The following is a 72,089-nucleotide window of genomic DNA, read 5'->3' as shown; positions in this document are numbered from 1 at the left end:
ACATATGTAACCCACATGAAGATGTCAACAATAGACATAGAAAAAAGTTGTAAAGGTGTCAAAACAATTTAAACATACTCACATGTTAGACCAATTCACAATGGTTGCTATATCCCCTACAAGGAACTTTGCCATCAAACACCTTTCTCCTTTCTCCTTTGTTGTCTACTCTCTTATCCAAGCACCTCTTTGTGCGCGACTCTCATCCTAAGGCATACAAGGTAGCCGTTCTCCTCTTACTACTAGTGGAATCCAACTTAATCTCCATCGGTATGAGCCTATCTACCATGCTTATGCATCACCCTCTCCCTCTTCTTCATCATCTTCATTATCCTCATTCCCCTCCCTCCCCTATGTTGAGCTGCTTCAAAATCTGCTCCATACATTAACACATGATATTATTTATTTAGGAAAATTAATACACTTGCTTATAATCAAATATCCATTTTCATTTCTTACCTTCCCAAAGGGCTTGCTCCAAGGGATGGATGTGCCCATGTGGATAGTCTGATCACCATGGACACTCCCTATACTCCCAAACACTAATTTCTCATTCCTTCCATGAGTTTAGGTACATTCCCCTTGAACCCTCTATGTTTTCCAAAACTAACATGGGCTCTAGCATATCCAAAACCTCCCTCTCTCTCTAAACTCCTTACCCATCTGCACCATGGAGGTAACTATATTATTTTTTGTGTATACTCTATAAGGAGAAAAAATGCATTGGTCAAACAAAGCAGCTTACTTGTACACCAATCTCCTTGAGGATTCTTCTAGTTGTGGTTGTTTCTCTACTTCCTTACTTATGCTCACATATTTTCATAAGCTATGGAATGCTTCATCTACATGTCTACTTCGAGCATCCCTCAAGTACTTGCAAAATTTTGAAGGTAACTCGTAGCAACTACTTGAAAATCCTCAATAAGACCCTCACATGTTTGCATATATACTCCCAGCTTGAGGTGTGGTATCTCAAGTTTTGCTACTAATTAGCATGTGTAAGATCTTCTTCTTTTTTATGTAGCTAATAGAGAGTTAGGTGTAGTTCCCAAGCACATTGCCATGAAAATATTAATCATGTGCAACCAAATAGTATAGCTTCTAGGACTGAGCTTGGACATTGCGAGAATATAAAAATTTTCCTTCATAATTGGTGCCATACCCTTGTTCCTCCAAGTGTACAATAACAACAATTGGAGGAACCCCTCTCCATTCACTGAGTTTGCAATAATGAGCATCTTGTATGCTCTATCGCTAAATTGTGACTTTGTGCTTTTAATGATCTTATCATACTCGACACAATACTCTACATCACTAAGCTATGTTCTCTCTACAATTGTAATTGCTATCTACATAGCATGCACAAATTAGCCTTGTAGTTTCAAGACATGTTCATATAGTAAGCATAATCATTCCAAGTGCCTCAAAGTAACTTTAACATATTGCTTGCCATCAAAAGATCAATAAGAAAGAATGATGCACCTTCCATACAAGTTGTCCCAATAGCATGGCTAGGGAGCATTGTACCCTAGAGTGCCCATTCGCCTTTCTATAGCCATATCATATTCTGCCCATTTAAACACATCATCACCTAGGTTTCTCATCATTGAATTTTTGTTAGCTAGAACTAACTCCTAAAAATAGAATATCTCTTGTGAGAGTGTCAAGGTAACCTTGATTCACTCTATCGCATAACAATTGACTAAACTATAAAGACATGGTTGCACAAGAGATAAATGAAGAAATTATAAAACCATGGGAAGGAGAGTACTCTAAGAGGGTGGATTCAGTCCTACTCATTTTGGGCCTACAATGCCCTTAATAGCTCACCCCCTCTCTCTTTGGTAACCTCCAAGAATTCACATCACACTCTCACATGATGGGTCACCATATGGGACCACGATGTGAGAAAGCAAGACAATGGTAATGATGCACATTATGTGACTATAGATGTTAGAAAATTCTACTATAAAAATCATACCTTCATGAATGTAGCTGTGTCGTGCCTTAAATTGATGGTCCCTATCCTATATAATGAATGTCTTGTTGGTAAGTTCCTCCTAATCAACTCTAGGAAGCTTGTTTTCAAACTCCTCATTCTTGATTGCCCAAACTGGCCCCCACTCTTGTAATTCAAGATCTTTTACCTCCATGCCAATGTCAAATTTGGTATGTAGATATGAGAGTGGTACCGGTGGTTCTTTAGACATATCTATCAAAGACATCTTTGAACTTCTCAACGTGTGCACCCACAATCCTATCACCTCACTAAGGACCAATATATGTAAAGGAGCCAATGAAAACTCTAATCCCCTCTTGATGATGGTGTTAAATTCATCTTGCAAAATATTAATCTCCAATTATTTGCCAAGTAATCTATCATGACACTATGTATTATCTACAACTCTGTATCGATTGCATGAGATGGGCTTGCAACCTCTTGGCAAGCACCAGTATCAACACTACTCACTGGTAGTGAACTTGGCTATCAATGTATAATATGTGTGCACAATGTGATCCTCCAATACCAAGCAAGACTTAGTTGGAACTAGATTTCGTAGTGTTTTGGAAGTAGCCTACTCAATCACCATGCATCGAATATTTTTGGACTGCAACCCATGATCCCATGGAGGAGGTGTGGTCTTCTTTAGCACACATTTACAAGGACCAATGGCAATGATAAAATTTATACACATTGAATATAACCATGAGAACTCAACACTAGTGTTTTGTACCACATGATAATGAATTAACCTCAAACTCACACTCACACATCCTTTGTTTTTAACCATCTCTCTTTCTCTCTCTCTCTCTCTCTCTCTCTCTATATATATATATATATGCGAGGAAGATATAATGATGAGAGTACATTTTGTGGTGCTTCAAGTGAATATCCTACCGTGAAATCCATGATGGATCACCCACACACATTAATGATTGTGTCACTATGTCATACACATGGAAATATCCCCTTGGCTGAATGCTAGGGCCTCTAAAACAGGCACCTTGCACGGTTAGGGTTGGGGCCTGCCACCTCTATCTTTGCACATAGAATGTCACAAACATACACTCCACTCGTCCTTGCCTCAGTCCCCAATTAAAATCCAACAATAGTAAACTAGAAACCGGGACATTGTCACCCACTTTGTCAATGGAAAATAAGTGATATGTATCATTGCTTCACCTATAAATGCCTAACATATGCACATTGTCGCCCACTTTGTCTTAATCAAAATGGAGAATAAAATTGGAAACAAAGATCAAGAGAAAATCCCATTAGGAGCCAAGCAATTGGGGCCACAGAAAAACCTTACATCTTCATGGAATATTTTGAATAAGTCTGCAATGTAAATAACTTCACAAACGACATTAAGCAAGTGCAAACATTTGGATTGCACCTCGAAGAAAAGGGGCAAACTTGGTTCACCATGCTTGATGTCACTAAGAATTTCTTATTCACTAGGCTTGATGTCATTGAGAAATCCTAATTTATAGTACTCTAGGACCTTTTTATCAAATGCTTCATAGAGGCCAGTTACAGTGAGCACCTCATAGTTTGAATGATGAAGCTTGAGGAGCAAGAGAAAGAGAGCATGCAAAACTATGTCTTGAAATTGAGGAGCATGTTTAGGCATATCCTAGTTGCTTACAAGAACTAAGAAATAATTTGAAATTATCACTATATGGAGGATCATGGGTTGTTGTAATAAATCTAACTACTTCATGAAAGTTTACTCTTCTTGGAAAGAGATTAACCATTCAAACATAATGATCCAAAGGTAGTTTGATTTCATATCCTTTTGTCATAACATAGAAATGCATCTAACCCTCCAAACATTTCACAGCATTGTGTCCCTCATGTTTCCCACCATATGACTTTATTATTATAGACAATGCCACAACATCTTAAACTAGCGATCAAAGATCTCTTGTGGTTCTATGAAAAATCCACAGTGATTATATATGTCCATCCTTTGATCTATCATGCTTCGATGACAAAGCTCGTGACTATACATGCCCACTAATGTGCCACCCACATAAGGCTCCATTACTAGTCTACTTTTTACTATGCCAGTATGGCTATATATCAATTTTGATTACCATGTAATAACATGGTTGCAAGATGCTTATTACCTAACATGCTTTAATATGGTTGTAAAAGATAAAAATTTCATATTTATTGAACTATATGCTAGGCATTTTGACATGAGTTATTGACATGCATAAATTTGGACAATACCTTAATAGCCCACCACCTTCAATTCTAATTGGATGCTCGGATGGTTACTACTATAATCCAATGGCATAATTTTCTTCAAGGCAACATATTTTAGAATTACCAATTTCTATTCCATATGTGGATGATAATTTTGAGCACACTAGGGTTGAAATTCATTAGCCTAAGAGGGTCCCTTGCTAGCTTCTTGACACTCTTTGGGACAAAAAGTAGCCGCTTGTCATGGTTTCTCGCATATGATCATCTACTTGCAACAAAGAACAAGGGAATGTTCTTGCATGTGCATTGGTGGATAGAACATTCAATGAAGAACCCTTATGCTAGAAACATGCTTTTTTTGGATGATCAATGGATGGATGCAATGAAGGTAGAACTTGAGTCTATCCATCAAAATGACACTTAAGAGCTACTTAACTTGCCTCTTAGCAAGCATGCAATAGGTACCAAATAGGCTTTTAAAATTAAAAGAAACTTAGGTGGTTCCATTGATAAGTACATAGCCCTCCTGATTGCCAAGGGTGATGCCCAATAGCAAGGTGTCAATTATGAGGATACCTTTGGCCTATGTCTTGAATCACTACCACTATTAATAGTATTTCCCTTACTTGCCATTGTCATCGAGAGGTACATCAACTGGACATCATGATGGCATTCCTCCATGGGCATTTCAATGAATAGGTTAATGTTGAACAGCCTTGAGGATTTCAGGTTAAAGGCTCTAAACACAACATTTGCAATCTCAACAAGACTTTATATAGTTTAAAGTAAGTTCCATGGGCTTGGTATGCTTTGCATCCATACTCATCTATTGCATATTGGCTTCTAGAATGTAACGAGCGGGATACATAGAAACTAGGGGTTAGACACTTAGTCACACTGACTAAGGTATACAAGGTGTAAGAGTCCCATTTTAGGGCAACCATTGATTATCAAGAACTTACTCTTCACCTTCATCTTCAACTTCCATGGCTTCCTCCTTCTTTCTCCCCTCTTTTTTCTCTTTCTCTCTCCTCTTCTACTCTCTATTTCTCTCTCTTCAGCTCATTCTCCTCTCTCCTCTCAATTCATTCATTACAAGTGGTATCAAAGCATCATGCTTTAGTCATTTTCTTATTTCCTCTTTCTCCCTTTTCAAATCCCAAAACCCTAGTTACTCAGGTTACAGGTGCAAGTACAGCAAGAAGGACCACAAATAGTAGTCTCAACTTTTTGGAGTAAGCAAGATCTATGGCCGGAGACTTTGATCTATCTAGAGGTAAAATGGCTAAACTAGCATTTCGTCACTTCTTTTCATGGGCAAGTTGGAAATTTAGAGTTTAGAGGAGGGAAAAATCACAATTACTTTTTTCTCTAGACTTTTCTCTCTTCCTCAACAAGCTTTTCCCTCAAGCTTCCATTATGGATTGCCCCCAAATCCTTTCCTCTTGTTGCAACCAGTTTTACAGTCGCCTCAACATCCAATTGCTCTAGAAGCTCCTTGGGGTGATTCTCCACCTGGCAACTACCCTAGTGGCCAGGTAACATTCCACATGGACAGCATGCAATAGCTTGCAAAATGTGATACATCTTGCACTGAGCTACTTGCTGCCTATTCCTTAGGCCATGCTCCTTCCCTGCTTGCTCGCCTTGATTTAGGGATCCCTGGGCATGCAAACCCCCCCTTTTTAGGTAAAATTGACCCCCCTCCTATTGACCTACTTCTTGATGAAGCACCCTATTGTACACTGATGGATGTTAAGCCAATTGCAACAAGAGTTGGGATCTTGGACGAACTTCTATTGTTTCAAAAGCTGCAACTTATGTTGGTGAGAATCTCTCACCTTGTCTCTCAACACTCCACTCTAACTAACCAAGCATCCTCCTCTCCATCCCAAGAAAGAAAGAACATAAGACTAGCTGAACTCACCTAACTTACCTTTCAAAGACTTAAAGTTGGTTCCACAACCATGATGAACATGATTCAGTGATATCCCCCCCTTCACATCTACCATCCCTTAGTCCCTCGCTCAACTCACCGCTCACTCTCTCCCTCTTAATCACTCTCAACAAAATGGAAGTAAGATGATAGAATGGAAAGATAGATTAGAAACCTTGAGTAGTCACACTAATGCAGCTTCCATAGCATGGACGTGCCAAAAGGGTGAATACAACTGAGACGTCCCACCCTTATATAAACCAAGAATTAGGGTTAAGGTTAGGGTTTGCGTTTTGCATTTAGGATTTACATCCTCTCTTGGGCGTCCTACCCAATTAGTTGGCTCTAGGAAGTCATTCGTTGAAATGTGCTTCAACCTTAGCCTAAATAGACCAAGCCTATGCTAATCTAATCACAAATCCATGTGCGCAACCCATGCAACACTTGTGGGTGTGACAAATACAAATGTGGGATATAAATAGAATGTGCACGACTCTCAAAACGTAATACAACCATGATAATGTGGTGATGTGCATGAGTATAAAATAATAAACTAAATGTAACGTTCTAAATTTTCTTCGTGTGAACTACCTCTTATAGGAAAGGGGGATAATGATATAGCATTTTTGAGAATTTCCTAAGGATAATGCAATTTTTTTTCCTTATTCCCCTCCCCATCTGACTGTCGTGCTGGAGAGGGAGGGGAATAGAATGCATGGGAAAAGCTCCTCGGTGGAGCTCGCTGGTCATAAACCAGCATCGCGCTCACACGAAGGGGAGGGAGGATCCCCCTCCCCTCCCCTATTTAAACCCCGGGCTGCTGCTGCTTGGAGGGAGAGAAAGGAGTGCTGCCGCCACTCTGAGCAATCAATGTAAGAGAGAGAGAGGGCTTGAGGAGCACTCTGCCAGTCATGAGATGCCGTTGTTCAGCTGCTATCTGCCTGCCTGACCTCTTGGCGCCGCCGCCTGCAGTCGCAAGCCTCGCTGCCCTCGGTGGGGAAATCATTTTTCACCCCCCCCAGATGGATAAGCTTCTGGAAACTCAGAAGCTTCCAAGGAGGGGGCCTTCTTAAGCCCCCTTCCTGTGCCTCTTGAAACCCCCTCCCCCGGGTTTTAAAATCCTCTTAAGCCCCCCTTTCCTTTGGCTTTCACCCCCCTCCCCCGTGTTTAAAGTTTTATATGCCCTTTTTCCCATGGCTGTTTGAACCACCCCCCCCCCCCCCCCCCCCCCCCCATGTCTTAAATTTTTCTTTTAGGCCCTTCCCTTGGGCATCTTGAAACCACCCCGCCCTCCTCGTGTTTAATGTTCATAGGCCCCATTTTCCCCCTTAGCCTTCCCATGCTTCCCGTGGGCTTTGAAACCCCCCCTGTTTTATAGATTTTCTTAAGCCCTTTTCCCTTGGACTTTGGGATTACTCCCGCCCCCCCCCCCCCCCCCCCCCCCCCCCATGTTTAAACCCCTTAGCCCTTTCCTTGCCTTATGCAAAATACCCTTGGGGCTTTGTTTTTTTTCCCCACTCGTAAAAGGTAAGAGAGTGTTGAGGGTCTTTTAACACCTCCCTTTCCCACTCAAAAAAACCCTCGTAAGGGATTCCACACCTTGTTATTCCCCATTCATGCGAGTCATTAGAAAGGCCATTAAGCCTTCCCCATGGCTTAATGGGTCTTAGTCGTGAAAGATTCTGAAACACCCCTTTCAAATTCCAGACTCCAAGGAGGAAGCCTTCTAAAACTGCTTTCGACGGACGGTGCAAGTTATTGCGAAAGAGAGCCACGGTGGAATATCAAAAAGGAGTTGTAAAGCTGTTTCCATGGCGAAAATGCCTCGTAAGAAAGTCCATGGCGTGACCGCGGGAGGGTCATCTCCCAGTATCCACGTGGACATCTCATCCCATTCCCAGGTTTTCCTTCCTAATTTTTATTTGATATTGTTGTAATTCAATCCTGCAAGGTTAATTGTTAGAAATAAGATATATTTTTGTCCTAGATACTCACAACAAAGGAACTTAGTCATTAATACTTTTAATGAAACATGCAAAATAAAGAAAGCATGAATGCATTTCTAGCAAATAACTTTATGCATTGAAATGAATTGTAAACTAGATTATTGTCCATTAAAATAGTATACTTCGTTTAAGCCTAGACGTATAAACTACGTATCACACTATTAACCCATATCCTCCTCGCAATGAATCATCATGGAAAGTGCAAGCATTACATGATTCTTACGATGCATAAACTCTACGAATTGTCGTTTGTCAACTGCATAGATTATCGTAAAAGGTTGCTTGTTTAGCATAAATGTTATTCGCAAGTTATAGGAAGATTAGTTGAAATTAACCTTATCTATGTGTGACCTTAAATAGACAAGTTAGGGTTGAAAGAGCAATTTATGCGTAGACAAAGAGTCATATGTTTATGAAATGATAACGTAGCTATCTTCTAGAGTTCAAAAAATTGGCATAAACCTAAAAACCGCAGAGTACTCATTTAGAATGGGTCAAATTCCAATAAATTCACCAGGAATTAATACGTAACCTAATCGCTACGTATTGCTAAATTTGAAACTCCTATACCTTAAATACTTGGCCACTTTTGCCAAAATGAGGGAATAGTGCAACATATTTGGAAGGTGAACTAGGGTTTGTCCCTAAGATTCTTACAAGAAGGAACTTGGAAACCCAAGGTCTAACGACGTCCGTCTAACATAATCAGGAACAGATTGTTTCATGACTCCGATCAATGAGTAGAATAAGTCTCATAGTTCGATGTGACACTTCCGCGGCAACTGCCGAGTCATATGATGTTGTGATTGGATCACAAGAAAATGGCCAAATTCTCGCAACAAGGATGGTGGGTCCTTACGCAAGTTATCTTGCAAGAGGATGAATAATCATCATAATTTAGTATCCTTCTTGAGTAAGGAAGATTGATTGGAAACTAAAGACTAGCCGATAAACTGAGATAACCAATGAACTTAAGGTTTGACCGAGTCGGGTTAATAGGGTATGCCCTAACCCAGGATATAGAGGATCTTGCCAAGTTGCAAGTCATCCCGGATCGAGTGCTGGACACATTCAAAAGAAAGAATTCATTCCTTAGCAGTTTGCCAACAAAAACGATCAATGGAAATGTTTGTGCTTGCTACAGATTCTAGAGCAGTGTTTGACTTTGTTTGATCAATGAATTGAAAGATAAATGGATATCTATACTTCAGGTTGAAGGCCTGAAGGGAGAGGTAGCTTCAGTTACCCCCGACTGCCTGCCTGACCCTAACCAAGGGGGTTGTTAACCGTGCCGGGCAAGTGGACCGAACCCGCCATGACAAGTCTCTCCATTGGGCGCTACTTGGAGCAAGCTTACGCTTGGGTGCCAAGGGGGGCTCTGGCTGTAAATCCCTCCCCTTTCGGGCCCTACACAAGAGGCTAACATGACTCGGGATTGGATCTCGAGGCCCGCATACTAGTCTACGAGCGGAAACTTGGATTAGTGATCCCTGTGGATTGCTGGATAGCCTTCGGGCGGATTGTGGATAAGCCTACGGGCTGGACTCTTTGTATTTCAAAGATAAATATGATAACCTGTTAATAAGGAACTTGTCTGATATTGTTTTTCTATGTCAAGTGATAAGATTACCTGAAGGAACCAGTGCCTGACGGGTTAATTAAAGAAGCTGGTTGTTACATGCCCAACTAATGTGTTAGGTAATTAAATAACTAAAACAACCCGAGGAAAGTGCGGAGGATGGGCCATAGGTCCGTCCTACGGATGGGTGGTCCCGGTTGGCCGGGAACTTTTCTCAAATCACGATGGACAGCAGGAAGATCGTCAAAGAACACGAACAACAAACGTGTTGGCCTAGAGTTATGACTGAAACCAATTTACGCTGTTTTAGGGAAACGGAATGGGACTATGCCCTCAAGCAGAGAGGTTGAGATTTGCACCCCTCTCATTTCCCATTCTCCTTGAACCAAGTGCAGTGCAAATTCGCTTCGGACCTGGCGTTTCTGCGTAAAGTAGTTTGCCTGGGTCCTACGCTACTTGTCATTAGGAAATGACCAATAAGGAAAACCCTAATTCAGGTCAATCCTAAGTGGGATTGGCCGGAATACATCCGCTACATGGCAGACGTGGAAAGCCCTAGATCACAAACCCCCAAACATCCCATGGGAGTGCTAGGCAGAGCTTTCTAGATATCCTTTCCGATGGACTGCTAAGACGTGTCCTGAAGATATAAGTGGACACGTTACACTTGGTATCAGAGCGAACCAACAACGGAATTCTTTTATGAAATCTTAATAAGAAGAAGTAAAGTAAATGTTGATGTTACAAACATTTCCTTACCTTCAATGATGTCTTGCAAAATTACGAACGTGGAACTAGTTCTTGGTATTTCGAATCATGTTTATGACTGCAATGCATTCTCCACATTACCGACAAAGGGTTGGGATGATGAACATCCTAGAGCAAATCTATAATCCATCACCCTTCTACATGGAACGAAGATGGACGGGTGCTTCAGGAATCTACTATATATCCCCCCACCGGTTTGCTTACCTACAAACCAACCTAAAAAGGATCAAGTGGGTGGAAGACCTGAAAGTCGTGAAGCTGTTCATTTCTGTGGAAGCTCACATAAACTCAACTTTACATATTCGAGTTCGGAGCGTTGAGATGAACTCGTATGTATATGAGGAAGTAACCCGTGTAATCCCCGCTGACAGGATTAAAGTGTTGGGCCTCCATGAGAGGAATGGATTCCAACAGAAAGGATACTCGGAACTTCCAATGACTTACTGATTCCTAAAGATCCATGACCCGAAACCATACTATTATACAATTCCTATAGATAAATGTAATACAACGTTGTTCTCCCCAAACTAAATGTAACAATTGGCTTATCATCGCAAGAAATTTTGTATTCCGAAAGGGCTATGCCCATATAAATATAAATAAGACTTCCTTTTATCAATGTCTGATTGTGCCTGAGAATTGGTAAAAAGTTAAGTAGCTACATTGCTTACATGATAGCAGAATTTAAGATATAATATAAATCAATAACGATTATCGTATAATAACGTTAAGAAACCTTTATCCAGGCACAACCCCAGGTACAGGTTCGTAGTTCGCCTCCTATATCAAGCACTGCTGTAATCCAGAAGAAGAAGTTCCTTCTCAAACAGATTAAGCCGCGCGAGTTTGACGGTAGAGGCAGGTCCATTCAAGCTGATGCTGAAATTTGGATTGAATCCATGGAGGATTACTTCGAAGCAGCCAGTACTGCATCCGCCAATAAGGCTATGCTCGCCAAGCTAAAGCTCACCGGCAAAGCCAGGCTTTGGTGGAAGCAATGGTGCAGGGATCAAGGGATCGCGGAGGGATCCGTTACGTGGGAGAAGTTGAAGAAAGCCATGCAAGGAAGATACTTGCCACCTACATATCGCATGCAGAAAATGAATGAGTTCTACGAGCTAAAATAGCTCGGACTCACTCTTGACACATACTATTCCAAATTTGTCTCACTTCTTAAGTATGCACCGCAGATGGATATGACATAGCAGGTGTCCAAATTTTGTGCGGGCTTAAATCCACCAGTAAATACCCATCTCGAATCTATGCGTTCATCAGATCTTCAGGACACACTCATTCGAGCGACGCCTATAATTTAGGAGGTACAGTCTAGACCAAGGGGTAACAAAGCTTGGTCTTATAATGACCCGAACAGAGGAGTATTTAAACCTCAGATAAAGAGAGTTCAAGGTCATAATCAGGGACAAAGAAAGAAAGAAAGGACTAACAATGTCAACAACTTTGTTTCTACTCAAGGCAATGGTGGAAACCTCCGTTGTTTCCACTGCAACCAGCCCGGTCACTTCAAGAGGCAATGTCCAAATCTTGGTGGAGGACATCGCCCAGCACCTTTCCAAGGAACTGACCATGGTCAAGGAGCCGCTACATGAGGCAAAGGAAGAACCGCCTGCGTTGCCAGTAGGCAAATGTAAGAAGAAGAAGAAGAAGAAGAAGATCCAACCATGGAAGCAGAGTTTGAAAGGGCGACAGTCCATGCTGCTCTACACAAGAAAGGGCCGAATCGCCAGTTCTCGGTGATTCAAACACCGTCGAACTATCAATGTAAAAGTTTCAAGACCTTGATTGATTGTGGCACTATATATTCCTTTATCTCACCAACATGTGCAAAAAGATTAGGTATAGCCACAGTAGAAGCACCTACCTTGCCTGTGGAATTGTCAAATGGTCGTGAGGTTACTTGTACCAGGCAAACTGCTAAGGTGGAATTCTTTTTGGGAAGAAAGAAGACTTTGGTCAAATTCAGAGTCATGAATTTAGGTATCCATGAGTGCCTACTCAGAATGGATTGGCTTAAGCCTGACGGCGCCCACATTCATAGGTGGAAAGGTCAAGTTTCCTTTCGAAACTTTGAAAGGGAATTAGTCAAAAATCAAGGTGAGGATGGAGTGCCAACAATCCAATTGGCCAAAGTATCTCGGATCATAAAAGGAGTCACAAAAGGATTACCTATCTACTTAATTAAGCTCAACAAGTTAGATCAGAAGCAAGAGTCTAATGAAGGACCTTCTTGGCTAAAGGAATACGTGGACGTATTCCCTGAAGAGTCGACAGAAATCCCGCCTCAAAGAGAAGTGGATCATGAGATTAAGTTAGTACCAGGAGCTATGCCAATGTCAAAGAGACCTTATAGAATGTCCATATACGAAGCAATTGAAATGAAAGAACAACTCAAGCAACTGCTAGATCAGGGCTACATCCATCCTAGCACTTCACCATGGGGAGCTCCAGTACTATTCCACAAAAAGAAAGATGGGACACTTCGACTATGTGTTGATTACCAAGGACTAAATCAATCAACGATCAAGAACAAGTACCTTATTCCTAGAATAGATGAGCTTCTGGATCGTCTTCAGGGTGCAAGGATCTTTTAAGATTGATCTCAGGTCAGGTTATTATTAGATAAGGATCAAGGAAGAAGACATCCCCAAGATGGCATTCAATACAAGATATGGGCACTTTGAGTTCCTAATTATGTCATTCCGACTTACGAGTGCACGTGCCACCTTCAACAGGTTAATGCAGGATATCTTTAGGCCATATCTTGATGATGTCGTGCTTGTCTTCTTCAACGACACTTTAGTCTATTGCAAACAGGAAGAAGATCATGAACCCCAACTTCAGATTGTCCTTGAGACAATGAGGTCACATAAGCTGTATGCTAAGATGAAGAAGTGTGAATTCTTCAAATGTCAGATTGCATTTCTGGGATTCATAGTATCAGCATAAGGAATCTCAGTGGACCCAGCCAAGGTCAGAGATATGCTAGAATGGCAAATACCAACATCTGTGAAATAAATACACAACTTTCTGGGATTGACAGGATGGTATAGGGTCTTCATCAGAAACTATGCTTTGATTGCAGCACCTCTAACGGACTTACTGAAGAAGCAAACTTCCATTGCATGGTCAACTCCCTAACAAAATAGCTTCGATAAATTGAAGCAAAGTTTGGTATCAGCACCTATCCTAAAGCTTCCAAACCTCAATAAAGAGTTTGAGGTAGTAACTGATGCTAGCATACTTGCCTTGGGAAGTGTGCTCATGGAGGAACGTCATCTAGTAGCATACTCTTCAAGGAAATTGAAGAGTCATGAAAAGAATTATGCTACACATGATCTGGAATTGCTAGCTGTCATACACGCTCTAAAGCTTTGGAGACACTATCTGTTGGGTAACAAGTTTACACTAATAACTGACCATAAGAGTCTCAAATGGATCTTTACCCAGAACGAGCTCAACATGAGGCAACGTCGGTGGATTAAAGTGTTGGAGGAATATGACTTTGAAATCAAGTACCGACCAGGAAAAGAGAATGTAGTTTCCGATGCACTTAATCACAAGGCGTTCCTTAATTCTCTAATCCTGCAGAATCCATCAACAACTAAATCTCTAGCTGCAAAAATATCTATGCCAAACAACCCTATACTTGAGTATGCTAGAGAGGATGCATGCCATGATCCGGCCTACCAAACAATGCTAAGGGAGATCTCTATCAAAGATCAGAATCAAAAGTTGCAGGCTAAGTATCATGAATTTTCTATCAATAGTGGACTTGTCAACTATAGAACAAGACTGTGTATACCAGCAAGCCAGTCACTTAAGCAGAAGATATTGTGGGAAGCTCATGATTCCCCTTTCACAGGACATCCTGGCTATGCCAAGACTCTTAACGCAGTTAGGAAGAGCTACCATTGGGAGAGGATTAAAGGTGGCATTCTCAAATATGTCACCGAGTGTTTGTCTTGTCAATGTATCAAAGCCGAACATGTCAAGATGCCAGGGAAACTGCAACCGCTTGACATTCCACAAATGAAATGGAAATTCGTCAGTATGGATTTTGTTATAGGCCTAACCCAAGTCCAGGGAGGATACAACTCCATCGTGGTTGTGGTTGACATGCTTACTAAGATTACACACCTTATTCCAGTAAAGACAAACTATAAAGCCTCGGGCATTGCAAGATTGTTTATCAAGGAGATATTCAAGCTACATGGTTTACCCAGGAGAATAATTAGTGATCGTGATTCTCTCTTCACATCACACTTCTGGAGAGCTACCTTTGAAGCTATTGGGACTCAACTCTGTTTTAGCACCACTTACCATCCCCAAACGGATTGCCAAACAGAGCAGGTAAATCAAGTCGTCGAGGATATGCTAAGGGCATACTGCTGTTGAGAGCCGAAGCGTTGGATTCAATACTTGCCTTTGGTTGAATTTGCCTACAATGCTTCTTACCAACAAAGTATCCAGATGATCCCTTTCCAAGCATTGTATGGTCATGACTGTCGAAGTCCCCTAAACTTCTCAGATCCAACCTTAAGGGTTGAAGCTTCAAGGCAGATGTTGGAAGAGATGGATGACCAAATAAAGTCAATAAGATAGGGCATCCAAGCGCCCAAGGATAGACAGAAGGCATACATAGATTTGAAGCGTCAAGATAGAGTCTTCAAAGAAGGAGACATGATCTTCATTCGCGTGCGCCCTAAGAAGAGTTCCCTATCCTTCGGAGATTGCAAGAAGCTAAGTCCAAGGTATTGTGGACCGTACAAGATCCTCAAATGCCTAGGACCTAATGCTTATAAACTGCAACTCCCTGAGAACCTAAAGATTCATAATGTATTCCACATCAGCCTATTGAAAAAGTATATACCTAATCCTAACCATGTACTTGATGACCAACAAGTTATAATGCCTAGTCAAGGAGTTCTTGAACTAAGGACTAATAGGATCTTAGATGTTAGGGAGAGACAATTAAGATCTAGAACCTTGAGAGAATGCCTCATCCAGTGGAAAGATTATCCCGAAGAGGATGCCACTTGGATAGATGAAGGCACTCTCAATCATCAATATCCCCAGTTTATCTCGAGATGAGGACATCTCGATTCCTCTAAGGGGGAGAGAATGTAACGTTCTAAATTTTCTTCGCGTGAACTACCTCTTATAGGAAAGGGGGATAATGATATAGCATTTTTGAGAATTTCCTAAGGATAATGCAAATTTTTTTCCTTATTCCCCTCCCCAGCCGACTGTTGTGCTGGAGAGGGAGGGGAATAGAATTCATGGGAAAACTCCTTGGTGGAGCTCGCTGGTCATAAACCAGCATCGCGCTGACACGAAGGAGAGGGAGGATCCCCCTCCCCTCCCCTATTTAAACCCTGTGGTGCTGCCACTTGGAGGGAGACAAAGGAGTGCTATCTCGCCACTCTGAGCAGTCGACGTAAGAGAGAGAGAGGGCTTGAGGAGCACTCTGCCGGTCGTGAGCTGCCGCATTTCAGCCGCCGCCGTAAGAGAGAGAGGGGGCTTGAGGAGCACTCTGCCAGTTGTGAGCTACCGCTGTTTAGCCGCCTGCCTAACCTTTTGGCGCCGCCAACTGTAGCCGCAAGCCTTGCTGCCGTTGGTGGGGAAATAATTTTTCACCCCCCCCCCCCAATGTGAATAAGCTTCTAGAAGCTCAGAAGCTTCCAAGGGGGGTGGGGGGGAGCCTTCTTAAGCCCCCTTCCTATGCCTCTTGAAACCCGCTCCCCCGGGTTTTAAAATCCTCTTAAGCCCCCCCTTTCCTTTCGCTTTCACCCCCCCCTTGTGTTTAAAGTTTTATATGCCCTTTTTCACATGGCTGTTTGAACCACCCCCCCCCCCCCCCCAATGTCTTAAAAATTTCTTTTACGCCCTTCCCTTGGGCATCTTGAAACCACCCCCCCACCTCGTGTTTAAAGTTCATAGGCCCCATTTTCCCCCTTAGCCTTTCCATGCTTCCCGTGGGCTTTGAAACCCCCCGTGTTTTATAAATTTTCTTAAGCCCTTTTCCCTTAGACTTTAAGATTACTTCCCATCCCCCCCCCCCCCCCCCCCCCCCCCCCCCAGTGTTTAAACCCCTTAGCCCTTTCCTTGCCCTATGCAAAATACCCTTGGGCCTTTTTTTTTTCCCCACTCGTAAAAGCAAAGAGAGTGTTGAGGGTCTTTTAACACCTCCCTTTCCCACTCAAAAAAACCATCGTAAGGGATTCCACACCTTGTTATACCCCATTCGTGCGAGTCCTTACAAAGGCCATTACGCCTTCCCCATGGCTTAATGCGTCTTAGTCATGAAAGATTCTAAAACACCGCTTTCGAATTCCTAAATCCAAGGAGGAAGCCTTCTAACACTGCTTTCGACGGACGGTGCAAGTTATTGCAAAAGAGAGCCACGGTGGAATATCAAAAAGAAGTTGTAAAGCTGCTTCCATGGCGGAAATGCCTCCTAAGAAAGTCCAAGGCGCAGCCGCCGTCGGAGGGTCGTCTCCCAGTATCCACATGGGCATCTCACCCCAAGCCCAGGTTTTCCTTCCTAATTTTTATTTGATATTGTTGTAATTCAATCTTGCAAGGTTAATTGTTAGAAATAGGATATATTTTTGTCCTAGATGTTCACAACGAAGGAACTTAGTCATTGATACTTTTAATGAAACATGCAAAATAAAGAAAGCATAAATGCATTTCTAGCAAATAGCTTTATGCATTGAAATGAATTATAAACTAGATTATTGTCCATTGAAATAGTATACTTCGTTTAAGCCTAGACGTATAAACTATGTATCACAATATTAACCCATATCCTCCTCGCAATGAATCATCATGGAAAGTGCAAGCATTAAATGATTCTTACGATGCATAAACTCTAGGAATTATCATTTGTCAACTGCATAGATTATCAAGTAAAAGGTTGCTTGTTTAGAATAAATGTTATTCGCAAGTTATAGGAAGATTAGTTGAAATTAACCTTATCTATGCCTGACCTTAAATAGACAAGTTAGGGTTGAAAGATAAATTTATGCATAGACAATGAGTCATATGTTTATGAAATGATAACGTAGCTATCTTCTAGAGTTCAAAAAATTGGCATAAACCTAAAAACCGCAGAGTACTCATTTAGAATGGGTCAAATTCCAATAAATTCACCAAGAATTAATACGTAACCTAATCGCTACGTATTGCTAAATTTGAAACTCCTATACCTTAAATACTTCGCCACTTTTGCCAAAATGAGGGAATAGTGCAACATATTTGGAAGGTGAACTAGGGTTTGTCCCTAAGATTCTTACAAGAAGGAACTTGGAAACCCAAGGTCTAAAGACGTCCGTCTAACATAATCAGGAACAGATTGTTTCATGACTCCAATCAATGAGTAGAATAAGTCTCATAGTTCGATGCGACACTTGCGCAGCAAGTGCGGAGTCATATGATCTTGTGATTGGATCACAAGAAAATGGCCAAATTCTCGCAACGAGGATGGCGGGTCCTTACGCAAGTTATCTTGCAAGAGGATGAATAATCATCATAATTTAGTATCCTTCTTGAGTAAGGAAGATTGATTGGAAACTAAAGACTAGCCGATAAACTGAGATAACCAATGAACTTAAGGTTTGACCGAGTCGGGTTAATAGGGTACGCCCTAACCCAGGATATAGGGGATCTTGCAAAGTTGCAAGTCATCCCGGATCGAGTGCTGGACGCATTCGAAAGGAAAAATTCATTCCTTAGCAGTTTGCCAACAAAAACGATCAATGGAAATGTTTGTGCTTGCTACAGATTCTAGAACATTGTTTGAGTTTGTTTGATTAATGAATTAAAAGATAAATGGATATCTATACTTCAGGTTGAAGGCGTGAAGACAGAGGCAGCTTCAGTTACCCCCGACTGCCTGCCTGACCCTAACCAAGGGGGTTGTTAACCGCGCCCGGCAAGTGGACCGAACCTGCCGCGAGAGGTCTCTCCATTGGGCGCTACTTGGAGCAGCAGGACGCTTGGGTGCCAGGGGGCTCTGGCCGTAAATCCCTCCCCTTCTGGGCCCCACACAAGAGGCTTACGTGACTCGGGATTGGATCTCGAGGCTCGCATACGAGTCTACGAGTGGAAACTTGGATTAGTGATCCCTGTGGATTGCTGGATAGCCTTCGGGCAGATTGTGGATAAGCCTATGGGCTGGACTCTTTGTATTTCAAAGATAAATATGATAACATGTTAATAAGGAACTTGTCTGATATTATTTTTCTATGTCAAGTGATAAGATTACGTGAAGGAACTAGTGCCTAACGGGTTAATTCAAGAAGCTGGTTGTTACATGTCCAACTAATGTGTTAGGTAATTAAATGACTAAAACAACCCGAGGAAAGTGCGGAGGATGGCCATAGGTCCGTCCTAGGGATGGGTGGTCCCGGTTGGTCGGGAACTTTTCTCAAATCACGATGGACAGCACGAAGATTGTCAAAGAACACGAACAACAAAAGCATTGACCTAGAGTTATGACTGAAACCAATTTACGATGTTTTAGGGGAACGGAATGGGACTATGCCCTATGGCAGAGAGGTTGAGCTTTGCATCCCTCTCGTTTCCCATTCTCCTGGAACCAAGTGCAACACGAATTCGCTTCGGACCTGGTCTTTCTGCGTAAAGTAGTTCATTTGGGTCCGACGCTACTTGCCGTTAAGAAATGACCAATAAGAAAAACCCTAATTCAGGTCGATCCTAAGTGGGAACGGACAGAATACATCCACTACGTGGCAGATGCGAAAAGCCCTAGATCGCAAACCCCCAAACATTCCATGGGAGTGTTGGGCGGAGCTTGCTAGACATCCTTTCCGATGGACTGCTAAGACCTATCCTGAAGATACAAGTGGACACGTTACAGTTGGTATCAGAGCGAACCAACAACGGAATTGTTTTATGAAATCTTAATAAGAAGAAGTAAAGCAAATGTTAATGTTCCAAACGTTTCCTTACCTTCAATGCTATCTTGCAGAATTAGGAAGCGTGGAACAAGTTCTTAGTATTTTGAATCATGTTTATGACTGCAATGCATTCTCCGCATTACCGACAAAGGGTTGGGATGATGAACATCCTAGAGAAAATCTATAATCCATCACCCTTGTCCATGGAACGAAGATGGATGGGTGCTTCAGGAATCTACTATATAGCCGCCCACCGGTTTGCTTACCTACAAACCAACCTAAAAAGGATCAAGTGGTTGGAAGACCTGAAAGTCGTGAAGCTCTTCATTTTTGTGGAAGCTCACGTAAACTCAACTTTACATATTTGAGGTCGGAGGGTTGAGATGACATATGTATATGAGGAAGTAACCCGTGTAATCCCCGCCAACAGGATTAAAGTGTTGGGCTTCCATGAGAAGAATGGATTCCAACGGAAAGGATACCCTAAACTTCCAGTGACTTACGGATTCCTGAAGATCCATGACCCGAAACCATACTATTGTACAGTTCCTGAAGATAAATGTAATACAACGTTGTTCTTCCCGAACTAAATGTAACAGTTCGCTTATCATCGCAAGAAATGTTGTATTCCAGAAGGGCTATGCCCATATAAATATAAATAGGACTTCCTTTTATCAATGTCTGATTGTGCCTAAGAATTGATAAAAAGTTAAGTAGCTACATTGCTTACGTGATAGTAGAATTTAAGATGTAATATAAATCAATAACGATTATCGTATAACCTTTATCCAGGCACAACGCCAGGTACACGTTCGTAGTTCGCCTCCTACATCAAGTACTGCTGTAATCCAGGAGAAGAAGTTCCTTCTCAAACAGATTAAGCTGCACGAGTTTGACGATAGAGGCACGTCCGTTCAAGCTCATGCTAAAATTTGGATTGAATCCATGGAGGATTACTTCGAAGCAGCCGGTACTGCATCCGCCAATCACGCTATGCTCTCCAAGCTAAAGCTCACCGGCGAAGCCAGGCTTTGGTGGAAGCAATGGTGCAGGGATCAAGGGATCGCAGAGGGATCCTTTACCTGGGAGAATCTGAAGAGAGCCGTGCAAGGAAGATACTTGCCACCTGCATATCGCACGCATAAAATGAATGAGTTCTATGAGCTAAAATAGCTGGGACTCACTCTTGATGCATACTATTCCAAATTCGTCTCACTTCTTAAGTATGCGCCACAGATAGACATGACACAGCAGGTGTCCAAATTTTGTGCGGGTTTAAATTCACGAGTAAATACCCATCTCGAATCTATGCGTCCATCAGATCTTCAGGACGCACTCATTTGAGCGGCGACTATAATTTAGGAGGTATAGTCTAGACCAAGGGATAACAAAGCTTGGTCTTATAATGACCCGAAGAGAGGTGCATTCAGACCTCAGATAAAGAGAGTTCAAGGTCATAATCAGGGACAAAGAAAGAAACAAAGGACTAACAACGTCAACAACTTTGTTCCTACTCAAGGCAATGGCCTAAACCTTCGTTGTTTCCACTGCAACCAGCCCGGTCACTTCAAGAGGCAATGTCCAAATCTTGGTGGAGGACATCACCCAGCACCTTTCCAAGGAACTGACCGTGGTCAAGGAGCCGCTACATGAGGCAGAGGAAGAACCGCCTGCGTTGCCAGTAGGCAAATGTGGGAAGAAGAAGAAGAAGAAGATCCAACCATGGAAGCAGAGTTTGAAAGGGCGACAGTCCATGCCGCTCTACACAAGAAAGGGCCGAATCGCCAGTTCTCGGTGATTCAGACACCGTCGAACTATCAAGGTAAAAGTTTCAAGACCTTGATTGATTGTGGCACTACATATTCCTTTATCTCACCAACATGTGCAAAAAGATTAGGTATAGCCACAGTAGAAGCACCTACCTTGCCTGTGGAATTGTCAAATGGTCGTGAGGTTACTTGTACCAGGCAAATTGCTAAGGTGGAATTCTTTTTGGGAGGAAAGAAGACTTCGGTCAAATTCAGAGTCATGAATTTAGGTATCCATGAGTGCCTACTCGGAATGGATTGGCTTAAGCCTTACGGCGCCAACATTCATTGTGGAAAAGGTCAAGTTTCCTTTCGAAACTTTGAAAGGGAATTAGTCAAAAATCAAGGTGAGGATGGAGTGCCAACAATCCAATTGGCCAAAGTATCTCGGATCATAAAAGGAGTCACAAAAGGATTACCTATCTACTTAATTAAGCTCAACAAGTTAGATCAGAAGCAAGAGTGTAATGAAGGACCTTCTTGGCTAAAGGAATACGTGGACGTATTCCCTGAAGAGTCGACAAAACTCCCGCCTCAAAGAGAAGTGGATCATGAGATTAAGTTAGTACGAGGAGCTGCACGAATTGCAAAGAGACCTTATAGAATGTCCATCCCATAAGAAATTGAACTGAAAGAACAACTCAAGCAACTGCTAGATCAGGGCTACATCCGTCCTAGCACTTCACCATGGGGAGCTCTAGTACTATTCCAAAAAAAGAAAGATGGGACACTTCAACTATGTATTGATTACTGAGGATTGAATCAATCAACGGTCAAGAACAAGTACCCTATTCCTAGAATAGATGAGCTTCTGGATCGTCTTCAGGATGCAAGGATCTTTTAAGATTGATCTCAGGTCAGGTTATTATTAGATAAGGATCAAGGAAGAAGATATCCCCAAGATGGCATTCAATACAAGATATGGGCACTTTGAGTTCCTAATTATGTCATTTCGACTTACGAATGCACCTGCCACCTTCAACAGGTTAATGCAGGATATCTTTAGGCCATATCTTGATGATTTCGTGCTTGTCTTCTTCGACGAAACTTTAGTCTATTGCAAACAGGAAGAAGATCATGAACCCCAACTTCGGATTGTCCTTGAGACAATGAGGTCACATAAGCTGTATGCTAAGATGAAGAAGTGTGCATTCTTCAAATGTTAGATTGCATTTCTGGGATTCATAGTATCAGCGTAAGGAATCTCAGTGGACCCAGCCAAGGTCAGAGATGTGCTAGAATGGCCAATACCAACATCTGTGAAATAAATACACAACTTTCTAGGATTGACAGGATGGTATAGGGTCTTCATCAAAAACTATGCTTTGATTGCAGCACCTCTAACGGACTTATTGAAGAAGCAAACTTCCATTGCATGGTCAACTCCCGAACAAAATAGCTTCGACAGATTGAAGCAAAGTTTGGTATCAGCACCTATCCTAAAGCTTCCAAACCTCAATAAAGAGTTCGAGGTAGTAACTGATGCTAGCATACTTGCCTTGGGAAGTGTGCTCATGGAGGAACGTCATCTAGTAGCATACTCTTCAAGGAAATTGAAGAGTCATGAAAAGAATTATGCTACACATGATCTGGAATTGCTAGCTGTCATCCACGCTCTAAAGCTTTGGAGACACTATCTGTTGGGTAACAAGTTTACACTAGTAACTGACCATAAGAGTCTCAAATGGATCTTTACCCAGAACGAGCTCAACATGAGGCAACGTCGGTGGATTAAAGTGTTGGAGGAATATGACTTTGAAATCAAGTACCGACCAGGAAAAGAGAATGTAGTTTCCGATGCACTTAGTCACAAGGCGTTCCTTAATTCTCTAATCCTGCAGAATCCATCAACAGCTAGATCTCTAGCTGCAAAAATATCTATGCCAAACAACCCTATACTTGAGCTAGCTAGAGAGGATGCATGCCATGATCCGGCCTACCAAACAATTCTAAGGGAGATCTCTATCAAAGATCAGAATCAAAAGTTGCAGGCTAAGTATCATGAATTTTCTATCAATAGTGGACTTGTCAACTATAGAACAAGACTGTGTATACCAGCAAGCCAGTCACTTAAGCAGAAGATATTGTGGGAAGCTCATGATTCCCCTTTCACAGGACATCCTGGCTATGCCAAGACTCTTAATGCAGTTAGGAAGAGCTACCATTGGGAGAGGCTTAAAGGTGACATTCTCAAATATGTCACCGAGTGTTTGTCTTGTCAATGTATCAAAGCCGAACATGTCAAGATGCCAGGGAAACTACAACCGCTTGACATTCCACAAATGAAATGGAAATTCGTCAGTATGGATTTTGTTATAGGCCTAACCCAAGTCCAGGGAGGATACAACTCCATCGTGGTTGTGGTTGACATGCTTACTAAGATTGCACACCTTATTCCAGTAAAGACAAACTATAAAGCCTCGGACATTGCAAGATTGTTTATCAAGGAGATATTCAAGCTACATGGTTTACCCAGGAGAATCATTAGTGATCGTGATTCTCTCTTCACGTGACACTTCTGGAGAGCTATCTTTGAAGCTATTGAGACCCAACTCTTTTTTAGCACCGCTTACCATCCCCAAACGGATGTCCAAACAGAGCAGGTAAATCAAGTCGTCGAGGATATAGTAAGGGCATACTGCTGTCGAGAGCCGAAGAGGTGGATTCAATACTTGCCTTTGGTTGAATTCGCCTAGAATGCTTCTTACCAACAAAGGATCTAGATGACCCTTTTCCAGGCATTGTATGGTCATGACTGTCAAAGTCCCCTTAACTTCTCAGATCCAACCTTAAGGGTTGAAGCTTCAAGGCAGATGTTGGAAGAGATGGATGACCAAATAAAGTCAATAAGACAGGACATCCAAGCGGCCAAGTATAGACAGAAGGCATACGTGGATTTGAAGCGTTAAGATAGAGTCTTCGAAGAAGGAGAAATGATCTTCATTTGCGTGCGCCCTAAGAAGAGTTCCCTATCCTTAAGAGATTGCAAGAAGCTAAGTTCAAGGTATTGTGGACCGTACAAGATCCTCAAATGCCTAGGACCTAATGCTTATAAACTGCAACTCCCTGAGAACCTAAAGCTTCATAATGTATTCCACATCAGCCTATTGAAAAAGTATATACCTAATCCTAACCATGTACTTGATGACCAACAAGTTGTAATGCCTAGTCAAGGAGTCCTTGAACTAAGGCGTGATAGGATCTTAGATGTTAGGGAGAGACAATTAAGATCCAGAACCTTGAGAGAATGCCTCCTCCAGTGGAAAGATTATCCTGAAGAGGATGCCACTTGGATAGATGAAGGCACTCTCAATCATCAATATCCCCAGTTCATCTTGAGATGAGGACATCTCGATTCCTCTAAGGGGGAGAGAATGTAACGTTCTAAATTTTCTTCGTGTGAACTACCTCTTATAGGAAAGGGGGATAATGATATAGCATTTTTGAGAATTTCCTAAGGATAATGCAAAATTGTTTCCTTATTCCCCTCCCCAGTCGACTATCGTGCTGGAGAGGGAGGAGAATAGAATGCATGGGAAAAGCTCCTCGGTGGAGCTCGCTGCTCATAAACCTCCATGGTGCTGACATGAAGGAGAGGGAGGATCCTCCTCCCCTCCCCTATTTAAACCCTGTGCTGCTGCCGCTTGGAGGGAGAGAAAGGAGTGCTGCCGCCACTCTAAGCACTCGACCTAAGAGAGAGAGAGGGCTTGAGGAGCACTCTGCCAGTCGTGAGCTGCAACGGTTCACCACCTGCTTGACCTCTTGGCGCTGCCACTTGCAGCTGAAGCCTCGGTGTCGTCGGTGGGGAAATCATTTTTCACCCCCCCATGTGGATAAGCTTCTGGAAGCTCAGAAGCTTCCAAGGGGGGGGGGACTTCTTAAGCCCCCTTCCTGTGCCTCTTGAAACCCCCTCCCCTTGGTTTTAAAATCCTCTTAAGCCCCCCTTTCCTTTCGCTTTCACCCCCCCACCCCTTGTGTTTAAAGTTTTATATGCCCTTTTTCACATGGTTGTTTGAACCAAAACCCCCCCCCCCCCCCCCCCATGTCTTAAAATTTTCTTTTAGGCCCTTCCCTTGGGCATCTTGAAACCATCCCTTCCTCATGTTTAAAGTTCATAGGCCCCATTGTCCCCCTTAGCCTTCCCATGCTTCCCGTGGGCTTTGAAACCCCCCGTGTTTTATAAATTTTCTTAAGTCCTTTTCCCTTGGACTTTGAGATTACTTTCCACCCCCCCCCAACCCTGTGTTTAAACCCCTTAGCCCTTTCCTTGCCCTATGCAAAATACCCTTGGGGCTTTTTTTTTTCCCCACTCGTAAAAGGAAAGAGAGTGTTGACGGTCTTTTAACACCTCCCTTTCCCACTCAAAAAAACCCTTGTAAGGGATTCCTCCTTGTTATTCCTCGTTCATGCGAGTCCTTACAAAGGCCATTAAGACTTCCCCATGGCTTAATGGGTCTTAGTCATGAAAGATTCTGAAACACCCCTTTTGAATTCCCGACTCCAAGGAGGAATCCTTCTAAAACTGCTTTCGACACGGACGGTGCAAGTTATTGTGAAAGAGAGCCACGATGGAATATCAAAAAGGAGTTGTAAAGCTGCTTCCATGGCGGAAATGCCTCCTAAGAAAGTCCAAGGTGCAGCCGCAGGAGGGTCGTCTCCCAGTATCCACGTGGACATCTCACCCCAAGCCCAAGTTTTCCTTCCTAATTTTTATTTGATATTGTTGTAATTCAATCCTGCAAGGTTAATTATTAGAAATAGGATATATTTTTGTCCTAGATGCTCACAACGAAGGAACTTAGTCATTAATACTTTTAATGAAACATGCAAAATAAAGAAAGCATAAATGCATTTCTAGCAAATAGCTTTATGCATTGAAATGAATTATAAACTAGATTATTGTCCATTAAAATAGTATACTTCGTCTAAGCCTAGACGTATAAACTACATATCGCACTATTAACCCATATCCTCCTCACAATGAATCATCATGGAAATTGCAAGCATGAAATGATTCTTACGATGCATAAACCTTTAGGAATTATCGTTTTTCAACTGCATAGATTATCAGGTAAAAGGTTGCTTGTTTAGCATAAATTTTATTCGCAAGTTATAGGAAGATTAGTTTAAATTAACCTTATCTATGCCTAACCTTAAATAGACAAGTTAGGGTTGAAAGGGCAATTTATGCATAGACAACGAGTCATATGTTTATGAAATGATAACGTAGCTATCTTCTAGAGTTAAACAAATTAGCATAAACCTAAAAACCGCGGAGTACTCATTTAGAATGGGTCAAATTCCAATAAATTCACCAGGAATTAATACGTAACCTAATCGCTACGTATTGCTAAATTTGAAACTCCTATACCTTAAATACTTGGCCACTTTCACCAAAATGAGGCAATAGTGCAACATATTTGGAAGGTGAACTAGGGTTTGTCCCTAAGATTCTTACAAGAAGGAACTTGGAAACCCAAGGTCTAACGACGTCCGTCTAACATAATCAGCAACAGATTGTTTCATGACTCCGATCAATGAGTAGAATAAGTCTCATAGTTCGATGCGACACTTGCGCGGCAAGTGCGGAGTCATATGATCTTGTGATTGGATCACAAGAAAATGGCCAAATTCTCGCAACGAGGATGGCGGGTCCTTACGCAAGTTATCTTGCAAGAGGATGAATAATCATGATAATTTAGTATCCTTCTTCAGTAAGGAAGATTGATTGGAAACTAAAGACCAGCCAATAAACCGAGATAACCAATGAACTTAAGGTTTGACCAAGTCGGGTTAATAGGGTACGCCCTAACCTAGGATGTAGGGGATCTTGCAAAGTTGAAAGTCATCCCGGATCGAGTGTTGGACGCATTCGAAAGGAAGAATTTATTCCTTAGCAGTTTCCCAACAAAAACGATCAATGGAAATGTTTGTGCTTGCTACAGATTCTAGAGCACTGTTTGACTTTGTTTGATCAATGAATTAAAAGATAAATGGATATCTATACTTCAGGTTGAAGGCCGGAAGGGAGAGGCAGCTTCAGTTACCCCCGACTGCCTGCCTGACCCTAACCAAGGGGGTTGTTAACCGCACCGCGCAAGTAGGCTGAACCCGCCGTGAGAGGTCCCTCTGTTGAGCGCTTCTTGGATCAGGAGGACGCTTGGGTGTCAAGGGGGGCTCTAGCCGTAAATCCCTCGCCTTCCGGGCCCTGCACAAGAGGCTAACATGACTCCGGATTGGATCTCGAGGCCCGCATACTAGTCTACGAGTAGAAACTTGGATTAGTGATCCCTGTGGATTGCTGGATAGCCTTCCGGCGGATTGTGGAAAAGCCTACGGGCCGGACTCTTTGTATTTCAAAGATAAATATGATAACTTGTTAATAAGGAACGTGTCTGATATTGTTTTTCTATGTCAAGTGATAAGATTAAGTGAAGGAACCACTGCCTAATAGGTTAATTAAAGAAGCTGGTTGTTACATGTCCAACTAATGTGTTAGGTAATTAAATAACTAAAACAACCCGAGGAAAGTGCGGAGGATGGGCCATAGGTCCGTCCTACGGATGGGTGGTCTCGGTTGGCCAAGAACTTTTCTCAAATCACGATGGATAGCAGGAAGATCGTCAAAGAACACGAACAATAAAAGCGTTGACCTAGATTTATGAATGAAACCAATTTACATTGTTTTAGGGGAACGGAATGGGACTATGCCCTATGGCAGAGAGATTGAGCTTTGCATCCCTCTCGTTTCCCATTCTCCTTGAACCAAGTGCAGCGTGAATTCGCTTCGGACCTAGCATTTCTGCGTAAAGTAGTTCACTTGGGTCTGATGCTACTTGCCGTTAGGAAATGACAAATAAGGAAAACCCTAATTCAAGTCGATCCTAAGTGGGAACGGTGGAAATACATCCGTTACGTGGCAGACGCAGAAAGCCCTAGATCGCAAACCTCGAAACATTCCATGGAGTGCCGGACGGAGCTTTCTAGACATCCTTTCTGATGGACTGCTAAGACGTTGTCGAAGGGTTTCGAAATCAAAGTCGCAACTTCAGAAGTCCTTGTTAAATTTCAGGATAGAAGATCAATCAACATCAACAGCTTCAGTTTCACAAAGGAATCAATTCAGATTTAAATACCAACTAGTTATTCAAAAACTGCAGTTCTTCACGTCCCTTCTTGCTATTTCAAAAAGAAATTCGCTGGTTGGTACTGTATAAGAAACACCAAGATAATTTGTATGCAAAAGACAGGACTCTTGATATTCTAGAGAGAAATAACAATCTTATTCAGATAGGATAGCATTCCAATTCTGTAAACAAACTGTCTTCAAGTTTTCTATATGAGCTGCAAAATTTTACAAAAAGATTCATGGTACATATTTCAGCATCAATCCAGATAGACATTGGGTTATTGATCTTTAGTCGATGGTGAAGTTTACAAAGAAGAGCTCAATGGATTTCTAAAAGCTCATCTTTCCCCTGTCTAATAAACATTTGAAAGCTCATATTTTGAATTCTGCACATCTGAATTCTGTACACCAGGGTCTCTGTTCAATCCTTTGTCATCATCAGCAAATGCACATCCGATTCAAAACTTCGAATTCAGCAGGATACACATTTTCGTGGATAAAGCCCGGGTTTCTATTCAATATATTGTACGGCTTTTCATGAGTATCATTGTGAATGATATTAAGGTTCTTGTGCATACCGTCCAGGTTAGCAAAAGTAGACTGTCCTGGGTCTTTAATTCAAAGTGGCTGATCATGCCACACTATAACGTTGCATTCATTACTTCTGAGTAGTAAAAGTCCTTGGAATTCATCACTTCTGACCAGTAAAAGCCTTTGGAATTCATCACTTCTGAGAAGTGAGGACGGAGCGGGGAAGGAATCCTGTTGTATGGCCAAGCCTGGGGAGCGGTCAGTAACTCAGAAATTGGAAGCATAACGTGCTATTAGCTGGCAACATGGGATCCTTTGCAGGCAAAGCTCTGTGGTAGCTGCAGATCTTACCCCTAGAGCTTACAAGGCGGTAATTCCGTCACATGCTAGCCATGCCTGCAGATCTGTGAATTGAGCGACAAGATTCTTTGTCCTCACGTGACCAAGCCGGTGAGAGCAACATCGGGACATTAGCAGCAACACAGGCAAGAACCCCCAATTCTCTCTGGATTACGTATGTTCGGCGAGTTTGCAATCTAAAGAGTCTAGTCCGTGATACACATTGACCCATTCAGAGACCCAATTCAGAGTCCTCAATACCCATTGTCGAGAAGTCTGCAGAAAGGAAGGGGATGGAAAATAGGGTAGCTTCCAGGAGGCTTCATGGTTGAGCAGGATTTTGACAACGTTTATCTGACCTGCTACCACTGCATCATTTGGCATCTGATGCAATGGCTCTCTTTTTTATCTGCCTCAGTCATAAAAAATCATGGAATTGTCCTTCGCTGAAGACCCCGTTATCTTTCACCGTCCTCTCCTCCTTGTGCTTACTCGGAATACATCGCCTTCTTCTCATTATGCTCACTCAAACGCAGAATAATTCATGATTCTGCATCGCTTCTGGTGCCCATTTTCATCTCTGTTGCATTAGCAGTCGGACTCCTTTGCTGCGTTTTCCCCCAGTCCGTCGTCTTGATCTTCTCTGTGACATTAGCCTCCTCCTCTCCCTTCCATCTTCGTTGTCCCATAGTCCCCCCCAGAAAACCAGTGGCCTCCTAAATTCGCCTTCCGCTTAATCAAGCAGCCCCCAAGTTGCTTTCTTTTCCAATCGCTTCCCCCCCTTCCACAATATCTTCCTCTTTTCCCCAAAACAGGATTCGCCTCATCTCTGAACGGAACGGCCCTGCCTACTTGCTTTTCCCCCATTTTAATAGCATACCACGCAACTTTTGCATATCAAAAAGCGGCCTTCTCCTAATTGACCGACTTCAGCAGAATTGTAGAAAGCTGCAACTGGTGCTGCTTGTGCATCTTCCCTAGGCATGCTCAACAAATCCACCAATCGTTTGTAAATCTGCGGTATAAATGAAACAAGAGAAGGTTCATTGTCTGGGTTGACTACAAGTCTCCCCAGTAACTCTGCAGCAGAGCAATGCCACGCTTTTACAGGGGACTCTAGCATCTGTAGCATTGCTTCAACTGCTCTTTTCTCCATGGTTCTATCTTGTGGGTCTGAAACTCGTTCAGAAAACATCCGCAGATTGAGGTATGGTGCTAAGTTGACAATTGTCTCAACTGCATTGGTGACTAATTCTTCATCTTCTGTATGGTGATCTTCCATACATTGGATTAAGGTTTCTAAACAATGGCGATGCTGAGCCATGAAAATCTCATTTTCAGGCATGAATGAAAAATTCCGGAGAACATTCGAAGCAGCAACAGCACATAGCTGCCTCTCAGCACGACCCTCTTCATCCAAGTTAAAAGACCCTTCTTCATCAAGTCAAACTTCAAATCCTTTTCTTGGAATTTCCTTATCTACAGTCTCATCATCTGCACCAAGGCTCTCATGCAGAGACCATCGTTCATTAGCGAGTCCCAGACGACAATCCATATTGACTTCCAGCATTGATCCGACGCCTGCGGTAGCCATTGTTTCTACTCCTCTCAGGCAAGGCAACGGCAAGTTTGGATTCCATCCAAAGGCTTTGAACTTTCACAACATACAAGAGAAAAAGTAAAGCTGTTACACAGGCTTCTGCTTATGCACCTTCCAGATCTTTTGTGCCCATACTACTGCCATTTCACACATAGAACATCCAGTTGTAGATGTTAGAAACATCCTCACGAAGCCTATAATCGACATATCTTGAAATAAGTGTAGCCCATGAGATTACATCTAGAGTTACCAGTCTACCAAAACTCCTTGTTCTTCTTTGTCTTCAGCATAGAATAAAAGAGCAAACATAACAACTAGATATGTACAAAGTATCAAATCACACACATGACTTTTGGGTGGTTTACACACCTCGAATGCGCAGCAATATGACATCCACCCCCTCTAATCCTGCGCATCCTCCGGATGGGCCAACTACCCATGATCGTTGTCATCAAGATCCACAAACAGATCAATCTCTTCGTTATGCATTTCCGGTAGATCAACAAGATTATCTGTCATATCATCTGTTTCTTCCATTGGAGTTTCTTCTTGTTGCTATTCTCTTGAAAAATTTTCCAATGCATATTCCTCATCATCTCTTTTCTTGAAAATCTTGATTCTTTTTCCAGCAATAGGCACTCTAAGCACTGTCCCATCCAATTCTATCAGCTCATATGTTGCATTATCAAAGACATGTCTGACTATGTATGGCCCAAACCATCTTTTCACCATCTTCCGAAGCGCAGTATGCTGATTTTCAAGGCTGCTATCAAAGACCAATACCCAATCTCAATCTTCTATTGCTCTTGGATGCAAGCGATGCCTACTGTCAAACCTGTCCTTATTTCTTAGTCTAGCAACCTTCAACCTGTCAATAGCTAGCTGAATATCCTTAGGTCTCCTCTCCAATTGTCGAATCCGAAGAGCTAAGAGCTCCTCTCTCATCAAATTCTCCTGCCAAGGTAAAACTGACCAAGTCAAAGCACAAGTCTCAATCGGCATAATAGGTTTCTGACCATACATCAACTCTGCAGGCATATATCCTGTGGTAACACTATGAGTTGTACGATCAGCCCACAAAGCAAATGGTAGAAGTCTCGGCCATTCTCCAATTCGTCCTCTACATGCTTTGGCTAATGCTTTCACTATCGGCGGATGCCCTCTTTCACTCTTTCCATTTCCCTCTGGATTATATGCTATGGTTAGAGCCAACTTGATTCCTAGCTGAGAGAAAAACTCCCTAGCTTCATCTGCATCCAATTCACCACGATCCGCAGTGATCTTACCCACACAACCATACCTGCAGAAAATTTCCTCCAATAAGAACTTACACACTGCACTAGTGGTCTTCGTTCTCAAAGATCTGCCCTCAACATGATTGGTAAGATCCTCTCTAGCCAAAACAATGTACCTCATCTGCCATAGACCCATAGGCATGGTAACCAAATCAACTACCCACTTATAATGAATGCATAGCGGATAGGTCGGATGAAGCTCATCTCGATGACGCAGTACTGAATACATCTGGCAGTCTCTGCAAGTCTCAACAAAGTGAGAAACATCTCTATACATGCCTTTCCACCAATATTTCTCCTTGATTTTCTCATAAGTAGCCCATACTCCTCTATGACCAGCCCAAGGACTCTCATGAAACTCCCTCATCACCTATAACTGTGTCTCTCTATCGCAGACAACCCGCAAAGGTAATCGGCCTCTTTTCTTCGGATGCTTCCAAAGAAATCTGTCCTTGAGAAAATAACCATAGGCTTTCCTTCTGATCTTCTTGAACTCTTCATCTGTCCATTCATCTCTTTTGCTTAGTGTACTAAGGTACCTGCCAATCTGCAACCAATCTCCAACATAGAGTGACCTATACCAACATTCCTGATAGTAACTCTGTTCACTGGCTGCATGTCATGAATAAATCGAAGAGTGCCATTCTTCTTTGGAACTGTAAACCACCTGTTTGAGTATGGTGCAGATGAAGGCTCAAGGATTCCCAACCTGATTTTCTCATTCAATAAATCAATCAGCTTTGGCAAGTGTGCTTTAGGCACTGGAATAGGTCGGAGATTCCATGGAATATGAGGAATAGTAAAAATGACCATAGGAGCAACAATATCAAGATTCACACATCCAATCTCATGTGGGAAAAAAGTAAATCCCCTTCCATGACGCTCAAGCATCTCCTGAAAGCATTGCTTCTCTATGGGTAACAAGAAATCACCATTTCCAATTTTCAATTCAGTAAGAGTCTCTGCAGAAAATTTATGACCAATATGCTCCGGATTCCTCAAAATTTGCTGTTTAGCAGCCCTCTCTATTTGCTGATCACTGTCAGGTGGAAGCGGTACAGCAACCGGCTTCACCTTCTTATCCACAGTTTTGTATTTCGTGTTAACCCTGGCTTCATTATGCTCTTCTGCATTACATAAACCTTGCTGTAAATCAGCAATTCTGCACTCCAATGGCTGAATATTCTCAGCCCTATGCTCTATGGGCTGCATAGAAACAGTCCCAAACTCTGAATGCTGAAATATTTCAGCAGTAAACTCTGTTGGCTGAAAATTTTCAGCCCTCTGTCTCTCTGAAAGCTGATCATAACCAGCTGGAAACTCTGTTTGCTGAATTTCTTCAGCACTCAACACTCTTTGCTGAGTTACCTCAGCCTCTGACTCAATCTATGACATAAAATCTGCAATTTCGTGAAACATGTCCAGGGACTGCACTAATACATTACCGTGACAATTCAGCATATCAGTTTTCAGCATATCTCCCATCTCTGTCATCGTATCTACACAAATCACACTGTCATACATCCCATCTATGTGCTCATCATCCTCCAAAATTCCTGCATTTTTCAAATTTTTCTCCTTCCTGCATATATACTGCTTTGCAGCTCTAGGAAACCTAGAAGTCTTTTGATAACTCATCGAACTGTTTGCTGAAATCCCAACAAAACCGGAGGAGAAAACACTGTTGCCAGGAGGCGAGAACTCCAATCTCCACTCCTCTGTACCACCGTCGTCTCGCGAAACGGCGGTACCTAATGAAAACCCGAATCCCTCACAGTGGGCAAAGGTGCATCTCTGAGGGTATCTCTGTTTCTAACATGGTTCACACATACAGTCATAAACTAAACTGCTCTCATACCATCTTTACTGCGAATCCATGCATAAGCAGATCCATCATCCATGACCTTTGTTTCCATACGCATCTCTGTAATGAATGGATGACCAAGAATTATGGGATAAGAGCATGAATCCTACACAAAGAAATAAAAATCCTCCTCTACATCACCAATAGAAACCTTGACACTAGGACAGGCAGCATACAAATCACCTGCAGTGTTATTGGCGGCTCTCATACGCCACCCATGCTCTACATCCATAGGCAATCTGTTACTCTCATAAACTCCACGAACTATGAGATTAATCTCTGAACCATGATCAACCAATGCAATATAAGGCACCTGTTTCTCTCCAATCTTTACCATCATCTCTGTAGTTGCCCTAGCCCAATGGCTCCACAAAAAGTGACTACGCGGTATCATGACAGGCTCATCAATTTCAGCATAATGCATAGGCTGAACCCTCTTCTCTACCTGCGGAAAAACAGAAGCATTATCAACCATAACCTCATCCTCATCCTCATCCAACTCCCCAATCAAAACTCCCTGTGTATCAGTGGTAGACAATGAATGCATTTTCCTCTTCAGGACCTCCTGAAACTGATCCTGAAACTCTCTTTTCGAGATGCCCAAAATTTCAGAAATAGTGAAAGTCACCTCACTGCCAAGTATCTTATCATTAAAGATTTTCTTCATGTCTGTAGATGACTCAATATCGGACATCAATCTGAATCCTGGCTGCTTTCTCTCTCTAGGCTCTTGCCTCTTTTCTCTCTTTTGAGCATCCTCCATCTGTCGATCTGGCCCTGATCATGAAGACGGTCCTGCAATAGGTGGAGTAACAAACTCACCCCCTCTAGTCTTCTTAGCTGCACTTGGATTTTCTTCATCCCTCTTACGCTTCTCCTCAACAAGTACATCAGCACCATGAGACTTAGCCAAATAAGCATAAATAGAGTACCTGTCAATAGGCGAGTCCCAACCTGTCTCTGATCTGATGCTAGAGCCTGCACTAGTCAAAACAGTTTGCTGAATTTTCCCCTTGTTTGCAGTCTCCATAGCATAAGTCCATAGCGCTAACTGAGTCTCTGATCCCTTCTCAATCTGGACTCCATATGCAGAAGCATCACCTCTTGCTATCACATAAGAAGTACGCGCAACCATGTCATCCACTAACTTCTTCATTCCACCTTTACCAAAGTTGGTAGCAAGTGGAGCTCCTGTCTCAGTCAACCAAATCTTACCATCTTGCCCCCAATATACCAAATTCTTCCTCCTTGCATCCTGAAAAGATTCACAATCCCTACAATGCTGATGGTCCGTACTATCACACCAAATACATCTCTGATCTCTCCTAGGTGCACTAAGAGCACTAGAAGAAGTAGTAGGCGCAGTCGAAGCAAACTGCTCCTTCAACTTTCCCACCAACTCCGCTTTGACTGACTCCAGTGTCAAATCTATTATGCCTTTGATTATGTCATCAAGAGAGGTAGGCACCGATGGAGCAGAAGGTGTAGGCATCGGTCGTGGAACAGGAGGAATAGATGGAGTGGAAACAGTAGGCACTGCATAGGCCAAGAAACTGGCTGAGGAGGAGAAGAAATAATAGGGATAGAAGCAGGTATAGGAGCTGATGATGGTGTAGGTGTCATGGAACCATTGTGTAGGCGAGTCTTCCATATCCTCCTCTTGGTCAAAGTCGAGACTGCATCCTGAGCATCCTGCCAATCCGTTTTAAGACCCATAGGCTTCATGCGATCTTCAAGAAGCTCACCCAATTCTTCCTGAAGAGTAGGATCTGCAGCTTGCAAGAAAAGCTCAACTTTTTCAACATCCAATGCTCTTTGTTCAATGGCATCAAGCTGACTATACCTCTCTTCGAATTCTCGAATCAACTCCGAAGCAGCTAGACCTTTGTTTGGCATGTAGACCCACTCTCAGAATGACCGCCGAGTAGCCATACCAAAGTCCTCAAGGAAGTATTCTTCTTTCAGGGCCTTCTTAAAATCTTGCCAATGTGTATTTTGAATAAAAAGATCAGTCACTTTTGTCCTCAAAGCAGGTGTGACAAGACGAAGGAAGTACTTACTCATAAGTCCAGCTGGAACTCCAAAAAACCCCATCTTGATCTCATATGTCTTCAAATATGCTGAAACATTACACCCGTCAAATAGCTTCTTCTCATTTTCAACTGCTTCAATAGCCTTAGTCGCGCTGTTTGCATTCTCCTGCTCCGAATAGAGTTGCCTTTGCTGAGACAACTGTTGTTGATGCAATTGTTGTTGCTGCTGCATATACAATTGTGTTTGCTGATTTTGGAGCTGTATATACATGGACATATTCTGCAAAATCTGCTTTAGATCCTCTGTTGAAGTACTTAACGCAGCAGTCATTGATGGAACTGAAGTAGAGGCAGCTGGAATTGTAGAAGAAGCTGAAATAGAGGCTGAAGTATCTCCCATCCTGAAATTTTCTGCGACGCTTTCACGTCGGGTTCACCAAAGATGTCGAAGGGTTTCGAAATCAAAGTCGCAACTTCAGAAGTCCTTGTTAAATTTCAGGATAGAAGATCAATCAACATCAACAGCTTTAGTTTCACAAAGGAATCAATTCTGATTTAATAACCAACTGGTTATTCAAAAACTGCAGTTCTTTACGTCCCTTCTTGCTATTTCAAAAAGAAATTCGCTGGTTGGTACTGTATAAGAACAACCAAGATAATTTGTATGCAGAAGACTGGACTCTTGATATTTTAGAGAGAAATAACAATCTTATTCAAATAGGATAGCATTCCAATTCTGTAAACAAACTGTCTTCAAGTTTTCTATATGAGCTGCAAAATTTTACAAAAAGATTCATGGTACATATTTCAGCATCAATCCAGATAGACATTGGGTTATTGATCTTTAGTCGATGGTGAAGTTTACAAAGAAGAGCTCAATGGATTTCTAAAAGCTCATCTTTCCCCTGTCTAATAAACATTTGAAAGCTCATATTTTGAATTCTGCACATCTGAATTCTGTACACCAGGGTCTCTGTTCAATCCTTTGTCATCATCAGCAAATGCACATCCGATTCAAAACTTCGAATTCAGCAGGATACACATTTTCGTGGATAAAGCCCGGGTTTCTATTCAATATATTGTACGGCTTTTCATGAGTATCATTGTGAATGATATTAAGGTTCTTGTGCATACCGTCCAGGTTAGCAAAAGTAGACTGTCCTGGGTCTTTAATTCAAAGTGGCTGATCATGCCACACTATAACGTTGCATTCATTACTTCTGAGTAGTAAAAGTCCTTGGAATTCATCACTTCTGACCAGTAAAAGCCTTTGGAATTCATCACTTCTGAGAAGTGAGGACGGAGCGGGGAAGGAATCCTGTTGTATGGCCAAGCCTGGGGAGCGGTCAGTAACTCAGAAATTGGAAGCATAACGTGCTATTAGCTGGCAACATGGGATCCTTTGCAGGCAAAGCTCTGTGGTAGCTGCAGATCTTACCCCTAGAGCTTACAAGGCGGTAATTCCGTCACATGCTAGCCATGCCTGCAGATCTGTGAATTGAGCGACAAGATTCTTTGTCCTCACGTGACCAAGCCGGTGAGAGCAACATCGGGACATTAGCAGCAACACAGGCAAGAACCCCCAATTCTCTCTGGATTACGTATGTTAGGCGAGTTTGCAATCTAAAGAGTTTAGTCCGTGATACACATTGACCCATTCAGAGACCCAATTCAGAGTCCTCAATACCCATTGTCGAGAAGTCTGCAGAAAGGAAGGGGATGGAAAATAGGGTAGCTTCCAGGAGGCTTCATGGTTGAGCAGGATTTTGACAACGTTTATCTGACCTGCTACCACTGCATCATTTGGCATCTGATGCAATGGCTCTCTTTTTTATCTGCCTCAGTCATAAAAAATCATGGAATTGTCCTTCGCTGAAGACCCCGTTATCTTTCACCGTCCTCTCCTCCTTGTGCTTACTCGGAATACATCACCTTCTTCTCATTATGCTCACTCAAACGCAGAATAATTCATGATTCTGCATCGCTTCTGGTGCCCATTTTCATCTCTGTTGCATTAGCAGTCGGACTCCTTTGCTGCGTTTTCCCCCAGTCCGTCATCTTGATCTTCTTTGTCACATTAGCCTCCTCTTCTCCCTTCCATCTTCATTGTCCCATAGTCCCCCCCAGAAAACCAGTGGCCTCCTAAATTCGCCTTCCGCTTAATCAAGCAGCCCCCAAGTTGCTTTCTTTTCCAATCGCTTCCCCCCCTTCCACAATAGCTTCCTCTTTTCCCCAAAACAGGATTCGCCTCATCTCTGAACGGAACGGCCCTGCCTACTTGCTTTTTCCCCATTTTAATAGCATACCACGCAACTTTTGCATATCAAAAAGCGGCCTTCTCCTAATTGACCGACTTCAGCAGAATTGTAGAAAGCTGCAACTGTTGTTGCTTGTGCATCTTCCCCAGGCATGCTCAACAAATCCACCAATCGTTTGTAAATCTGCGGTATAAATGAAACAAGAGAAGGTTCATTGTCTGGGTTGACTACAAGTCTCCCCAGTAACTCTGCAGCAGAGCAATGCCACGCTTTTATAGGGGACTCCAGCATCTGTAGCATTGCTTCAACTGCTCTTTTCTCCATGGTTGTACCTTGTGGGTCTGAAACTCGTTCAGAAAACATCCGCAGATTGAGGTATGGTGCTAAGTTGACAATTGTCTCAACTGCATTGGTGACTAATTCTTCATCTTCTGTATTGTGATCTTCCATACATTGGATTAAGGTTTCTAAACAATGGCGATGCTGAGCCATGAAAATCTCATTTTCAGGCATGAATGAAAAATTCCGGAGAACATTCGAAGCAGCAACAACACATAGCTGCCTCTCAGCACGGCCCTCTTCATCCAAGTTAAAAAACCCTTCTTCATCAAGTCAAACTTCAAATCCTTTTCTTGGAATTTCCTTATCTACAGTCTCATCATCTGCACCAAGGCTCTCATGCAGAGACCATCGTTCATTAGCGAGTCGCAGACGACAATCCATATTGACTTCCAGCATTGATCCGATGCCTGCGGCAGCCATTGTTTCTACTCCTCTCAGGCAAGGCAACGGCAAGTTTGGATTCCATCCAAAGGCTTTGAACTTTCACAACATACAAGAGAAAAAGTAAAGCTGTTACACAGGCTTCTGCTTATGCACCTTCCAGATCTTTTGTGCCCATACTACTGCCATTTCACACATAGAACATCCAGTTGTAGATGTTAGAAACATCCTCACGAAGCCTATAATCGACATATCTTGAAATAAGTGTAGCCCATGAGATTACATCTAGAGTTACCAGTCTACCAAAACTCCTTGTTCTTCTTTGTCTTCAGCATAGAATAAAAGAGCAAACATAACAACTAGATATGTACAAAGTATCAAATCACACACACGACTTTTGGGTGGTTTACACACCTCGAATGCACAGCAATACGACAACGTGTCCTGAAGATACAAGTAGACACGTTGCACTTATGCTTTTGTTGCCATCTCAAAATATTGTTAACATTATTTCCCCCCTAGACAAGTGCGAGTCCATGGCACTCACATCATAGGTAGCATGCTCTAGCTTGCAGCGAAGGATGAAAAATGTTGGGAACAATCGATGAAGGAGTAGTGGTCCTGATGGTGGAGAAATGAATGCTGACGATGAAGATTATATTCTTTCTACTGTGGTTGGTAGTGATGACATTGTTGGTACTGGGGTAGATAGTGAACTGAGGTTGTTATTGGTGACAATCTTGTAGAAGTTGGTGATTCTAAAGTTACACTTGAGGGTTGATCCTAGTGATATCCACAACTAGAATGGTCATTGGAAATGACTGGGATATTGCAAAAGATGGGAGATTTGATGTTGAGTTAGAAGTGATGGCTCATAATTCTCCATGAACTTTTGTACCTACAAAGTAAAATCTCACGTGTAATCACTTCCTAGGGAAAGTGCTAGTCTTCTATTCATGCACATTACATATGAAGATGTTGGTTTGGGAGATGGGTCGAGCCTAAGTGTTGTCCCACACTTGAGGACCCAAAATTGTGAATAGGTTATGGTGCAAATATACTATGAGTGTACGTGCATACATAGTCTAATACAAAGTTAAAAGACTACTTCAGGCTACTTTTGATTATGTTGGCATATGAAGTAAGGAACCTTGAAGTTGATGAGGATGGGAGAACTATCATTGCTAAGGGAAAAGGGATTGTTAATGAAGAGTATGGAAAAACACGGGTGAGAGAGGGATAAGAGCTAGAGAGTCCAATCCAATATGCTCTTGAAGCGCATGGTTCTCCATTGGACCAACCACTCACAATAGCTGATGCAAGTGAGATCTCTAGACTAAATAACCTTTTCCACCATGCATTGGAGTTCAGTGGTGGGTACTATGATGAAATGGAGTGGAAAGGAAAAAACTGCAAGTGACTCAGGGAGACAAGTCTAACCAAGGTGAGCTGAGACTCCCTAAGTAAGTATTGACCTTGATGTTCCCAAATTAAGAGTGCATAAAAATGGAAAAAGGGCTAGGGGGCTAGAGACAGAGCCAGTCGACTAGGGTCACTGGACACATCCATTTTGAGGACCCCTAGGTGCGGTGTAGTGCATGTGAGGGCTTTTTTTTTCCTTTTTAGTTTTTTTTCTTTTTTATTTTTTTCTCTCTTTTTTTCCTTTTTTTTTGCTTTGGCAAGTCAACTAACAACAATGATATACAATAAGGCATGCTACCTTACAAGGAGAAATGGAATTATGAGAGCGGAAGGCTGACTGCAAATAATAAAACTTAGCGCACAAGATGACTGGTGCACTGAGGTGTGCACAATGAAGATTTGAACATTGAGCCTAGACATGCAAGCACATATCCGCATTTTTTATGAAGCGGTTGTTGAAGAAGATCTTGAACTTGTCGATGAAGACTGGTATGCTCATTGATGAAGCAATTTGCAACTACTCCTAAGGAAGTAGAAATGACCATTAGATGTTGTAGTCAAGGTATGGTATCATTGAAGAAGTGGAACCTCATTGTTGATGGTTCTTTAAGTTTTGTGTTTCTTCATAGAGGCTCCAAGATAAACTTGTTGTCCTGATTGGCCTTTGATATCTTGATGTGATGCCTCTTGAGCTTAAGAACTTCAGGAAGGTTCTGATATGCTAGTGTTAGCTTCAAGTCTTGAATGTTGTTGCAATGTAGGATATTCATGGAAATCTTCTATTGCTGATGATATTGTCTTCAAGCCTTCAGGTTTATTGCATTGCTTTGTCACCTATTGTTTTCATGCATTCACTTGGTGAAACATCAAGAGTACCATGTAGTGGATTCAAGGAAAAAAGATAGAAAGAATTACGAATAACTTTTTTTTTTCTTTGAATTTCACCACCACACAAGGAGTGAAAGGGTTTGAGCTTGTACCTCTTCTTTTTTTTTCCCTCGCATAAGATGTAGTGTTGTTTCTAAAGTCGGAGGGACTTTTGCTCTTCTCAATGTAACAAATTGAGCTAAAGAAAAATATATACAAAGAAACTAAGATTAAAAGGGAAAAAGAGTTAGTATTTTGCAATTTTTGGGATCCACCTGTCATAGAAATTTGGATTGTACTCCAATTTGGCAAAAGCATCCAAGTTAGATGGTTTGGTAACTATTGCACAAATGTAAGTAATCATATCGCCAAGCAAAGAGGGTCCTACAAAGCGACTGGCAATGTGGAGTTCCTCTTCAATCAGAATCTTATCAAGAAATGGATGATATATCAACTTTCATGGCAAGGTGATATTCTGAGCTAGGATGATAGAGCATAATGAAGTGGTCTCACAATAAGTTGAGTCTGCCTAAAGTAGTGTAATAACTAACAACATTTCTCAACTGTGGTCATAAGATGATTGCCATCACAAGTAATCTCAAGTTGATGAGAAAACCACTTCTGCAAGAACAGGAATGACAATTCTGCTCAAGCTCATCAAGTATTGATTGGCCTTGGATTTTGGTCATAGAAGCATAAGAAGGGATAACTTAGCATGATAGTAGGTGCTCCTGAGGCAGAGTCCTAACATATGCCTCCTAAATCATGAGTGTTTTATCAAAAAGATGTTCATTGTCCTCCCAAGTGGAATGCAATTGAGAACCAACTTGAACTGCCTCATCATCGTCAATGCCTAGATCAATCATTGCAAACAACTTGGCATAAGTAGTGTATATGACCTTAAATTGGAGTATGCATTCTATTTGAGAGGAATTGAATTTATTTGCCAAATTAGCAGCCATGGTAGTCAATGGAGGACATAACAGCAAAGGATTGATGCCAAAAAGGAGTGTCAGGTTTAGTAGGGCTGATCTGGAGATGTGTCTTAGCAACCTCCTCTAGAGCATCTTGGCGTTCAACCAACTCAATTGGGAGTAACTAGTGGGGTGAGTTAGTAGGGACATAAGTGGCATTGGACCTAGGATCTTGAGTCACAAGCATCTTTCTTCCAGCCACTATGTCTAGGTTAGTAGAAGGTTTATATACATCACTCTATATCACATCATTTGATGAAGATTCAGTCATTGTAGTACTAGAAGCAAAGGTAAGATTTGGTGTTGTGTCATGTAACCTTAGAATAAACCATTCATAGAAATTAGGATTGTATTCTAATGAAGCATGCTCATCAAGAATTTGTGGGTCATGGGTGAGACAAAAGATATATCTAGTGACATCAATCATCATGTATCATTATCCTCAGAAAGAAGTTTGTCACACAAGGGATCAATTTTAGCCAATTTAGAAATGTTGACACCACGAACAAGTACAAGCACTCAAAGAGATGTAGGAGCCACATATGTAGGATCATGCATTGGAGTGCAAAGTTCCTTTCTTTGCTTAGCAATAGTCATTAGGTGGCTACCATATCGTACAGGTAACCCTCCACTAGAATACCATTTTCATTCAAACTCACTTTGTCCTTATGATTTCTTGGCCAATGCTGCAACATCTTCCCAACTTATTGTGTGCTTCCCAGTGTAGAACACACGAATAAAGCGATGCTTATCCTGCTCTACCTTGGTCATTTTCTTTATAACATCTCCCATGATGGCTGGGTAAATCCAACAAATTTGTGATTTCTCTGACCATGTCAAAGGCTTTTCTAAGAGTTTTTTATGCTCAGCGGTATGAATTCCAAGGTCGGCATGAATATATGAACGAATGAAGGCAAGAGTGTTTCATCTAGTTCTTGAGAACTCGTAGCTTCTAATTGATCTCTGTATTTCCCCCTCTTTTCTAACATCTCCATAATCAATCATTTAGCTGGTTTCAAGTGTATTGGAGCTTTTCGTCGAGAAGAACATGACTTGTGAATCAATGTTTTTCATTTCTGCTCCTCCATTTTTCTATGGAGTGTAACTACAAGTAAGATGCATGTTAAGCCATTCTTTGTCAAGAATTTATCAAACTCATTGGAGACATACTCACCTCCACTATCAAATCTCAAACAAGAGATAGAACAGTCAAATTCCTTCTCAACCTACTACTTGAACTCTTTAAAAACAACAAGGACTGCATCCTTCGGCTTCAAGTTATACACCCATGTCTACCTATTGAAATCATCAATAAATGTGACATAATACCTGGATCCACCAAGAGAAGCATTATGGGGGGGATGATCCCCAAACATCTCAATGAACAAATTACAGTGCTCTAGAGCTGTTCTGAGCATGCTTCATGAACAAAATTTGAGACTGCTTTCCAAACTAACATGCATCACAAATATGACCTAAATCCAAGTAGGCAAACTATAACTAGATATTTTTTGTGCATATAGTATGCAATGTTTAGACATCGACATGTCCAATGTACTTATGCCAGATCTCAAGATCTCTAACTATGCTGTGTCTATGTGCAAACATAACTTATTTCAGCTATGGAATATTAGCATCTAGGGGGGAATAAATGACTATGTCTTCAACAACTAGTTATCAGCTTATAGCCATTTCCAAACTCCTTCAGCTCCAACAGCAGCTAATTGATCACCAATGGTCTTGATCTCTATGACATAGTCATGTATTGACCATCCTTTTCTATCCATAGTGTTAAACTTTTTTTTTAGCTAATTTTTTTGTACACTAGTGGTAGTGCCATAGTAATGCATCAAGATGTCTCATGCATCCTTTGGTGACTTGCAATTCATGATATGCATGACCATTGCATTTGAAATACACAGTGAGAGCCAATGCAAGACTCTGCGTGTTTGAGCCAAGCACAACGTGCTTTCTATTATTTAGTAGTGGGATTTCTTTATGGAAGCTTTGGTTTGGCCTCATCACCTATGATAAGATCCTAGTAGCCTTTCCCAATCAAGAAGTTATTCATGTGACATTTCTATATTTCATAGTTATTATTATCCAACTTATCACCGACCATCTGAGTGATGTTGTTTGACCCCCTTGCATTTGCAATATCTATAAACAATAGTATTCACTATGATATCCAAGTTGATTGTGCTATCAATACCTAACTCCCTACACACCACTATTTATTTTCACTAATGAAATGCTTGCATAGCATTCAAAGAATACATGTGCATTTATTTACTCTACATCTAGGTCATTTCAACTCAATTTAGTCATGCAACATACATCAATAGCTTAGTTAAAGTCATAAAAATCCCAACTAATTTACATAGGCATACATTTGCCAAACAAGAGAGTTTTAGTCCTAGAGTAAACTGCAATAATGTCTCTGCAACAACAAGGTATTTTAGCTCAGTGGCATGTCAAAACATGTGATAACCTTGCCCGTAACATTTGGTAGCAATAACATATTCATATAAGCATCACTGACTACATATACTTTAGGCAAACATGAAAACAAACCTTCCAAACATAATATTAGTGAGTTTGGGAATCTCCCAATTCCCATTTTTTTAATACTAAAAAGGTGGCACTCGAATAACATGCCCATAAGTTTCTCAAATCCATATGATATGGCCTATCATAGGAAAGCACTTGAAAAATGGAATCTTGTAACGTGTCCACTTGTTATCTTCAGGACACTTCTTAGCAGTCCATCAGAAAGGATGTCTAGGAAGCTTTGCCCGGCACTCCCATGGAATGTTACGAGGTTTGCGATCTAGGACTTTTCGTGTCTGCCACGTAGTAGAAGTATTCCAGCCGTTCCCACTTAGGACCGACCTGAATTAGGGTTTTCCCTATTGGTCATTTCCTAATGGCAACTACCGTCGAACCCAAGTGAGCTACTTTACCTAGAAACGCCAGGTCCGAAGCAAATTCACACTACACTTGGTTCAAGGAGAATGGGAAACGAGAGGGATGCAAAGATCAACCTCTCTGCCGTAAGGCATAGTCCCATTCCGTTCCCCTAAAACAGGGTAAATCGGGATCAATTATAACTCTAGGTCAACGCTTTTGTTGTTCGTGTTCTTTGACGATCTTCTCGCTATCCATCGTGATTTGAGAAAAGTTCTCGGCCAACCGGGACCACCCATCCGTAGGACGGACCTATGGCCACATCCACCGCACTTTCCTCAGGTTGTTTTAGTTATTTAATTACCTAGCACTTTTAGTTGGACATGTATCAATCAACTTCCTCAATTAGCTCATTAGGCACTAGTTCCTTCACATAATCATAGCACTTCACATAGAAAAGCAATGTCAAATAAGTTCCTTTTTAACAAGTTAACATATTTATCTTTGAAATACATAAAGTCTAGCCCGTAAGCTTATCCACAATCCACCCAAAGGCTGGCTATCCAGCAATCCACAGGGATCACTAATCCAAGATTCCACCCATAGACTAGTATGCAGGCCTCGAGCTCCAATCCTGAGTCACGTTAGCCTCTTCGAAAGATGAGGGATTTACTGCCAGAGCCCCCCCTGGCACCCAAGTATCCTCCCACTCCAAGTAGCGCTTAACGGAGAGACCTCTCGCGGTGGGTTCGGTCCACCTTCCCAGTGCGGTTAACAACCCCCTTGGTTAGGGGCAGGCAGGCAGTCGGGGGTAACTGAAGTTGCCTCTCCCTTCAGGCCTTCAACCTAAAGCATTAGATATCCATTTATCCTTTAATTCTTTGATCAAACAAAGCAAAACAGTGCTCTTAAATATGTAACAAGCACAATCATTTCCATTGGTCGTTATTGTTGGCCAACTGCTAAGGAGTGAATCCTTCTTTCCAAATGCGTCCAGCAATCGATCCGGGATCAATTGCGGTTTGGCAAGATCCCCCTAACTTGGGTTAGGGCCATACCCTATTAACCCTATTCGATCAATACCTTAAGTTCAAATGTTATTTCAATTTATCGGTTGGTCTTTTTCTTCCAAACAATTATCTTTTACCCAAGGAAAATACTATATTAGGACGATTATTCATCCTCTTGCAAGATAACTTGCATAAGAATCTGCCAACCTCATTCCAAGGAATTGGCCATTTCCTTGTGCTCCGATCACAAGATCATGTGACTCTGTAACTTGTTGCACAAGTGTCGCATCAAACTGTGGGACCATTCTAATCATGGTGAAATGATTAGATATAATTATCAGTTCCTGATTGCATTAGGCTGACATTGTCGATCCTAGGGTTCCAAGTTCCATCTTTTTAGCGAGAGATTCTTAGGGAAAAACCCTAGACCTTTTCTCGTAAGTATGTCCTGATGTTCCTACATTCCGTGAAGGTGGGCAAGTATTTAGGGTATAGGAGTTTCAGTTTTAGTGATACGTGTGACTAGGTAAATGCCTTTACCATGCTAACCCCAGTCAGTTCCTTGGGATATGTTGCATTGAATTAACCCTCTTCTAATGAGTACTCCACGGTTTTTAGGTGTTTAGGTTTATGCCAATTTAACTTGTTTATTCTTGAAGATAATTACACTATCATTTCCATAACCACATGACTCATTGTCTATGCGTAAGTTGATTTTCAAACCCTAATTTTTCGGTTCAAGATCAAGCATAGGTTAGGTTATAGCCTAATTCTAATTAATCATCCTATAACTTGCGAACAAGATTCATGCTAAACAAGAAGCCTTTTACTAATAATTATGCAGTTGAAAAATGATAATTGACTAGAGTTATGCAACTTAAGAATCATTTCATGCCTTGCTATTTCCTATGGATTATTAGCACTTTCCTTAATGACTCATTGCAAAGAAGATATGTCCTAATAATGCGACACGCAATTTATACTCCCATGCGTAAATGGAGTGCCCTATCTTAATTCTGTTTTGTAAATATGGATCTTAATCTAAGTTCAATTCATTAAAATGCACAAAAACTACTTGCTAGAAATGCATATCAATCTTCTGCTCACTTTATTTTGTTCGTCTTTTTAAAAATACTAATGGCCGAACTCTTCTGTCTCGTGAGCTAATTCTTTCAAAATTAATCAAAGTTTTTAAGACGAAAAATGCATCCTATCTCCAAAAATTATCCATGCACGATTGAATTATAACAACATAAAATTTAGGAAGGAAAACCTGGACTTGTGGTGAGATGTCCACGTGGATGCTAGGAGACGATCGTCCTGCGGTTGCACCTTGGGCTGTCTTAGGAGCCATCGCGAATGTGGCCCTTCCGTCTTGGATGCGGCTTTGCAAAACTCCTTTTGTAATTCACCCGTCCCTTATGAATGATTTTTTTTTTCCTTCCTTTTGTAGAAGCTCCGGTGCAAATTGAATACACGAAAAGAGGTTTAGCACTCAGGCTAATTGGGAGATTGAAGGAAATCCAAGGGGACAAGCTTAATGATACTTTTTAAAGGCCTCAAATAGGATCCACAAGAAAGGGTTATTAACTGGACTTTTAACGGATTGGGAAAAGGGGGCAAAGGGTATAAAAAGACCTTTGAAGGGATATTTCTATGGAGGAGGGGAGAAAACCCATGGGAAGGGTTTAAATCCCAGGAAGGGGGTGTTTTTAAAATCCTCGACAAGTAAGGCCCATTAAAGCCAGGGAAAAAGGCTTAATGGCCTTTTAAAGGACCCACAAGAAAGGGAAAAAGGTGTAAAAGACCCTTATGAGGGGCTTTTGTATGGAGGAAAAAGGTGTCAAATACCCTTAACAGTGGATTTTTTGTGGGGTTTTTTCTTTTTGTGTGGGGGGGGAAAACAAAGGTATAAAAGGGGCTAAGAAGGAATTTTTCATGGGGGGGAAAAGGGGCCTAAGGACCACATGAAGGCCCTTCAATGGCAAATCGGGGGGGGGGGAAGGGGGCTTATAGAACCCTTAGGAGGGAATTTGTGGGGTATTCTTAAGAGCCACAAGAAGGGGGGCTTAGGAGGCCCAACCTTGGAAGCTTCCAAGGCTTCTGGATAGTTGTAGAGCCCACATGGAAGGAGGCCAAGACTGGCGGCAACTTGGGATCTAGGCGGCAGTTGGCTCTCATGGCAGCGGCGTCCTCTTCATGCTCTCACGGCAGCACATTCTCCCCCTGGCTATGGCCCATACTCCTTATATAGGTGAGGGGAGGGGGATCCTCCCTCCCCCACGCGTCAATGAGCATGAGCCTCCCCCCTTTAAGCTCCAACAAGGAGCTTAGTGGCCTTGATAAAGCCTTCTCCTCCAGCATGACAGTCGGCTAGAGGAGAGAGGGTTTTTTTTTTTTTTGGCTATTATCCTAACCTAAGAGGGCATTCATATGCAAAATGCATAGTTAGATTGGGAAATATTACAAATCTATTGAGCTATGGAGTGCTTGATTTGGAGTTATGGTGTTCAAGTTATGACAAATCCAAAGATTTGACCACGTGTCCCAAACTTATGGAAAATTCCCATATTCCGCAATATGGTGTTTCCAACAAACACTAACTATTCAAGGCCATTTTATACTAGTAGTAGATTACTTCAAAACTAAGAAAGCAATACTCATGTCATCCCAAAGACTATCTCAAACTAATGTAGCATCATTAGAGCATCAATAAGCATCATTAAATGGTTTAGTAAGCTCTAGACATGGGAGTACAAGCTATTTCAAATTGATTACATTATACAATTTGTTGTTCTTAGTTCTTTGTGGACTTCCAAGCTTAACCTAGAGTGAATATATTGCCAAAGTCAATGCAAAAAAACTCTTCAATATCATAGTGAGCTACTCATTTCAAGTGGGCTATTGTACTTGTCTTTGTTGCCCAAGAAAATAGGTGCATTTTTCGTGCAGTCATGCAAACCTTGATGCAAGTTTATTGCTATTAACTACTAATACACTACTAATTATTATTGCTATATTCAACACTTAATAATGCTAGAGATACTCTAGAAGATTAGCAATATAATTTCCACTCAATAGCCGACAATGAAGGTATCAATCATTGCTATGTTGCTATCCACACAAGAAATTTGGAACCAGGTGTAACCTTGTAGGTTCACGTTATTGGAGGGATGTTAGTCAAAAGGGTGTATCCACCACTGAGGATTAGAGAGAGAAGGAAGTAGAGAATAAGATATAGAAGAGAAGAAAAAGAATGGATACGGGATTCAAATCTACCAAAGCCTTTACACAACATAAAGACAAAGCTCAATGATTCAAAGCACTATATATTGATAGAACCTAAGAAGATAAACAAAATCCTTATTTGGGACTACTTGGAAGTAATCTCCAAGCATTAGATTTCCTAGAGCTCCCTGGTAGAATAAAAATGTGCACCAAAAACTAGCTTCTTCCCTACTACTCAAAACAACAAATCTGATGGTTCTGTTGGCTCAAAAAGGGGGGGTAAAATTGCATGACACCTGATCAAAATTCTCCTAGATTGCTCTTTCTTCTTCTTCCTATGAGAGTGCGGTTTGCTGCCTAAAAATTATGATCATAAACCACCACGCAAATTTGGAAGCTCCTCTTTTTTTATAGGATTTTCCAAACTATTTGAAAATCAACATGCTTTTTGTACGTCACCCTATTCTAGAAGTTTTCTATACCTTTTTAGGATATTTACAATAAAAAATATCCAAAATATCAAAAATAGGGTAAAATTATCCAGAAATCCCATATTTTTGAACCATCCATACTATGGACACTGACACTAATGACTAATATGGTATTGACTCTCTAGATCAATAAGAAACCTAGATGATGATGCACTCTAGGGTTTTTCACACTATGTTCGTGTAGTAGTGGCATGGCATCCACCCCTTTTGAACCTACACGTCCTCTAGTATGTGACACCAATGCACCACCTAGATCAAAGACCCATAGCGCCAACTTGTCACTCATCATGCACATAAGAAGGCATCCCTCTGGATCATTGATCAAAATATTGAGCATCTGTACAAATTTTGAGCCACACCTAGTATCCCCTCTAGGGTCATAAGGCCTTGGGTGCACATCATATACTAGAGGTTGTGTAATCTCCATATTCATGCTCAAAATACACCCATCAACAAATACATCGCAACATGCCTACTCTTTCAAAGTCCAATGCATGGAAATATGCTTATATTGACAATTGTGTACCACATCAAATATAAAATGAGCCTCACTTGCATCCAACACATGCTGACCATAACTAAAAATAGTGAAGTAGTACATAACTTGAAGCATATTTAAATTTCCTATCAAGGCCTCTAACAAAGTATTTGAAACATTTTCCAGCCTATGGAGCATCAAATATAAGATCCTCTATCTACATAGCCTCTAACTCATGAACTATCTGAAAGATTATAACTATATCCTATAAATCATGCACATCTAGCAGGTTATCAATCTCCATTTGAGTCCTTGCATCAAGTAAAACATGAGATTCATAAACCTCTTCAAATGCATTAAGAAAATCTACATATGCAATGGCTGACTCTTCCTCTACTTAATCTTCCAAGGCATCTGTGGTTGTCTCAATATCAAACTATAGATTTTATCCTAGCTGTTTTCCCTTCTTCTTTCCCTCTTGCTTTCTATCTTGTCTCTGCTCCTATCCAATCACTTCCATAACTTGCTTGGGAGGTGGCTAATTTACAGTTGTAGGTTGAGCCACACTTCTTCTTGTCACTCTCTTAGATATCCCTGCATTATCTTCATCTCTCTTCTGTTTCTCTTCGACAAGTACATCCGTGTTTTTCACTTTTGCTAAATATGGATACACTGAATATGCATCTATTGGTGATTCCCAACCAATTATGTCACAAATGTCTGCCTTGCATGAGACATTTCACTATCAATAACTTTCCTCTTTTTAGCTGCATAAAGAGCATGTGCCCATATTGCAGCCTTTGGACCATCACCTGGCTAGGCATTCTATCCAATTGTAGAACAAAAGTAGAAGCATATACATCCACATAAGCATTTTGAACAACCAAGCATTCTATCCAATTGTAGACCAAAAGTAGAAGCATATACATCCACATAAGCATTTTGAACAACCAAGTCTTCCCACAACTTTCATACCTCTCTTTCCAAAATTAAAAGCAAGAAGCAATCTTGTTTCTTGTGCATGGATCTTGCCATCTTTCCAAAAGATGAGTTCTCATACCAATGTCTCTTGATAAGTAGCACAAACCTTCCTTTCATGTTGCAAACTATCATACCACATACATCTTTTCCCTGGTTTAAGGGAGGCTACTACCCATCCCCTTTTCTCTTTTCCTTTCTCATCCAATTTTTTGACCTTCAACTGAAGATCCCGCATGCCTTTAACCAATTCATCTAATACATCTTTTCTAACAGTGAGGACAATACAAGTGTAGCCATAGGTTTAGCCACAGAAGTATTATGGCTAACTAGATACATCAACTATTTTGTTGGTAACATTGGGAAAGCTAGATACATGCAATCTTTCTCTTCTTTTATGCTTTTTCACCAGTGCAGTAACAACAACCTTAACATGCCTCCACTTTGTTTTAAGCCCTATCTCTGTAGTTTCATCCTCTAATAAATCATCAAGTTTCTCTTGAAGCTTAGGATTTTCCACTAGTAGAAACAATTCAATTTTGATACTTTCAAGGGCCTATTGTTCAACAAGATCTAACTGCTCAAACCAACTTTCAAATTCTCTTAATAACTCTGTAGAGCCACAAGACCCTTATTGGGTTTTAAAACCCACTCCTGGAAAGTCTTGTGGGTAATGAAACTGGTGCCTTCAATGTAAAATTCTTCCCAGAGTGTCTTCTTGAAAGCTACCCAGTGAGCATCCTGCATGTACAATTTAGTAACTCAAACTTTCAATTCATGTATAGTGACCCGTACAAAATACTAGCTCCAAATAAGTTGAGCCACCCCAAAGAACTCCATCTTTTGATCCTAGGTTTATAAATATGAAAATACATTTCTACCATTAAACAACTTCATCTCACACTCTACTTCCTGTAGAGCATTGATCACAATAGTTTCTGTTTGAGTAGAAGCATGTATCACCTGTTGTTGTTGTTGTTGTACCTACATAAGCATGTTCATATTCTACACTAAGTGTTGCAAAACATCGCTAGAAATTGTTCTTGAAGCTTCTCCCATCCTATATTTCCTTTCGATGACCTTTCACATTAGGTTCAATAATGTTGGAGGGGTTTTAGTCGAAAAGTAGTATCCACTAGGGATCATAGAGACAAGGAAGTAGAGAATAGGAGATAGAAAAGAAAAAGAATAGGCAAGGGATTCAAATCTACCAAAGCCTTTACAAAATATAAAGACAAAGCTCAATGATTGAAAGAATTATGTATTGATAGAACCTGAGAAGATAAACAAAATCCTTGTTTGGGACTACTCGGAAGCAATCTCCAAGCATTAGATCTCTTAGAGCTCCCTAGTAGACCACAAATGCGAACCAAACACTAGTTTCTTCTCTACTTCTAAGATAGCAAATCTAATGGTTCTGTTGGCTCCAAAAGGGGGGTAAAACCCTAAGACACTTGATTTGAATTCTCCCAGATCTCTCTTTCTTCTTCTTTCCATTTGAAGTGCTTTTTACTACCTAAAAATTGCAATCGTGCACTGGGCAAATTCGAAAGCCCCTCTTTTCAAACTGCCTGAAAAGCAATGTGTTTTTTGTATGTCACCCTATTTTACAAGTTTTGAACACATTTTTAGGATATTTACAAGAAATAATATCTAAAATATAAAGAATAGGCTAAAATTATAAAAAATCCAGTATTTTTGAACCTTCCATACTATCGACATTAACACTAATGTGACTAATATGGCATTGACTCTCTAGATCAACCAGAAACCCGGATGATGATGCACTCTAGGGTTTTTCACATTATGTCTCTAGCGTAGCAGCACAAGAATGTTGAGTAGCAAACTTGATTGTTGGTCACAAAACCCACCTCCAAAAGCTTCACTACAAGCCAATGAATCCCCTTGAATGCCTCAATAGGCCATGAGTAGCAACAACATCAAGTTCATAGTGTCTATTCTTCTATAGGGATCTTTCTCACAATTTTTCAGATAAAAAACTAGACTTTACACTTAAGCTCCTCTAGACAATTGCTCAAATACTATGTTAAGAGTTAGGGGAGACAAAGAGGCAAATGGATGGAGAAAGAGATGAGAGCAATGTGCTCTCTATTTCCCTTCATTCTCCCATTATTGTTCATCTACAACCACTCACACACAAGTCTACAATACTCAAAGAGGAGATAGGCCTAACTAACCATCCTAGCTAACGATGGTTGAGTATTTGACTCACCTTATAGCTAGACTACAATTGTAGTGAGGAGTCGATGAAGCTTGATTCTTAATAAAGTTAGTTTTAGGGAAACTGGGACATAATTAATCTATTTCTTTGTTCTTTATCTAGAAAGAGTATGAGTGTAAGGTTCTTTGTTCTCTTCATTGTTTTCTAAGAAGTCTTAAATCATATAACTGGCATATGTATTCATCGTCTCAACCTTGGAAACACATGCATACTTTGTGTGTTGAAGCTCACAAGGTAGGGTATCTCTCTCTGTCATTTCTTCCTAGCAATTATTTCTCTCCCTCTTTCTCTATCTCTAAATATAATGTATTAATCTTTCTCTCTCTATCTCCTTGTTTCTCTCCTCCTTCCACATACATATTTCCTCTCTATCTTCCAATCACTCCCTTTCTTATCTCTACATGCAATATGGGGACCTTTGTCGTTATTTTGCTCACCTCTCTTATATCCCATGGTGACACACCCAGTATCTCTCATATCAATAATAGTTAATATTTATTAACACTAATTGTCTATTTATGTGATTTTACACAGGTTTACAAGAAACCAAATAATAAAGCCTTCAAAGTTGAAGCACAACTATACTACTATTTTTTAAAGATACATAAATCAAATCAATAGGCTTCCTTTTTATGTATAGTGGAAACATTGATGATAAAGTTTAGAATATTCAATGTATAGCATGCACGTAGTTTAGTTTGCATGATTTCTTAGTCTTTGGGTTAAAATTCCAACCATAGCAGGAACTTGTGGACAAGGGAATATCAAAAATCTAGAAACTTGAACCTTTGTGAGAACTTGTGGAAGAGGAAAAACCAAAAGGCTAATGTTAGTAAAATGATAAAATGATATCCTAGAGTTATACATCATGCTAAGGAGGGAAATTTGAATTTCAAAATCTCAAAAATTTAGGATAATAAAATTTCTAGGCTTGGAAATGAAAATATTAAAATTTTAATGGTCAGATATTAGGGTTATGTAGCCAACTTGATCCTAATATTTCTTTGTATGTGTGGTCAAGATCAATCCAAAGAAAAACTTGGAATTATCTCACTCAAAGACAAAGTTGGGACTATCTTGCTCTCAATGCCATGCTTGAGTGTATGGCCAAGTTGTGTTGTGATGAGAGAGTAGAATTATATTAGTATTCTCCAAGTGATCATTCACCTTGTTGGTAGGCTTGAGTGCAAGGCTAAGCTCTCTCTCCAACATAGTGCTTACTAACACCTTGCAATAGAGTGTGAACTATCTCAAAGCTAGTGCTAGGCTTGAGCACAAGGCCAACATCTAGGCCAGCTCTAGGCCACAAAGGTCTCCAAGATAAATGAGGAACTATCTTTCCCTTAGGGCCTTAATGGGAGAGTGAAACTATTTTCATATTCTCAGTGCCAAGCTTAGTCTCAAGGCTCTAACAAGAGAGTAATAAAACTATATTGGTATTCTCTAAACTATCTTGCCCTCTCACTGCAAGGCTTGAACGCAAGGTCAAGTTGTGCACTCAAAGAGGTCTCCAAGATAGAGTAGGAACCTCCCAAGGAGATAACATTTAGAGTTGGAACTATCTTCCCCTTAGGCCTTAACGAGAGAGTAGAACTATATTGGTATTCTATAAACTATCTTGCCCTTAGTGCAATGCTTGAGCATAGGGCCAAGCTGTCCATCCAACCAAGTTTACATGCATCTAGTTTAGTTTTCATGATTTCTCAATCAATGTGTTAAAAATTTGAACCATAACACGAACTTGTGGAAGAGGGAAAACAAAAAATATTGAAATTCAAACCATGGTGAGAACCTATGGAAAAGGAAAACCAAAAGGCTAATCTTAGCAAAAAATAAAATGCAATCCTAGAATTATACCTCATGCTAAGGAGCAAATTTTGAATTTTAAAATCTCAAATTTTAAGGATAATATAATTTCTAAGCTAGGAAATCAAAATCTTAAAATTTAATGGTCAAAGATCAAGGTCATATAGCCCAACTTGATCCCAAACTTTCTTTGAGTCTCAGCTTGGCCATGTGGTCAAGATCACTCCAAAGACAAACTTGATCCCAAACTTTCTGTGAGTCTCAAGATAGAGTTGGAACAACTTTCTTGCACTTAGGGCCAAGCGTGAATGCATGGTCAAGTTCTACAACCAAAGATATCTCCAAGAAAGTGTTTTGGATATCCCTTTGATTGTAGATCTTTTCCTCTAAGCCTTGATGAGCTAGAGTATAACTATGAGAGAGTAGAAATATATTGGTATTCTCTAAGAAATAATTGACCTTGGTGGTAGGCTTGAGAGCAGGGCCAAGCTCTCTCTCCAACATAGTGCATACTAGCACCTTGAGATGGTTGTGAACTATCTTGCACCTAGTGCTAGGCTTGAGTGTAGACTATAGAGGTCTCCAAGATAAACTAGGAACTATGTTTCCCTTTCCCTAATGAGAGAGTGAACTAGTTTGGTGTTCTCACTACCAAGTTTGTTGTCAAGGCCTTAACGAGAGAGCAAAACTATGTTGGTATTCTCTAAACTATCTTTCCCTCTGTTGTTGCAAGGCTTGAACACAAGGCCATGTTGTGCATTCAACAAACTCTTCGTGATAGAGTTGGAAGTATCTTTCTCTAGAGGAGATATCCATTACAGAGTATGTTTAGATTTGGAACTATCTTGCCCTTAGGCCCTGACAAGAGAGTAGAATTGTATTGGTATTCACTAAACTATGATTGCCTCAGTTCAAGGCTTAAGTCCGGGCCAAGCTATGCATCCAACCATGTTTTTATGCACCTATCTTAGTTTGCATGTTTTTCTCCAAAATTATTGCATCCAAAATTTTGCACGATTTTAAATTTTTAGGGCTAAGCTATGCATCCAACAAGGTTTGCATGCACCTACTATATTGGTATTCTCTAAAATGTCTTGCCTTTAATGCCAACCTTGCACTCAAGGCCCTGATGAGAGAGTTTATATTATCTAAACTATCTTACCCTTGGTGCAAGCCTTGAGTGTAAGGTCAAACTCTGCATTCAAAGAGATCTCCCAAATAGAGTTGGAGATCCCAATATTTCCTTGAGTCTTGGCTTGATCATGCGGTCAATCTCACTCCAAAGATAGACTTGAAACTATCTTGCTCAAAGACAAACTTGGAACTATCTTTCTCTCAAAGACAAAGTTTTAACTATCTTTCTCAAAGACAAAGCTATGCCACCCTAACGAGAGAGTAGAACTATATTGGTATTCTCTAAACTATCTTTCCTTCAATGCAAGGCTATGCATCCAAAAGAGGTCTCAAGGCTAGGCTATGCATGCAAAAGAGGTCTGAAGAGAGAGTTGGAACAATTATCTTACACTTAGGGCTAGGCTTGAATGCATAGGAAAGATCTACAACCAAAGAGATATCCAAGAAAGTGTTTTGGTTGGAGATCTATTTGCTTGTAGAATCTTGCCCTCTGGGCCTTGATGAGAGAGTACAATTATGAGAGAGTAGAACTATATTAATTTTCTCTAAGAAATCATTGACCTTGGTAGTAGGTTTGAGCACAGGGCCAAGCTCTCTCTCCAACATAGTGCATACTAACAACTTGAGATGGGTGTGAACTATCTTGCACCTAGTGCTAGGCTTGAGCATAGGGCCAAGCTCTAGGCCATAAAGGTCTCACATTGTTAGGATAACTAAATTTCTAAGCTATCAAAATATTAAAGTTTGATGGTTAGATATTAGGGTCATGTAGCCAAACTTGATCCCTATATTTCTTGAAATCTGGGGTCGGCCACATGGTCAAGCTCACTCAAAAGACAAATTTGGAACTATCTTGCTAAAAGAAAAAGTTGAAAGTATCTTTTTGTTAGGACCATAGAGGTCTCCAAGATAAACTAAGAACTATCAATCTAGTGGGGCCTTAATGAGACAATGAACTATTTTGGTATTCTCAGTGTGAAGCTTGCTCCTTGGGCCTTGAAGAGAGAGTAGAACTATATTGGTATTCCCTAAACTATTTTTCCCTTGGTGCAAGGCTTGAGTGCAAGGCCAAGCTCTGCATTCAAAGAGCTCTTCTAGATAGACTTGGAAGTATCTTACTCCCAAGGATATATCCAACACAGAGAACATTTAGAGTTGAAACTATCTTTCCCTTAGGCCTTGATGAGAGAGTAGAATTTTATTGGTATTCTCTAAACTATCTTGCTCTCAATGTAAGGCTTGAGCATAGGGCCAATCTATGCATCCAACCAAGTCTGCATGCACATGGCTTCGTTTGCATGATTTTCTCCAAAATTATTGCCTCCAAAATTTTGCATGATTTTAAATTTTTAGGGCTAAGCTATGAATCCAACTAGGTTTGCATGCACCTACTATATTGGTATTCCCTAAACTATCTTGCCTTCAATGCTAGGCATGCACTCAAGGCCCTGAGATGAGAGATTTGGTATTTTAACACAAAGCCAAACTATGCATTTGAAGAGATCTCCAAGATAGAGTTGGAACTATCTTGCTCCTAAGGAGATATCCAATTCTCTAAACTATCTTGCCCTTAGTGCAAGGCTTGACTACAGAGCCAAGCTATACATCCAACCAAGTTTTCATGCACTTAGCTTAGTTTGTATGATTTTCCCCAAAATTATTGCCTCCAAAATTTTGCATCATTTCAAAATTTTAGGGTAATTAAATTTTTATGCTAAAAATAAAAATCTTAAAATTTAATGATCAAAGTATTGGAAAACAGGGAGAGATAGAGAGTGGAGTAGAACCATGAGCCTCCAACTCATATTCATTATCTTCTCATTATTCATTCACTTAGTCACACACTGAAAGAGAGAGTTAGACTAGGTTTGACTAACCATCATCTAACTATGGTTAGGTCAAGTCTACCAACTTATTCAATGACACCTACGTGTACGGCTCTATCCAATTAATGTTGGTAAGTCACACAAACATAAAGAGAGATGGGGTGGAACTTGATTTCCAGCTTGATTTCCAACATTCCCCCTCAAGCTCAAGCCATCTACAATTATCCAAGTAGCTGCCTAAAATAGATTAACTTTTCTTTACCAACTGATTTGATGAAGATATCTGCTACGTGGTCTTCAATCTTCACATTCATCAAAGTCAATCTGCTCTGCTAGTACCATTTCTCTGATGAAATGGTAATGAACTTCAATGTGTTTAGATCTTGCATGGTAGACGGGATTGATTGCAAGCATCACACTACTAAGATTATCACAATGCAGCTTCACTTTGATGTCCAATTTTATCCCCAAGTCATTCAGTAACTTCATCAACCAAATAGCTTCATAGGCCGCTAAGTCTGCACCTCGGTACTCAATTTCTATACTAGATAATGCAATGATAGGATTTCTTTTACTTTGCCAGTTGATCATGTTGCTACCCAATCCAAATGCATAGCCAGTGGTTGACCTCCTGTCTCATAGGCACAACCAGCCCAATCAGCGTTAGTATACCCTGTCAAGTTAATGGGTTTTCCATATGCATAAAACAGCCCATAAGTTGTAGCACCCTTTACATATCTCATGATCCTCTTGATTGCATCCAAATTAGGCTTGCGAGGCTTCTCCATGAATTGACTAATTAGCCCCACAGAATAACTCAAGTCAGGTCGAATAATAGTCAAGTAGATCAAGCTACCCACCATGTGTCTATACATGGTTACATCCTCAATTTCTGTCCCAACATCAATCTGCAGCTTGACATTTTGGTCTAGGGTGTATCCATAGCCTTACATTCAACCATACCATATTTCTGTAACATGTCATAAGCATACTGCTTCTGTAACAGCCATATGCCTTGAGGCATAGACACTACCTCAATTCTTAGAAAATATTTCAGCTCATCAAGATCTTTGGCTTTGAATTTAGTCTACAACAATAATTTAGTTTTAGCAATCTGGTTCTCATCATCTCCTGTAATGATTAAATCATCTACATAAACAACCAGAAATACATAGCCATGATCTGTCTTCTTGACAAATAAACTGCAATCTGCATCACCCAACTTAAATCCATGTTGTTGTAAATTGTTTCTAATTGAGCATTCCATGCTCTAGGTCCCTGTTTCAGCCCATATAATGCCTTTTTCAGTTTACATACAAATGTAGGACAGTTTGGATGCACATAGCCTTTAGGCTACTCCATATAAACTTCTTCCTACAAATCACCATTCAGAAAGACATTTTTCACATCCATTTGCCATAACTTCCTAACTTTAGATGCTGCCAATGCAATGATTGTTCTAACAGTTTCCATTTTAGCCATAGGGCTAAGAATCTCCGCATACTCAAGGCCATACTGCTATGCACATCTCTTTGCAACTAGCCTAGCCTTGCAGCACTCCAATGACCTATCTGAGTTGCATTTAACCTTGTACACCCATTTCTAGCCAATGGGGACTTTGCCTTCAGGTAAGTGAACCAATTGCCATGTTCCATTTTCAACCACAACTATCTTTGTCCATAGCAGCACACCAGTTCTCATCTACTACTGCCTCATCAAACTTAGTGGGTTCTTTGAAACCTATCACGTTAGTCATATAGGTATAATGGCAGGTTGAATATCCAGTGTATGTGTACCTATCAACTGGTCTTTTGACCCTCTAAGATCTCCTCAACTGTAGCTCACTCTAAGCTTGCCTCTGATGAGGTGATCTCGGGTAAGTTACTGAGAGCTAGATTTTAGGACTCGATTTGGACTCGTTCTTGGAGCGTTGGATTCTGTTTTGGGGCCGGAAAGTGCTCGAGAGGCGTTAAAGAGTCAATTTTCATGAAAAATCAAATGGCGATGGATGGCCAAGCTAGAGTTTTCCTAAATGCATTTCGACATTAGGTATCCAACACAAGTCTTGGTTCGTCAATCGAAGGTCGTTTGACCCCCCATTTAGTCCCCACAAGGTTTGGCGTTATAAAGCAGCTACCGGATTGGGAAGCTGTAAAGTGCGTGGGAGAGGCCAAGTTGATGGAGTTTGACGCCACGAAGCCTTCTGTCCACTCAGATTGCGAATCGGAGTTCATTTGGGCCTTCGAAATTCAAAAATCCACTGAAGGACAGTGTGAACACAAAAAGATGAACCAATTATTTTAATGTTTTTAACCTTAGGCTTAATAAAAGCCTTGAAACTAATGCAAAAACTATCAAACACAGGGAAGCGTCATTGAATGCCTCTCCGATTCAAACCTGTTTGGAGAGAGAGAGGCAGATTCTCGATTAAGGTAGAGAGAGCAATAAGATTGCTGCAAGCTTTCCCGTTTTAATGGAGGATTTAAAAACCTCATTTTTTAGTATTTCTCTCTCCTCCCTCTCTCTCCTGCAAGGCGCAGTTCCTGCGCATGAAGAATAATGAAGACTGCTTGATGAATGCTTGTCCGGCATAGTACTGGATTGCTTCCAAATCGTCTTGGTACTAGAGATGGATGATTGGAGATGGTTGAAGCATTAATGGTGGACTGCTCTACTGTCCCAAATCTCATTTTTGAAACCTACAACCATAAAAAATTGGGTAATTCTATTTTATTAAGAAAAAATGCTTCTTTTTTGGGTTTGGTTGGCCAAATGATGTTCATATTGGATGAAAAATAGTATGAATGTTTTGTGTTGTATGTTTGATGATTCTATGTTAGAAAAATCAGAATACATAATACCATAATACTAAAAATAAATTTCTAAAACTCAAAAACCGCACTTTACCAAGGAAAAGTTTGATTTTGCATGTTTCGAGTGGGAAAAAGTGTGCACATGGGCTTGAAATTTGTTTGAGCCTTGATCGCATCATGTTTGAGGGATGCACATGGAAAAATGCAGAACCCATAATAATTTATGGTTATAAATAGTTACTTAAAACCCAAAAAACACGCATTTTACAAAGAAAATGGGGTTTTTTGTCATTTTGGGTCTGATAAAAATGATGCATGAGGGATGAAATGTGGGAAATGGGTAATTCTTAGTTGTCATAATGAGAAAAACTAGTAAATGCTCTATTTTCTTGGTGTGCAGATCGGATGCTAGATGTGTACGTAGCGAGCATCGGAAGGTCCCCAAGAACAAAGAACTCTACTTTAAGCTCAAAAATCAAGAGAATAGACTTGCACGACATGAAGAAAAGAGATCAATTGGCTACAATCTCCCCCCATGCCTTGTGTGAGCGCTCCACAAGGCATGTATTTATAAATTTATTCATCTCAAAGCTTAAAAAAAGCCCAATTTTACAATTAGCATGCTTTTGGCTTTTGTGTTTGCTTTTGTCTAAATAAAGAATAAAGCAGTTGGGCACCCCAAGAGTCCGGGTTGTGCCCAAATACAATGTCCAATAATGAAATATTTAAATCGTATGCCCATGCGCATACAAAATAATAAAATTTTGTCAAGCACTTTAATAAATAAGCACGCCTAAATAAATATTAGCGTCACATCTTTAATGATAAGGCATATGCCCATCAAAAATGATACTTTCTTCTAGGTAATCTGGATACACGCTATTGCCCAATGCTTTCCAACGCCACCACTGTCTCCTCTACACATCAACTGAAGCATTCACAATTGTTAGAAAATAATAAAATTAAACCGAAAAAAGTGTAGTCTTCAGCTACAAAATAAATAAATAGGTTGAAACTCTGTCCTAACCTTAATTTAATAAGAGTGCGCACTATAAACTCATAAACATCCATTATTTTAAATATATATTTTGCAGAATCACTCGCTATGGAATCCTCATCAACTTCTCGCCCGAAAAGGACAGGCATCCTCATCAACTTCTCGCACAAGGAATCCACCTCGTGCACAAGCCCTGGTAAATAAATATAGTTTTACAGAATCCACACAAAACCTCACGGAATCCACCATGGAATAAAAACTCATGGAATCCACCATGGTCTCACGAAATCTACTATGGAATATGCCTCCTGGTATCATAACCCAATACGTAGTCAAACATAATCATCAACTTTGAAACTCATAGCTTTTCTTTTCTTGTTAGCCTGTTTTATGTATGATTTGCTGGGCTTTCGCAATCATGTCTTTGACTTCAGCAAAAATAGTAGTATGCATATTGGCAATATCATCAGTAGCTTTAACTTTGTTTCACAATGATGCAACAGGTGTAAGCAATCTATGTCCATAAATGATTTCAAAATGTACTTTCTCTGTAGCTGTATGTGGTGTATTATTGTATGTAAACTGAAGTAAATGCAAGTGTCTATCCCATGTTTGTGGTTTTGAAATTGTGTATGCATGCAAAAGATCCGAATTTGTATTGTTTGTAGCTTCTATTTGCCCATTTGTTTCTGGATGAAATGTAGATGAAACATCAAACTTTGTACCTAAATTATCAAACAAAGTAGTCCAAAAATTATTGCAAAATCTAGAATCACGATTAGAAATAATAACTTTTAGCAAATCATGGTTAGTAAAAACAGTTTTCAAAAACAATTGTGCAGCTTGAGATGTAGTTAATGCTTTCTTGCATAGAATGAAATATGCTTGTTTGCTAGATCAATCTGCAATAGTCCAAATCATATCATGATTAGCTTGGGTATTAGGCAAACCAGTTATAAAATCCATTGAAATATATTTCCATGGTCATTCAGGAATTGGTAAAGGCATTAACAAACCATATTGCTTACCATGGTGTCGCTTAACTCTTTGACAAATTAAACATTCAGATACAAAGCTAGAGATATCACATTCCATATGTGGCCAATAAAAATCTTCAACCAATGCATGCAAAGTAGAAATAATACCTCTATGGCCTTGGTATGGGGGACAATGAATTTCGTGCAACACAAATGATCTAAATGGAATAGTTACACATAACCTTTTCTCATAAAACATAAATCCATCAATATAAGACAATGAATCTATTGGAATCCAGTTATTTGCAACTAATTTATGCCAATCAACTTGTAAAGTGGGGTCTTGATCATAAGTATCTTTCATAGGGTTAAGGGAATCAAAAGATATCACAGAGATATTATGGATACTTGGTCTTCTACGCAAGGCATCGGCAACGTTCTCTTTTCCAGGTTGATATTGGATAAGTGTATGAAAACTTTGAATAAAAGTAGCCCATTTAATATGATGATCAAAAATTTGTGGCTGACTAAGGAGATGTTTTATACTTTGTTAGTCAGTTTTAATCTTGAATTCAGATCCCATTAAATAGTGTTTCCATTGAAATAAATCTTGTACTACTGCTAGCAATTCCTTATCATAGGTAGAATACTTGAGGTCAGATGGTTTATGTTTGCAGCTAGAGTAGGCTATGGGATATGAATCTTGCATAAGGATAGCTCCTATTCAAGATCCACTAGTGTCAGTGACTACTAGGAAGAATGGTCTATTAAAGTTAGATAATTGCAATATATGAGCATGTGTTAAAGAATGTTTCAGTAAATCAAAAGACTTTTGCTGATTTTCAAACCAATGATACACAATACCTTTCTTTAATAATTTTTTCAAAGGTGATGCAAGCAATGAAAAATTTCTCACAAATTTTCTATAAAAGCTAGCAAGACCTAATAAAGAACGTAATTCATGCACATTTTTAGGTATCGGCCAATTCAAAAATTACTTCTATCTTTTTAGGATCAACTTTAATACCTTCAAATGAAACAATATGTCCTAAGTATTCAATCTGGGTTTGGAAAAATTCACTCTTTTCAGGATTAGCATATAATTGATTCTCTTTCAATAATTTGAAAACCAAGGATAAATGTTCATAATGCTCGTTTTCATTTTTACTGAAAACCAATATGTCATCAAAGAAAACAATGACACAATGCTGATGCTTTAAAAATATGTGATTCATCATACAACTGAATGTGGCTGGTGCATTAGCTAAACTAAAAGGCATAACAAGGAATTCGTAATGTCCAAATTGAGTCGTAAATGCAGTTTTGAAAATATCATATGTGTCCAGTCGTACTTGATGGTATCCAGATTTAAGATCTGTCTTTCTAAATATTGTAGCCCCTTGTAGTTTATCCATGAGGTCGTTTATCCTAGGGATCAGATATCTATTTTTGACAGTGATCTTATTTAGGACATGATAATCAATGCACATCCGATAGGTGTTATTTGTCTTATTGACTAATAAGACAAGTGCACCAAAAGGAGAACTACTAGACCTAATGAGTGCTCGGGTTAACAATTCTTCAACTTGGGTTTGAATTTCTTTCTGTTCAATTTTATTATGTTGATAAGGTGCTTTACATGGTGGTTGAGATCCAGGAATTAAGTCTATTTTATGATCTTCATGATGTGTGGGTGGTAATCCAAGGGTAAGTCAGCAGCAACACATTCTTTAAATTGTGAAAGAAATTATACGTACCTAGGATGCATTTGATTTTCCTTAACTTCAACTTCATTCACCCATATTAAGTATGATTTTTTACATTTTCTTAATGCGCGTTTAGCCTGTGTATGACTAAGCAATGGAAAATTATCAAGGGTGTGGATACTATACAATGGGATTTGTTTTCCATTAGAATGAATCTTCAATGAATGCGTGGAACAATCTATATTGGGATTATATTGATAATGCCAAGGCATTCCTAAGATAATGTCAATAGATTGCAAAGGCACAACTAAGAAATTTTTGCGTTCAGTATAATCACCAATTTTAATTTCTAGGTCATACACTTCTTGCGTTCCATTGTATCTAGTGCCTAAGAATGCAGCCTTGATGTGATAACGAGTCAAAATAGTGTGGAAATTCAATTCTTTGACCAATTTTGTAGAAATAAAATCATGTGTGCTCCCGACATCATGTAAAACAATATTTTCTCTACCATGCACAAGACATTTTATCGTTAATAAAGAATGAGGATTTGGCATACCTAGTAAAGTATCTGAAGTAGTACCAATATGGTCACCATCTTCCATGAAATTTGGCATTTGTTCATGGTCTTCATCTTCAATCGCTCCCAAATAGTTGATGTGAACAATTGGCTTTTTCAATTGACAATTAACCGCTAGATGTCTAGATTGATGGCACTTATAGCAGACTATGGATTTGGCTTTGGAAACATTATTGGTAATAGCGGGGAGTTTAGGAATGTTGGGATTTGGCTGGAAAGATGACTTAGGATTCGGATTTGTTTTTTATGGTAAATCAATGGGTCATTTCCAAGATTTACGGAAAGAAGATGGAACAAGGCGGTTTTGATTGAATCTTCGAAAGTTAGAATTAAATTTCTTTGTTCCGAAGTTACCATTAGTTGGGAATTATTGTGGTTGCTTCTCTCGTCCTCGAATTTTGTCTTCAACATCATGGGCCAAGGAAATCACATCCTTGAGAGTCGTTGCCTTGAACATGTTCACTTCCGCATAGAAGTGACCAAGCAAACTAGACATAAACTTGCGCTTATGGGTCGCCTCAAGCATCCGAAGTTGCAATAAGGCATCCTAAAAACACTCGGTATATTGTGAAATAGGCTCACGATCTCTTTGTTGCAGAAGATCCCACTGTTTGATTGCTTTTTCATGGAATTGAAGTGGAAGAAAATTCAGTAAAATTTTATTTTGAAAAGTTGCCCAAGTAGTAGGACAGTCAATACTTTTGCGGACAACAGTCCACCATAGTGATGCTCTATCCACTAAATGATTTGTGACACACTTGAGTTTGTCTTTCTCGACATACTATTCTTCATGGAAATAATCATTAAACTGACTGATAAAAGCGAGAATAGTCTTTTTATCGTATAATCCATTAAAAGTACAGAATTTTAAATTTCTTTTACTTATCTTGGCTTCCTTCCGGATAGATTGTGCTTCGAGTGTCGCATTGACCGTGTGTCATATAACATCTTCGGGTTGCGGTCCATCTTGTTTGGTAGTAGATTGTTGAAGAGTGGCCAGTTGAGCTTGCAAACTTTGACGTGCTCTTCGTTCCTCTTGAAGCTGTATCATAATTGGTCCAATTTTTTCTCCATCGTTGGCTCTAGTAAATCACTTTTGGCCATAAAATCTTCCATATTTTGATCCGTCATCTTGCAAAATTTCAAACAACCTTACATACTCAAAATTTTGTTAGCGGGATGAGCGTAGCTCAAAGTCGAGTTTACAAGGCTTGCTTGTTTTTTTTAAATGGCTTTTTTTTGCAATCTTTCTTCTTTGTGGATGCGGAAGTTCATGAAGTCCTTCTTTGATGAATGCTTTTCCCGTGTAGACTGCGTATAGCAATCTGCTTGTTGGAAATTATCTCTGTCACAATACGAGTGTGAACAGAGGCTTGCAGGGAGGTTGGAAACGAGTTTGAGATTGATCTAGTGCGAATGCCGGCTATGGAAAAGATTTAAGCTTGGATTCTTAAAACTTTAGTAATAGCTTAAAACCTTAAGCTTTAGATTTTAGAAAAGAAAGCTTTAACTAATGATTTGAACTGCACCAGGATGAAAGTCTACTAACTCGACGTCGCTACCAAGGAGTGCATACTACCACCATCGACATTGAATTCTTAGAAGGCTTAAGCTTTACTTAAGATTTTTTTAATATTAATCAACTTAAACTTTATAAAGCTTCTTCTTTGTTCTCTATTTTAACCAAAATACTTACAAAGGATCTTCCCGGATGGTCCTCTGCCAGTAGAGACTAGTTCTTCATGATCCAATAGTGCAACAGGGGATTCTTCACTGCTAGGAACACGTTGGTATTGATGGATTATTGCGAGACTAACTGTAGAGCCCATTCGTTCAAAGAGCTTTACTTTCATGCGAGATGGTAAGTGATTGAAAGCCCTTGATCCCAGCTTCACTCTGATACCACTGGTGCGCAGATCGGATGCTAAATGTGTACGTAGTGAGTGCTGAAAGGTCCCCAAGAACAAAGAACTCTACTTTAAGCTCAAAAATCAAAAGAATAAACTTGCACGACATGAAGAAAAGAGACCAATTGGGTACAATCTCCCCCCATGCCTTGTGTGAGTGCTCCACAAGGCATGTATTTATAAATTTATTCATCTCAAAGCTAAAAAATAGCCCAATTTTACAATTAGCATGATTTTGTCTTTTGTGTTTGCTTTTATCCAAATAAAGAATCAAGTGGTTGGGCACCCCAAGAGTCCAAGTTGTGCCCAAATACAATGTCCAATAATGAAATATTTAAATCGTGTACCCATGCGTATACAAAATAATAAATTTTTGTCAAGCACTTTAATAAATAAGCACGCCTAAATAAATATTAGCGACACGTCTTTAATGATAAGGCGTGTGCCCATCAAAAATGATACTTTCTTCTAGGTAATCTGGATACACGCTATTGCTCAATGCTTCCCAACGCCACTACTGTTGTCTGCTCTACACATCAACTGAAGCATTCACAATTGTTAGAAAATAATAAAATTAACCCGAAAAAAGTGAATACCTAGCAGTCTTCAGCTACAAAATAAATAAATAGGTTGGAACTATGTCCTAACCTTAATTTAATAAGAGTGCGCACTCTAAACTCATAAACATCCATTATTTTAAATATGTATTTTATGGAATCACCTGCTGTGGAATCACCCACGTGCACATTAAATTAACATGACACTCGAAAAGGACAAGCGTCCCCATCAACTTCTCACACAAGGAATCCACCTCGTGTACAAGCCCTGGTAAATAAATATAGTTTTACAGAATCCACTGCAAAACCTCATGGAATCCACCGTGGAATATGCCTCTTGGCATCATTTCTTAATAAATAAATAGAGAAAAATAGGTTTTTTTACTACAAATAAATAAGGAAAAATATCATGAGTGTTTGTGAATGTATGGAAGCGAAGCATGAGGTTTAGCCTTAGGTTGCCCTATCTCTTTGTCAAAGTTTGTGATTTATCGATTTTCATACATCAAAACATGACAAAACGAACCCCTACACCTATGCAACGGAAGCAATACCTAAAAGTAGGGGGTGGGGTGTTTGAATGACATGATTTGGGTGTTGTTTATTGCTTATTTTATTGATCATGATATAGGGTTTGTTGTATTTTAATTAAGAGGATAGTAGCATGAGCATTGTCTCGGTGCTATCCTTACACCGCCACAACGAGTTAATGAGTGAGCATTGGAAAGCCTGGTTGTGCACGGCATGTTTCTGATTGAAAATTATCTTTGAGCACATTAGGATCATCCACTTTTGCATATGCATATCAACCGGCATGGTATCAGAATATGAAGAATTGGATGCATAGCACCTGTTTTCCATTATGATGACCTACGCTTGAGTGTGTGAGACAACGTAAGCTGTAGGTTATTCCATTGTTTTCTTGGGGAGTTATTTGGTAATGACACATGGTATCTCTGCTAGAATACATTCAAAATGAAAGAGTGGAGCTTGTATCGTGTGTTTTATATGTTGAGATAGTGCATCTTGGGGTCAATCCCCTTGATGTAGGAGAGCTGCAGTGGAGCCGTGGCAGTCAACCGAGAGGTGTTTCCCTATGTTTTTGCTACAAAGTATTATGCCTATATATTATAGTATCTCCCTCTAAGGAGAAGAGATGGTGAACATTGGACTATGACTCAATATAAATGCAAAACCGATTAGTGTAGAGTGAATCTCAGAAGCTCCTGGCCTGCGAGGGTGTGTGGTGGGGTTGTCTGTTGTGTGCATGAGGTCTGCTAGTCCCATAGCCAATGTCGGCCCATTTTAGGTCCCATCAGTGGTACATTTGCTCGGAGCTGCCTAGAAATGGTGGTTTCTGAATCTAGGTCGTGAAGGGACCTATGTTTATCATGTGCATTAGAAGTGTGCTAAGCTTCTCATAAAATGGGGTTCGTTCAAGGATGGAAAACCTTGTCTGTCCCTATACAAAACTTACAGATGGACTTAGTTAGTTATGTAGAGCATGAGTCCTCTACAGCAAATAATTTAGGTGATGAGAAGAGTAACCAGTTAGTGGTTATCCCGCCCTCTAATGCGATGGAATGGGCCGAGGTTCGGCTTGGTGTGGTCTCTACCCAAGAGAAATCATGTATAACCATCCATCAACGTAGAGGGCATGGGACCAGTATGTTGGAACCTATGAAAGTCATGGCATCAACAAGTGATTATGCTAAAGCCATAGTGCCATGGGAAAAACTCAACATACTGTGGCGTGCAGTTATGGCTGAAACATCCCATGTGGTGGGGCATCGTGCCAAAATTTTAGGTATCACAAGGATGTTAGAATCCCTAGTTGTAAAGGGAAAACCATTGCTTAAGAGGCACAGTCCCCAAGTCCTAGGTGCTAAGGATAAGTTTTCTTTTGATGAGGGGAAAAATTTCCTAGATAAAGCCATCATGGAACTCCCTAGGAAGGGGCAAGATATGGAAGATCCTCTAAGAAAGGATTGGAATGACATGATAGAGCTATAGGACTCCCTCAACCACTTTATGAGTTGGCAAAAAGGGACGTTAAGGATAATATTAACCTCCCTACATAGTAAAGGTGGAAATGGAAGAGGTTGGAGACCCTAAGACACTATGGTTAGGTTACGATTACGAGGATATTAATGCCCTAGTGATGATCCCAAAGGAAAGGACTAAATACCCTCCTCCTTATAGGGATCTCCGAGTGTTTCATAGGCTGGTTAATGAGGATCGGATGGTGCATTTACGAGAATACGGCCTAACTTGCCTTGCAAGTGGGTTCAATGATATTCATCGGATGCTTGCATTTTCTAGCACCTTGAAGGAAGAAGCTAGGAAATGGTACTAGAGCCTCCCAAGAGGGTCAATTAAATCATTGAGGAGCTATGCGATAAATTTTTAGATGAATACGAAAAGAATGTGCCTATGACCCAAGTTTTAGGGCAACTTATGCAGATTAGACAAGAGTCCTATCCTTATGTTAAAGAATACTCTAGAGCCTTTGACGATATTTTGAGGCTTTGGCCAAGAAGAGCTACTGCGTTGCTAGGGGATGTGCTATGTGAGCTCTTTTTAAGTAGCTTAAAGATTAACATGCAAATCCAAGTGGAATGCAGATTCTTAAGTCGTTAAGGGAAGCAAAGATGCATGCCGTTGATTATGTGGGATATATTCATAGATGTTGGGAAAATGTTTGGAGTTTTCCCTGCTCAATACAAGTGCATCCTAGCTTCCAACCATTTCTACAAGGAGACATTTTACTTATTGATACCAAGGCATCCTATGAGGGGAGCCTTGGTAGCCAAAATATCCAAGCAGAAAATGGCAATAGTAGGGATAATATACCCCTTGGGGATGAAAAGATTCCAAGCGTAGTAAGTCCCATCAAGGCTTGCAATGCTCCCATGAGAGGTAGTTGCGAAGGAGACATTAATAGGATCATCGGGCCTATGAGTATGGATAAGTGTGATATGTGTGGTCCTAGTTGTGCTGCTAGTAAAACTCTTGAGAAGCCTTTTCAGTTTAGTGATGAATCATGCTTTCAAGTAGATGCTATTCCTTTTAGTAAAAGCATGGTTCCTATGGCTAAGTAGTTGCAGAGTGGACAAAGGTAAGTAAAGATGCCAAAGGTTCCCCTATGCTCGATAGAAGTCATAAGGATGTGAGGACATCTGGCTATAGAAATAAATCCACAGTGAGTCCATTAGACCAATGTGGGCAGTCGAGGCAGCCTAAGAATGTAAGAAGGGATGTGAGATGGGTTTGGAAATCCAAGATCTCTAAAAATGTGGTTGGTGCATTAGATACAAGGTCAATAACACCATGCGGATATATTGTGATCCATTCCCACGTAGGTGTGATAAAAAGCCATAATGATATATCTGGCAATATGCACCATTCTAGGATGTGATGGGTCTCAGATTGAAACCCTACCTATTTTGGGTTGCAACATGGACTTATGTCAAAACCCAAATAGGGAAAGTTTGAATGAGCACCAAGCTGTGATTCTTTTTGCTGAAGGAGCCTCTAAGCCGCTTGAATGACCAGTTCATTTAAATGACAATAAATGTGCGACATGTGAGCCCAATGATGTCATTCACCTAGCCAATGGTACCCAAGGAAGGATAGGACATATGGAGGTTATATCAGTAGAAAGGCTTGGGCTAGTGGATTTACAAAAGCCCAAGATCAAGCCTTGAGCATGGGGCTAGCCATCCTATTGTATGCTATCCTTGGTATCTTGGCTAGTTTGATAGGATGTGATGTGTATGCCAAGGAGACCATGTATTTCACGGATTAGAATGACCTATCTATTTTAGGCTAGGAAGGCTGGTTGCTTTGGATATTATGATCAGACTACATTAGGCCAAGAGGGTGAGTTTGGTTGCTATGAAATGCTTGATCTCTTTAGGCCAAGAGGGCCATCTGTCTCTTTGGTATGGGTGCTTTTAATAGTTTTGTGTTTTAGTGTTGTACCAAACAGGGTTGATGAAGTGCTTGGAGGGAGCCTTTTGTCGCGTTTAAGCTTCTTGTGGCCCTATCTAGGTGATATCTCTCCTTTATGAGTACCTATCTTTTCATGATATATGTATCTATGTACTTGTGAGGGATTCCTTTTCTTATCGGGGACTGGCAATCAAGGCATGAAGTCCCA

At 40.5% G+C, this 72,089-nt stretch overlaps 1 protein-coding gene and 1 pseudogene across 1 annotated transcript; both read right to left on the bottom strand.

Moving 5' to 3' along the window:
- Nucleotides 1-30,122: 30,122 nt before the first annotated feature.
- On the bottom strand, nucleotides 30,123-30,698 carry LOC148015047 (armadillo repeat-containing protein LFR-like; the record flags this gene model as incomplete). The annotated part of the gene is made up of 1 exon (XM_087665167.1): nucleotides 30,123-30,698. A coding segment is annotated over one exon (576 nt), but the record flags the coding sequence as incomplete, so codon positions are not given.
- Nucleotides 30,699-39,066, bottom strand: LOC148015046 (armadillo repeat-containing protein LFR pseudogene; annotated as a pseudogene).
- Between the last annotated feature and the right edge of the window lie 33,023 nt (nucleotides 39,067-72,089).

The sequence above is a fragment of the Lygodium microphyllum genome, chromosome 24 (assembly GCF_053477565.2).
Source record: "Lygodium microphyllum isolate KBCC chromosome 24, Lygodium_microphyllum_v1.1.10, whole genome shotgun sequence".
In the NCBI taxonomy this organism is placed as follows: domain Eukaryota; kingdom Viridiplantae; phylum Streptophyta; class Polypodiopsida; order Schizaeales; family Lygodiaceae; genus Lygodium; species Lygodium microphyllum.
Note: the sequence above shows the minus strand (reverse complement) of the source record. Positions and strands in the feature narration are given on the sequence as shown.